This window comes from Castanea sativa, chromosome 6 (genome assembly GCF_040712315.1).
Source record: "Castanea sativa cultivar Marrone di Chiusa Pesio chromosome 6, ASM4071231v1".
Lineage (NCBI taxonomy): Eukaryota > Viridiplantae > Streptophyta > Magnoliopsida > Fagales > Fagaceae > Castanea > Castanea sativa.
This window is the reverse complement of record NC_134018.1, coordinates 5,576,615-5,648,703: the sequence shown is the minus strand read 5'-3', so window position 1 is coordinate 5,648,703 and position 72,089 is coordinate 5,576,615. Positions and strand designations below refer to the sequence as shown.

Sequence of the window (72,089 nt, the reverse complement as noted above, 5' to 3'; positions counted from 1 at the left end):
AAAATTCCTTAACTTTTAAGGATTATAAAATTAATCACATAGTTTTGCATTTTATCAAAGTTTTAACACTTAGTCAAAAACAAGTGCAAAATTCAAAATTCAGTACCTTCGATCGGTCGAATCTATTACTCGATTGATCAAAAAATGAAGAAATTCATCACAAAGCTTCTGCCTCCTTCGATTGATTCTCGATTCTTATTCGATCGATCAAAACTCACAAAACTAAATTTTTCAAGAATTTTCAAGTAACTGTTTTTACATCTTCATTGTTCTTCCATCAAAAACACATTTTGATTTTACCAACAAAGATTTATAAATCAAACATTAAGGTTTTCAAGATTATTATTAAGAACCGTAATAATGCTAGAAACCCTTGAAAATATAATCCTAATCTCATTAGGAATAAATTTCGTTAAACAAATACTTTAATCCTAGCATTAATATGAATTTTTTTTTTTTTTTTTTTTGAGAAACACACACATATATATACATTAATATGAACTATTTGACTATAAATATATGATGCAAGGCAAACAACAATATGATGAATCCTTTATAAACAATTTGTATGTAAATCCGTATATATATATAATATACGGATTATACGTCCAAGGCAAATATTACATGCTTATAAGATGGCCACCAAAAACTTGCATATAAACCCATATATATAATTGAAAGCATGTTAATGGTGGAATGAAAAAGCCACATGGGTCCACGAAACCATGCATGATCAAAAGCCTTATAAAAGTCAAACCATGCAAGCCCTATATTTATATTTATATTTATATCCAAGCGGTGCAAATTATATCCAAGCGGTGCAAAGTATCATTCACGCACTTGACAGTTACATACAATAATCATATATACTTGGCCAGAGACTTTTAGCGGATTAATATATATATATATATATATATATATGCATCAAGCCATTACAATAGTTATTCTTTGAATCCGTATATCACTTTCTTAAAGATAACTAACACATGATAATCAATTGAATGCTTGAAACCAAGCGGTGCAAAAACAAAAGTCCAAGCGCTGTAATCAATATGTTCACACACATGATAGTTATTTGAATAACTATATTCAAACAACAAATCTTCTAGAAGTCTATGACCAAGGATAAACTTCAAAACATACAATTACTTATAAGACACGGCTTCATAACTTTATGATCATAGGCCACATCGAACAAACTAAGAGAATATTCACCCTTGGTGTGAACCCGATATCATCAAGAAACCGTTTTTCTTTTATTTCAAAAATCCAATCACATGTTATACAAATATGATATGAAAACTTGGCTCGATACCAATTGTTAGAAAATCTGGTTTTGTATCTCATACAAAACACAAAGCGGAAGTAACAAATATAAATCTATTTCATTTATGATTGTTAACATGCATTATGTAAATTTCAAAATTTAAAAATAAGATAGCGTACCTTGGTGTGGTTAAATTCAAAACAAAAGATTAGAAGTACTTGAAAACACTTTTAATTTTCACTCCAATTTCACTTTATGCCCAAGAAATGTAGTCTCTCAATCAGTTTCCAAGGGAGAATAATTAAATAGCCTCTAACTACACATACACACCATTTCACAATGATGTATCTTAAAATAAAATTATGTATGTTTCTCCCTTTATAACTAACTGATTATTTAATTGGGCTGGCCTATTGGGCCTTTCTAATTGGGTTTTAGTGTGTGGCTTGGAGTGGAACCAAAAGAGACCAATAAGACACAAGCTCCAATGGGCCTTGGGCTTTTCTGTCAACTCTTGACAAGTCCAAAGTTATCATTAATTATATTTAATACCACTATATAAATATAATTGCACTCTAGACCTTATTAATAAATTATATCCCAAGACTCTAATGATATCATTTGACCCCTCCATGAAATATCCATAGTGAACAAAGTCATAATAAACTATCACTTTGTAAACAACTATTTTATCCTTAAGTACTCGGTTTAATCTTTTAGTTATTCACATTTACTAAAGTGGGCGTCCTAAATAACTAGTTCCTATTAAACTTATCTCAAAATGATATTTTGTGTTTCTACAAAAAGAGATTATGGATTCCATCTTGAGAATAGGTGTTTTCTTAACATTACGTGTGGTTACTCAACATACTGAGGTTTTGATCGTGAATATTATATCTCACTCCTGATATATCAAAGTAACCTACATTTCATGATCATGTCCACTACCCTCTCAGGATTGAGAGTCTATGAAATTAGAAGTCGTGAGATTAATTATTCAGGTGATAGTTGTTAATTGAATAATTAATCTCACAGCGGCTCAGTTCAATATATCTTAACTCTAAAGACACATCAACACATCAACTAGAAGTCTCAACTTCTATGATCAAGACAAATTATCTTAGTTGATGTGTTATAGTCTTCGTAGATGAAATGCCCAATTTCATCACCGATTACGAACTACATTTTGAGTTTATAAGGAACTTGTGATTTACATCTTCTGTGACTTTTCACATAAACCACATACAGTGCATCTCATCGACTATGATAATGTCACATTAGTTCATTTATAAATAGTCTCATATAATTAAACAATTTAATTATTTGTAACATACTAATAAATTGGATTTTAGGGCACAAACCATAACAAGGTTAACATAAAATAGTACATTACAAGGTTAACAGAAAATAGTACAACATACATAAGCATAAAAAATATTGTAAAATAATCATTCAAGTAGAAATCATTCTGATCAAATAAATATCACTTTAAAAAAAATCATAAATAGTAAATTTCTATGCAAAGGAATTATTCTTAAATCACAAGTTAATTTAGCAATGAAAATAAAATTAGTTACATTTAATACATTGAGAGAGAGGTGATATAGAAGTTTAGAACTATAAATCATGTAAATTTAATATAAATTTAATAATACTCCATATTTCTTACATGCCTAGCTCTCTCTCTCTCTCTCTCTCTCTCTCTCTCTCTCTCACACACACACACACACACACACACACACACACACACACACACACACACACATATATGTATAAATAAAAACGGTTCATTAGCGGTTCATGGTTAACCTGGTCAGACTAGTAAATCCAATTTAGGTTTGAAAACCATTTTGTTGGTTATTGAGCCAGGGGTTTTGAAACCTGGATCCTCTTAAGGATTTAGGTAAAGTGCCATTGAGCATTGGCGGCTCCACGTTGATGTCAGGGTGGTCAAAGGACCACCCTCACTTGCAAAAAAAAAAGTATATATATATATATATATATATAATATATTTTTTACTAAACTAACCTATTAAGATCATCCTAAAAAAATGGTTGAATACCCTAACATGAAAATCACAATAATTTAAGTTTAACAAAAATAGTAGTAATGCTACGTCCATAATTTATTTACAATAATTTCACAACAAATCTTATACTACCCGTGCGATACACATATAATGTTGTAATATTGTATATAAGATGATTTTAAAGAATGTTGTATATTTATTATAGCATAATTGCTATGCTATAGAACTTTATTAGTAATGAGTTCATAATAAAAAACAACAATTATAAATTGTACACACATATCCATTATAATTATTCAATTGAAGTAATGAGAAGAAATTTTTTTTTGGAGGAATATTATAGAATAAAAGTTGATATAGAATGTGTCTTTCTCTTTCTCCTTAATTCTAAAACAAAATACACATTTCAAACACCCACGGTCAATCACATCTACATCATTTACAAAGCCCACAAATCTACAACTTCCGACCTTAACATCAAAATCATAATTATTGTTGTCACTCAATATAAAATGCAAGCTCTCCCTTTGGTTGTAGCCAACGCATACGGGTTAAGATTAGATGAAACAACAATGTTAGAGCTAGGTAGGTATCGTCGAAAAATTAAAGGTTAAGGATATCGTTTTTTTGTCTATGTGTATTTGACATGGTATGGCATGAAGGGTTATGAGTAGGTATATATAAAAGGGTAAAAGTACAAGAGGTGAAAATTGTCCATATATTAAAATGCAAACAGTTTTGTGTGTATGTGTGAGAGATGAAAAGTCTTGAAACATTAAGCCAAATGATACAAAAATATTTATTTTTTAGTTAGAAAAGGCTTGAAACAATGAACCAAAATGAAATAAAAAATTAATATTTAATTTTTTTTTTTATCTAATGTGATACTTGAGAATATTTCAATTCTCTTTGCATAGAATACACCACTTGACAAAACCTCGTGCTTTCTCACATGAAATCTCTGCCATCGGAGGGAACTCTTTTTAGTCGGCTTCATCTTCCTTCTTCTTCTGCTTCTTTTCCTGGAAAAATCAAAAAGCAAAAATGTCGTTTTAGCATAATTGGAAACAAAGAGTTTTTTAAAGGAACTAGGAAACATTTTTTTTTTCTTGATCAAAAACTATGGGCTATATGTAGTTTTCTTAGATTTTTCTCTCAGTGCCTAATCGGATCCGCTCTCTCTCTCTCTCTCTGTTTATCAGAGTCTCTCTTAGTCTCTTTCAATTTAATGGTGTTTTTGCTTTAAACAGTGTGCATGGTAAATGGATAAATTTTAAAGCCCTCAAATGGTACAACGTACTATTTTGTAACTTTTAAATTACACATATGTTAAGATTTTAAGTGATCAGTTTTCCCACATAGTAACACTTCCTTAATTACAAGAAAAAGCTTTTGCTATTATATATAGTATATTATATAGATATATATTGATTTGGATTCAACAATTCTCTTACTTTTTTACTCTTATCTTATTAGTCTTTTTTTTTTTCTTTTTTCTTTTTTTTTCTTTTCTTTGTTAATAGAAAGAAGTTGTAATACTTCATATATTTGGGTTTTTTTTTAATCCGTTGATATATTCAAGTTATTTTATATTAAATTTTATATAATTTAAGTTTTTTAAATCACCAATTAAAAAAAAAAAAAATCTTAGAACCACCACTTTTATCGAGACTGTTGTGAGAAAATTGAAGGTCTTGAAGACTGAAGAAGGGACCAACAAAATTTGATGAAGACCCAATAATGATTGCAATGCTAGCATAGAAGTGACTAAAATAGTGGCCTGAGTCAACTCGGTGAGGATGGTCCTGATGAAAGATTAAATAACAGAGGACTAAGCTTCTGTTAAGATCACAGAGAAAACGAGTGTATATGAACAATCACAAGCAAGAGAGAGTCTGAGAAAATGAGAGAAAGTGCAAGAAAGTTAAGGAGCGAGAGAGAGAGAAGAATGAAAGAAACTTCTATTCGATTATGCCCGCAGAGTGGTTTATATACAACAAGACCAAGCTAAGCCATTAAGTTAAAGCTCCTGATAATTTGGGGAGTTAGTTACACTGCACTAACTGAAGTTCGCGCCAGACTGAACTGCCAATTGAAACAAATTAGAGTGATGCGCACCGTTTCATTAAAGCGCCCGAGAGAGTCAACACATAAGTGAAAAACGGTGCGTTTGATTGCCCAATATTATGTAAAATGAAACGGTGCGTTTTCTTCAGATATAGTCTTCTTCTTCACAGGCCTAGAACTGGAACCTTGTTCAACAGGTCTGTTTGTGTGTCCCTGGAAGAAACCTGAAGGAAGGAATGGAGGCGAAGTTGTTGTTGTTGTCAAGGTAGAGACTTTGGAGAGAAGTGAGGTTGGCAAGGGAAGGGAGAGGACCAAAGAGAGAGAGAGTTGCCTTGGAGAGAGGGTGGTGAGTTTGGTGAGAGTGCCGAGATTGGAAGGAAGAGTCCTTGTGAGAGACTGAGAAACTAAGTTGATGGAGGTGAAACACGGTTGCTTCCGTCGCAGTTAACATTTTTCCACTTGCAGCAGTCTGTGGTGGTGGACCAGCCGCTTGGGGCGGTTCTAAAGGAGGCTAGGAGCTTGGCCATGACTGCGGTGTCATTGGCAGATGAAAGAGTTAGAAAGGATAAATTGAAGGTGGAGAAAGAGATCAGCCGAACCATTTGAGATTGAGAGAGAGAGAGAGAGAGAAGGGTTTGAAGTCTGGCAGTCTTGATGTTCAGTTTGATTTTGTTTGGGCTGTTGGGTATTGGACTTTTTTCATTTTTCGTACCCAAGAAAGTAGGGAAATATGAGAGGGACAGAGTGAGCCGTGTTGGAAGGGACAAGTTTACTGTGTCAAATTAGGAGAGCTTAAAAATTGTCACGGTTAAAAATTGGCAGCAAAGCTGACCTCAAGAGAAAGCTGCCACCATCATTATGATTTAGGTCAAGAGAAAGTCTAAAAACCAAACCCAAAAAAATTAAAAAAAAAAAAAAAAATTGACAATTATTAATGGCAAGTTAAAAAAATATATATTAATAGTAGGTTCAAATAAGAATTAATAAAAGTCTGTCAATTTAATTAATGTAAAAAATGTTGTCAAATATCTTGTACATAGCATTACTCTTTAGACCAATCTTTGAATTGGGGCTAAGTTTACAACGAAGACTTGACATTGAAACTTATCTTAAATCATTCTATTCTATGTTGGGAAAGAAAGTTGCACAATGATTTCTGTATTTGGACTTCATGATGGAAGACTTCAGGTTATTTCGGACCATCTAGCAGGTCTCTTGAGAGCTTGCTCAGCAATGCTCTTAACTTGTCAAAAGTTTTGTAATTTAATTTAACTAGCCATAGAGCCGCTCGATGCGTGAGAAAATTTGATATGATTCTTTTTTATTGGATATTTATTGAATTAATATATTTTTAAAAGTTCAATATGTGTTATTTGAAATTATATTTTAAATTAGAAGTTTTTTGTAGTCAGGTATTATATATATGTATGAAACCACAATGCAATAATTTTTTTTTTTTTAAAATTGATAGTGTGAGAACTATTAGACCAAGTTGTAACTATGTATACCTTATTTATTACTATACAGATTTATTACTAAGTGAAAAAGTAAATAAAGATAACTATGCAATAGATCATTATCAATAAATCATATATCATAAAGTGGAAATATAAAATAAAATGCAAAAAAGAAAAAGTTCCTTAAATATCTATACATAAAAACATTAATAACATAATGACGCTTTAGAGTAAATTACATTTTATTTTATTCTCTTTTTGGCATTTTCAGTAAAGATGTTCAACTAAGCAAAGTAAAACTTTACCAAGAAAGTTCAAATTAACTAAAAATTTGATAGTGGAGATGCTAATTATTTGTAATAAAATGATCAAAATAAAAATAACAAAAAGTCAAGAAACTTATAGTAAAATGCTTTCTATACAAAATTCCAGTAGAAGGGAGACTAATAGGCCCTTCACTTTCTTCAAGACATAGGAGATTATAAATGACCATACATCCTTTGCCTACCATTTTCTCTTTCTCAAATTCACATTACCAAAGAAGTATATGAAGCTAAAAACATTGTGAATACATTTCTGTTCAATGGAAGTCCATTGGTAGGCACATTCAAATTCGTAGCCATGTATAAACTCAAATTTCTATTTATAAAAGAATTTCATATTAACCCAAACCAAAATTATAAGAGTGATTTGTGATGGGAAATTTAAAAAATACAACACAAAAAAATTAAATAAAAAACCATCAACCTAATTAAAGCTATAAGAAAGAACAAAAATCGAGAGAGAGAGAGAGAGAGAGAGAGAGAGAGAGAGAGAGAGAGAGAGAGAGAGAGAGAGAGAGAGTACTCACAGTTTTTGTGTGGAAAAAATATGGATTGAATGGAATAAATGATATCAAATTTATACAAAATAAGATGGAGAGAAGAAGAGTCAAAATATAAGAAAAGGAAATGATGAAAGAAGTTTAACACTAAAGTGAAAAGTAGTAGGGAGATAAAGAGACAAAGAGATGAGAAAGGTTTAAGGAAGAGAAGAAGAGGTTTTTTTTTTTTTTTTTTTTTTTTTTTTTTTTTTTTTTTTTTTTTTTTTTTTTTAGAATAAGAAGATGAGAATTTTAAAAATTAAATTTTAACAATTACTTGAAATTAGAAAGAAGAAAACGAAAAGTTAAAATCCATTTGGGTAGTTGAATATAATCAAACATTTGCATCTAATGAATACTAATGTTTGTAATGAATAGTCAAACATGTGCATATATCTACTAAAAAAATAATGAATTATTCAATTTTAACAATTACTTGAAATTATAAAAAATAAAATGAAAAGTTGAAATTAATTTGGGTAGCTGAATAGTCAAATATTTGCATTTAAAACAAATGAATAGTAACATGTTGAATAATAATGGAGTGCATTAACAGGTTTGTCAATGAACTATATTTAATCTATAACTATATTATATCTAAAAGTTAAAGTGTAGCATTTATTGTTATTACATTTCAGTTGAGCTACATTAACGTCCACGTTTACGTCATTATCATTTTTCTTTCCAATTTCTCTATATTATTTACACTCTCTCCAACATTTCTCTATCTCTTACCTCTCCACTACCCTCTACCTTAATATCACTTATCATTTCCCACTATCCTCTACCTTACCTTTTCATCTCCTCACTACCCTCTACCTTACATTCTCATCTTCCCACTACCCTCTACCTTAATATCACTCTTCATCTTCCTTTTTTTTTTTGTTATTTTTTATTCATACATTCTTACTATAAATTTGTTATTCTCTCTTCCATTCTTTACATACTTTTCCCTCACAAAAAAAAAAAGGGTTTTTTTTTTCTCTCTCTCTCTCTCTCTCTCTCTCAATTATTTGGTGGATTTTATATTTTTCTTGCATCTCCGCTTTAGGTTAATAAATTGTTGTGCTCTTTACAACTTTATATTGAGCTGATGCAATTTAGTTTTGTGATTTAAGTTTTTTTTTTCTTATATTGTCAATTGTATTACATGTGTTTTTCTTTAAATTCTTAGTTTGGGTTGTTTTGGATTCACCTATTTAGTTGTTCTATATATGTTCTTTTTGTACAACATGACATTTGTTCTATGAAGTTCCTTTTAGACTTGATACGTTATCTTTTCATGTTTTTTTTTCTCTCCTCAAGTGCAATGATTGACTTCTAACCAAATCTATTTTATTTATATATTTAGAAATCTATTTCTTCTTAATTCGAACAGTTTAAATTTTGTATGGGTCATAAGGAACAAAGGGGTTCATAATGCATTCATGTTCTCCTCATATCGTGATAAATCTAAGTAGTTGAATAGTATTGTTGTTTAATTTACCACTACCACATATTTTTTCCTGAAAGCTACGTACCATTGATCGTAACTCCAAATAGATATTTCAAAGTTCATTTGCATGATTTCTTTCCTGTGTGGTGAGTTCAAACATTGTTGAGTAATGATGTACATTAGATTGTATTTGTAGCTTCTTGACTTGCAAATGGTAAAACTTGATTTATGCTAAGTTTTTGTTATTGGTAATCTTTAGAGCTATAATGGTTGATAGGTCTCATGAGGCTCCATTAATTTATGCGAAGCTTCAATCTCACCCAAGACAATTCATGTTCAACTTTCTAGTTTATTCTTTTTAAAAAAAAAAAATTGCGTAGCATTCTGGTAACCACAAATTCGTTTTATTAACTCAACATCATAAAGTAACTTTAATTTAGTTATATTCAAGCTAACATCAATAGCACTACTACAATTGACCATTTAAATTCAGTCATATCCTCCATATCATTAGATTATTAATATTTTCTCTCTTTTAATTTTTAAAAATTAAACATATAAAATACAAATAAATAAAAATTTCCTTATAAAATCTTGCTTTTTTTTTTTTTTAACATTTACACTTTCCCCAACATTTCTCATTCCTTTCACATTTTATCTCCCCACTACCCTCTACCATAATATCACTCTTCATCTTTTCCTTTATCTTCATTTATTTTGTTTCTTCTTCTTCTTATCCTCCTTTTATAAATTTTTCATTATCTTTTCTATCCTATATTTCTATGCATAATTTTCCCTCACTAAAAATGTTATTTCTTTCTCTCAATTTTTTGGTGGATTTTTTATTTTTCTTGCATCTCTGTTTTAGATTATTAATTTTTTGTATTTTTTAGAACTCTACTTTGAGTTGATGCAATTTAGTTTTTTGTTTAAAGTTTTTTCTTTTTCCTTTTTTGTTCTCTTTGATTGTTAAATGTTATCCTATTGCATTATAAAGAATATAATATTATTCTATTGCATAGCATGATTCTGATAATTTACCATATAAGAATTTTACATATGTTATATAGACAATAGTAAAACAACAACAACAACAATAATAATAATAACATATTTATGAGATAACTCTAAAAATAATTGTCACGTGCAACGCGCAGGTTTGCGACTAGTTATTTTATATAAAATAAAATAGAAAAGCCATCAAGGAATTTTTTTTTAAAGTATGACATGGCTGATGAGGTGGCTCACTAGGAGTATAACAACATTAAATTCTGCGTCTCAGTTTTTAGATATACTAGTCACAAACCCGCGCGTTGCACCTAATAATATTTTTAGGATGATCTCATTAAATTATTTTTTGCAGTTTAGACTAATTTAATAAATAGTAATACATTTCATAATCATATTTTCATTTATTATAGGAACGATCACAAATTTAATATATATAATTTTTGTCATACCAAAATGAAAATAATACAATTTTTCTCAAGAATTCAAAAGGTAGCAAAAATATTAATTTTTTAATAAAAATTATTTATAACATTTTGTTATCATTAAAAATTATTTAAAATTTGAATTTTTTTTTTAAGTTTTTTAAAAAACTTCTTCAAATCCAATCGTATCTAATGTACAATCAAAAACACCAAAAAACTTATAAAAAATTTTAAAAAAAATTACAATTCAAAAAAAGAAAGGGAAAAATAAAAATCATATCAAAGTCAAAGTTCTTTTGAATATGTAAAACATTTCAAACGTGATGTGATCAAGCCAAATATCCAATTCATAATCAAAGTCAAAATTTTTAATAAGATTTTGAAATGACGCAGTAGAAATATGTCATTATTCCCAAGAAAAAAAGTGATGGTTATAGCTTTATATATAATTATTCTAACCAAGAGTACAAAGGGGAAATTTAAAGATTTTTTTTTATAATAAAAATAAGAAGTATTGTGTTAATACCATCATAATCTAATCTAACACCTAATTTAACATATGGAAAATGATTAGTTAAATAAATAATTTTACACACAAAATTGAATTTTTTTACTGAAAAATCTCAAAGAATACACAAATGAGATAAGGAATATGAATAATACAAAATATTTGTAAATGCTTAAAAAAATTACTCAAGTATCTAAAAATATCATATAATAAAGACATAACAATTTGTTACTAATATGTTAAACAAAATATTTACAAATAATGAAAAGAAACTGTACAAATTCCATCTTCTTCAACCGTATGAACTGTTTGTCATCGTATTGTCCAAACTATCTTGTTGTTTTCCAAATAAACTAAAACCTGACAACAACACAAAATATGGACATATTATAATATGATTTTTTCCTAAACTTGGTCAACAATATTAAAACTATTTTGTGTTGTAAATAAAATGATAAAAAAAAAAAACTTGCATCAAGTAACACATATAAATTAGTCAATAATAAGACAATGAGAGTACAAACCTCATAAAAAATCCAACAAAAAATGAAAAAATAAAGAGAGAGAGAGAGAGAGAGAGAGAGAGAGAGAGAGAGAGAGATAGATAGATAGAGAGAGAGAGAGAGGGGGCGAGAAATAACCTTTTTGTGTGGAAAAAATATGCATAAAATGGGACAAAGTGACAAATTTATAGTAAGAAGATGAGATAAGAAAAGGCAAAATATAGGAAGATAAATGGACAAAATTATATATATAAAGTTAAAACCATCTAAGAGGAATATATATATATATATATATATATATATATATATATATATATATATATATATATATAAACAATACTTAGTTATAACATCAAAATTAAAGTATGTAAATATGTAAAGTTAAAACCATCTAAGTTGAATTTGTAAAGCCAATGTATTTATATATTTAATATTGTCAAAAAAAATTAAAGGTAAAAAATAAATATAAAAAACAATAATGATGTGGCAATGACGTGGAGAATGAAGTGGCTTAACAGGAGCATAGCAACAATAAATGCTATGCTTCCGCTTTTATATATATATATATATTGATTAAAATTCAAGCCAAGTTTAAACTTCTAAATTACCAACCAAAAAGACAAATCCAAGCAGTATACAATTACATGGAGAAATGAGTCATTGTTTCATTCAGATAAAGCTGAGTTTGATGACATCGTAATTGGTTTAAATGAACTCTATGAACAATTGAAGACAATTGAGTACTTAAAATGGAAAATTACTCAAATAAATATCTGAAGATGACTTTGAGATTGCATAAAAGCTGCATAAAATATTATCCATAGAAAACCATGACAAATCAAATTTAATAAAAGGGGCTTGAAATATCATAGAATCAATGAGGATTGGTTTCAACTAAAAGGTGTTCTCAATTATACATTTTTTTTTCCTGAAGAATGTGGAGGAACTGCAATAATTCAATTTCTAATTTTTTTTTTTTTTGATAAACAATATCCATCTCCTCTTCTTCTTAAAAGAATTAAAGAATTTACTTGGATTTACAAAATTGTCTATTCTTTTCATTTTTTTTGCTGGCATATCACAATTCATGTAAGCAAGAAGTGAGATCAATGAAAATATCTTCACTGCAGGGAATTGTGAGACCACCCATTGGATAATCAAATCCAAATTCTTCCTCGGCCTTGTTTAGAAATTGTTGAAATGTGGGCTGGTTCAAGAACAAAATAGGAATCACAAATCGCTTCTTTTCACATTCTCCAACATATACTGCAAGGTAGCCTTTTGGAACATCTAAAGATTTTGAAGCTGCATGTTTTGAAAATGAGTTTGATTGGCGAAGAATGTGCATAGCATGTATAAGACCAAGCAAACGAATAGCCATTGCTATCTGTCTCTATTATTGCCTGAAAAATGGCAAAGATCACAAACGAGAGAGAGGAAGAAGTAAGGATTTGATACCAGAGGATGTGAAGACTTGTGGCTATGGAATTATATGTACAAGGTAAGACCCAACCCAAAAACTTAAACTAAAATAGTTTTTTAGACCAACCTCATTTTTTTCAATCTCCCTCCGTTTTTGCTTTTAATCTACCTTTGTTTTTACTCTTTCACTTTCTGCTAATACCTTCCACTGCCTATTTTGATCTCCCTTTGTATATGGTGCAATTAAATAGTCTGAAATTTTAATCAAGCATGTGAATTTAGGTGAAAAATCCATTAAATAACTTATTGCTCCACAATTGATTTTCCAACTTCTATAATTGCAGGTTAACACCTTCCTTTTGAATGAGGTCAATAGACAAAAAACCCAAAGCAATTCCAGTTTTGTTTTTTTGTAATTCGAAATGTACTATGTATATAACCATGTTTTGAAGCTTGGCCTTTGGTAGCAATTATTTCATACAATGGACCTTACAAGAAGACTAAATTACTGAACTTTTTTTGAGAATCAACTAAATTATTGAACTTAATGAGGTATATAAGGCTACATTCAAGAAATAATTAATTAACCATGTTCTAAGGCATCGACATGGTTGCTGAAAATTGTCCTAGAGACTGATCTCAATGTTGATTTTTTTTTCCTTAGCTCATCGTGCTTAAATAGTAGTGACATTACATAAGAGGCATAGATTTAAATTAAGTCTGCAATTAATTAAAACTTCTCAATTTGAGGAAAATATCGCACCTACAATAGTTTAGCACGTGCCCATTAGGAAAAAATATCACAAAAGATCCAAAGAATTTTCCAAACAACTCAACAAATAATTTGGGATACATCTCAAGCCTAAAAATGACTAAGTCGGATAGTTTACTACTCAAGACACCATTTAAGGCACTTTGATGGAGACATATGGCTACATAGGGGTGATAGACAACAAATCCCAAACTTTAATCCAATTACCATGGGTACCAATCTATACTAACACAGAACACTTGATAGAAGTGGAGACAAACAACAAAGTGAAAGTCTAATCCCACAATCACAAAGGTGATGCAAACATTTTGACTCCAAATATTTATGGCCATTTAAGCATACTATTGTCGTGAACACATCTCTAAAGTGGACTCCGTTAAAGTCAAGTTTAAGGTAAGTGTTAGGTTTTAAGACCTTAGGGACTAATGTATTAGAACTTCAATGTGTATTATGTTAGCAAACTATGATCAAAACATTTAGTCTAAGTTTAGACTTGCTCAAAGTTTGGTTTAATGTAAGTTTGGAATCGAGTAGTTGCAGGAAATTACTGTTCTATTTCTGCACAGCTCAATCAATCGAAGAATAGACTCGATCGATCGAGAATCGTGGATCATGAATTTTCTGCAGGATTTTAAGTCGGCCCAAACTGCAGTTCAAGCCCATTAAGGATTAGGGTTTCAGATCTACTTCTCCCACTATATAAAGGAAACTCTAAGCACGTTTTTAAAGGCTTCTAAGAGAGAGAAGAGTATGCATCTTTTTGCATCTAGGGTTTTGTACCCAAAACCTTTCTAGAGTCTTGTTGTTGTTCATATTGCTATATGTGTGAATCTCTTATGAGATCTAGAGGTGTTTGCCTTCACATATACTTAGGGTTATCAAGAATCAAGATTATGTCAAGAACTTGATGATCATTTAGTGTTTGCATTAAGAGATTAAAGATATACAAGCGGGAGTATTTGTACTTGCTGGAGAATCCAAGAAAGAAGGAGTCCGTGGTCTCGGAGCTTGCACGCGGTCGTGTCAGTAAGTTTTCTACTGGTGGGTAGCAATAGGATATTAGTGGTCTAAGTCGCTATTGTTCAAATTTCGATTTTTTCATAGTGGATTCAGGTTTACCTTGAGGATAGCTAGGTTAAATCCTCCCCAAGTTTTTTACCAATTTGGTTTTCCTAAGTTATCATATCATTGTGTTATATATTTTTCCGCTGCATTTCTTGATATGATTATATGATTGTGTTAACTTAGATCTGAAATTTGAACTAAGTAATAACTTGGCTTGTTAACTAGGTTAATGCAATTGTGTGTTTAAGGGGTCTAAACAACTGTACAAGTGGTATCAGAGCAGGTAGCTCTTTTGTTGTAGATCTTTTGATCTCTGAACTAATCCTTGATCCCTGCTTTCATGGATAATTTTACGTGTCTTACTGTTTTTTGACTGTGATGATTTGAATAAAAAAGACACTGTTGTTTCTATTGATTTTATTGATGCCTGTGAAACTCTCCGTAAGGAATTATTAAAATCTTTGAAAATTGCTAAAAAATTCAAGGAAGAGTTAAAATTGGCTAATCTTGAAAAAAAGGAATTGGTTGTTAGATTAGATGAATCTAATAAAAAGAATGAATTTTTGAGAAATCAAATTTCTTCTCAAGATGAAAAGATGAAAAGATTGGAACAAGAGTTAGTTGAATCTAAGGCTAAAATTGAAAATTTGACTAGTACCAAACTTGTAGTTGATAACAGAAGTATTTATGTTTCTCTTAAGCCTAAAACTGAAAAAGTTTATATCCCTAATTTCAAGAGGAATAATAAAAAAAAGGCTTATTGTGCTAGATTAGACAAAGGTAAAAATTCTGATGTAGACGCTGAAATTTTTAAACCTATGTCTAAACCTACTGTTAGAGAGCATAAGAAATCTGTTTTTGTGCCTACCTATCATCTTTGTGGTGTTGTTGGTTATATTAGATCAAATTGTTCTTTGTTGAGGCAAAAACCAAAATCTGAGACTAGATTTGCTGTTAAGAATACTGATATTCCTAAATTTGTTCCTGTTTGTCACTTTTGTGGTGTCTCCAGTCACATTCGTCCTAATTACCATAAATTGAAATTTAAAAATTCTGTATTTCAATCTAGGATATGTGATGATATTTCTCCTGCCATAAGTCCATATAAATTGTTTCATATGCTTTTGAAAAATTTAAGCTTGTTGGCTTGTGAAAGGAATTTGCAAGATTTCAATTTTTCTTAGAAGATTGGTGTAATCCCTCAAATACACTCTGATTCTCATGGATTTTCACCTACAAAGCCGAAGACTCATGCTATATGGGTGAGAAAAGATTCTCTAAGGTGAGTGTTTTTTACTTGTCTTTGATTTAATTCTTTCAATAAATTGTGGACATGTTTCCTTTTTCTTTTTGGTTGTTTTATTTTCTTAGGTTGTTTTAACTATTCAAAAATCCAAAAACATTGAAAATTTTCAAAAAGACAAAAATATTTTATTTGTGTCTTGTTTTATTTGTTTTGAGGATTACGTGAGTTAAAATATCTCTCTTGATTTAGAACATGTTTGACATTGCGAAGAAACTTGAATAGTATGTGTTATATAAGTGCTAAGCTACTTATGATTTTGTGTGAGTACGTACTAGTTTGTACATGTACTCATGGGTTAATTAAAAAATTGATATCTTTTATTTGTGTACCCTCTATAGCTTAGTTTAGCACTGTCATGCATTGTTTTTGCATTTTATTCATTTAGCATAATGTGTGCCTTTTGTTTTTTGTCATAATTTTTTTTTTTTAAAACCAAAAAGTTTTTTGTGTTTTGTATTACATATCATAGATATGTAATTGAGGTTGACCATATTATCTTTACATAACATACTTGTGTACCTTGTTTAGCTTGGATGGACTTATTTATTGCACTTTACTAGTTTGAGCTTTGTAGTGCATGTTGTGTGGGAAGATGTTTATAATTTTTGATTCCTTTGTCTTGATCTTGAAGTCACATGCCTTGATTTTCGGACTTGATCTTAATGAAAAAGGCATAAATAGCCATCTTACCACTGTTTACTAACTAATCATAAACACCTTAGTGCATATCGTAAGATTTTGTGCTCGAAAAAGTGTAGCACATGCACAAAAAGAACATAAGGTATAGCATCAGTTTAAATGCTAAAATTGGTGTGTACATTATTGGACTATAATAAATTCAATCAATTAAAATTGGTGTGTACATTATCCCGGCAAATTCTTAATAAGTTTTTGATCAAATAAAATTGGTGTGTATATTATGAGGCAAATCAAGAAACTTACATGATTGCAAGCTTTTATTTTAGGAGATGTGAGAGTTATATGATGTAACTCTCTAAGGGACAGTCTCTTTTAAGTGTATGTGATGGATTTGTAGAAATTGTGCTTAATTACTATTCACATATCACCTCACACGTCTCTCAAACTTTTGTTAGTTGTACACACTACACAAGTTACTCTTTGCTAAACTTTGTACATGTTATTGTGTGTGATCTTGTTATGGCCATCCAAGATTATGTTCTCCATAGTGTTTGATGCAAAAAAAAAATTTTTTGATGATTAAAATCTTGTTTTTAGAAAATCTGGGTTGAATACAATTGTTTTTGAAAAACTATTGATCTCATACTCATGCATTTCATTCATAAAATACAATGTTTTGAAGAGTTTCTACATAAAATTGCTTTGTTTTTCAAAAATTTAAGTTTTCTAGATTTTCGATCGATCGAAACTGTCTCTTGACCGATCGAAATTGCGATAAAAATTTTGATTTGAATTTGCCTGGCTCGATTGATATTCGATCGATGCTCGATCGATCGAAATTGACAAATTTTTAGTTTTTAAGTATTTGACCAAAAAAGTTTTTTCATGCATCATTTGTGTTTAGGATTCACATACATTGCATTGTTTCTATATCCATCTTGCAGTTTTACAATTATATCTCTCATTGTTTTCATACATACCATGCATACACTTTGCTAAATTGGATACCCAACTTGATTTAAAAATTGATTGATTGATTTTTGAGTCCTTTATACATTCTAGTATATGCTATTTTTATGAGTGAATTATAGAAAATATTTTTCTTAAGAGATATGACGGATAATCAATATGCAAATATTTTCTCTACTCATGCAATTGTTTATGGGTCACATAGTGTCAAGTTTGCATTTATTGAAAGAGAGAATATTTTTCTTCATGTGTATCCTCAACTTAATTTTTTTTTAAGTTAGGTTTGTGTGTTTTTTTATTTTCCCCACCTCCTATATTTTCCCCAAAACTGTTTTTCTCAAACCTTGTTTTGTTTTTCCTATTTTTATAGGGGGACAAGCTTGTTTTTAACATTTATATTTTTCATAGGGGGAGTTGTCTCTATTTTTTATAAAGTTGAATTGTTTTTTGTTCCCTTAATTCTCTATCCTTTGTTGCGTATGTCTTTTTTTCACTCTTGGTTTGATTTGTCTTTGTCAATACGTGACAAAAAGGGGGAGAACTAGATAAAATGTCTTTGGGAATTCTATTTTTTTTTTTTGTTTAAGGGGAGTTGAATTTGTTTTTGAAAGAGGAGAATATAAAAACTTTTTGATGTATCTAACTTAGGGGGAGAGCTAGTTTTTTTTATATTATGTTTCTTATTGGTTTACTTGTATTTTCCACACATGCATTTATGTGTTTGTTAAGTGTTATAGAAATATACAGGTTGATTCAGTCGTGCTATTGTCTACACTTGCAACTAATAGATAGTAGTTAGGTTGAATTGAGTTTAGTGCTTTTTAAATCTGATTGAGCTTTTTGTAACTTTGAGCATTTCATGTTTGTGATATGTTTTGTCATGGATTGGCAAAGGGAGAGATTGTTAGGTTCTAAGACCTTAGGGACTAATATATTAGAACTTCAATGTGTATTGTATTGGCAAACCATGATCAAAATATTTAGTCTAAGTTTAGACTTGCTCAAAGTTTGGTTTAATGTAAGTTTGGAATCGAGTAGTTGCAGGAAATTATTGTTCTATTTCTGCACAGCTCGATCGATCGAAGAATAGACTCGATCGATTGAGAATCGTGGATCATGAATTTTCTGCAGAATTTTAAGTCGGCCCAAACTGCAGTTCAAGCTCATTAATGATTAAGGTTTCAGATTTACTTCTCCTATTATATAAAGAAAACCCTAAGCACGTTTTAAAGGCTTCCAAGAAAGAGAAGAGTGTGCCTCTTTTTACATATAGGGTTTTGTACCCAAAACCTTTCTAGAGTCTTGTTGTTGTTTATATTGCTGTATGTGTGAATCTCTTATGAGATCTAGAGGTGTTTGCCTTCACATATACTTAGGGTTATCAAGAATCAAGATTATGTTAAGAACTTGATGATCATTCAATTGTTGCATTAAGAGCTTAAAGATATACAAGCGGGAGTGCCTGTACTTGCTGGAGAATCCAAGAAAGAAGGAGTCTATGGTCTCGGAGCTTGCACGTGGTTGTGTCAGTAAGTTTTCTACTGGTAGGTAGCAATAGGATGTTAGTGGTCTAAGTCGTTATTGTTCAAATTTCGATTCTTTCATAGTGGATTCAGGTTTACCTTGAGGATAGCTAGGTTAAATCCTTCTCAGGTTTTTTACCGGTTTGGTTTTCCTAGGTCATCATATCATTGTGTTATTTATTTTTTCGCTGCATTGCTTAATATGATTATATGATTGTGTTAACCTAGATCTGGAATTTGGATTAAGTAATAACTTAGCTTGTTAACTAAGTTAATCCAATTGTGTGTTTAAGGGGTCTAAACAACTGTACAGAAAGTACTCGATTTCCTTCAAAGACAATATACTGATATAGGGAAAGTAACTTATCATAGAAATCACACTCATACAGTTCTCCAAAATGCAAATATGATCAGAAATTTGATGTATTAAACCGTGCTTCGTAACAAAACCTGTATTTAGCAAGTTGTTCAATGCAGATAAAAAGAATATCCAATAGGAAAAAAAGAAACCCAAAGATTCCCATATATATTGGGATGCCTTGTGACCCGTTTTGCATATTATCCCATCTTTTGTACTTTTTTTTTTAATATTTTAATCCATGTTTGAGAATGAAGAGGATGTTGTTCACGCAAATGGAGACCAAAGCATAATAGAAGCTCTTGACACCCTGCAGGAGAGCCAAATTGGTGCTACTGCTCTCATAAATTCAGGAACTAAGAGGTTCGTTGGTAGCATAAGGAGCAATGACACCCATGTCTTGACCTATTTGCAAAGATTGATCAACAGAGTGGTAGAGTTGATGCCTAAGTAAACAGAATTGCGGTTGTGGAGATACGGATACAGCAAATATATCTACAGATTGTTGACTGAATATGCTTTCTAGCCACCATTTATCCCAACCTTTATTGTTTGGCAATGTTAGCTTTGAAACTAGCATTGGGTTGGAGGTTCATTGGCTTCTAGCTTTTGGTTTAAAATCCTCATTCCACAGGATCCATGAATCCTTCCACAAATTCACTTTCTTCCCATCTGCAATTACAAATCATTCTCCTCTTCAAATGGTTTCCCTGGCACCTAAAATTCCCTTCCAAATTGACAACATTGCTGCTTTAGTGTTTGCCTCAAAGAAGCTTTTGACAATGGCATTGATCATTTTGCGCGGTAGTTTGGACAGCAATGCTCTATGTATCTTAGCAAACTTATTGAGTCCTAAATGCCCACATTGTACTGGGTGTCATACAGATTCCCACAAGTTCAAAGCAAATTAGAATCTTTCTGACTTAACAGAATTCCATCAAAACGTCCTGGTAAGTGGTAACCTTGTCAAGCCTATTATAGAGCAAGATTGGTAGTTGGAAGGTTGAAATTGTGTATGAAGGGATTGTTTGAACAATTGATCTTATCAGAGTAACCCTGTCAAACTCATTATAGAGCAACTACGTTAGACAAATATTTGCTCCTCCAACCATGGAGCTTGCTTTCCATTCTTTCATTTATAAACACAAAATCCTCAATTTTCTTTCTTGACAACATTAGAAAGGAAGAGGATTGTCCAAGTGTTTGAGATCGGGCTTTAAGCACCTTAAACCTTTGCTTAAAAGTGCACAACTCTTACGTTTAACCTACCATTTCACAGCAAAGCCTTAAACAGATGCATTTCGTATTCACTTGAAAACTGTATGGAGGAATAAAATGCCATGAATCAAGTCCAGCATGTAGCTTACTTCAAACATAAAAGTTACAACCAACACTATCACTATTTTTTATTATCTGATATTTAGTAGTGTACTGTGTACACCATTTGTTCATACAATATGCCTACAACACACAGAAACCACTAGCTAGATCAGCAAAATCTTGTCAATATCGTTCAGCACAGTCCAAGTAAGCCCAAATCAATATATATATATATATAAACAGAGACCTCATGCGGAAATGCATGAGATTCTGCCATGTGGCGCTTTGTATGAGTACTTTTTTCTTTAATTTTTCACCTCCCACCTTCTTATCAATGATTAGTTTAAGCCATAAATGCAGAAAATTAAAAGATTTGGTTCTACTCCATTTTCCAACTTCTTGAATTCTTCCACTTTTAATTTCATTAATTTAAAAAATAAAAAGTTTTCTCCATTCAATGTTAGTTTTCATGTTCTTTTATATATACCAGTTTCACAAAATACCAAAAGAAAAATAAGACTAGAGAGATAGAGAGACAACGAGTGAGAAATTAGTGTCAACAAGAGCATGAAATTGGCTTTGGTTTCAAGTGCATATGATCTAAACTTCTTAACAACACTATCAAAGCTTGATACAATGCTTTAACAACATATGGGGTTTCTAAAAGGTATGTGTTTTTTGTCTTTATTTATATTTTGGAAAGTGTTTAATCTTTGTAACTGATTAAGGTACTTAGATGTAAGTAAAATTAAACTCTTGGCATAGTATAAGTTTATGAAATAGTATAAGTTTATATTTTTATGTTCAATTATTGTTTTATTTTTAATCTCTTGGCATGTATATTTAGTTTTACGAATTAGAAATTATAAACCTTAAAAATACTTCTAAGAAAAAGAAAAAGAAATAATAGAAAATTTTATATTGGAAACGGTCAAATGTAAGAACTAAATATATAAGTACACCTGATCAAACAAAAAAGGGCATATAGTGTCATTTTTAGAGTCTAATCAATTATGGTTACTTATGAATTTATTGTGTTACAATTTTTTTCATTCATTATTTTAGTGACGTATAATACGTAATCGAAATTAATTTCACAAACATTAAACACATATTAGTGTTATAAAATAACTAATAACGAACACGCGCATCGCGCGGGACATCCACTAGTAAGCTTTAGTCGCTTAACTTACCCAAAACTAGAACTTGACCTCACCGTGTACTCTGCTACAAGTTGAGCAAAAGACGATGACTTGTTTTCTAGCAATCTATTTGGAGAATCATATTCCTCTATAAGCCCTGCAGCAGGATTCAGAGAAATTTGCTAAGCCATAGGATTACAATGAAATCATATAAACCATGAAACAAGATTAGAAGTAAGAGAAAGTCATATGGTCAAACTAACCATTATTTAGTAGCAGAACCATGTCACTATGAAGAACGGAAGTTATTCGATGTGCAATGGTAATGACTGTACAGTTGGAAAAATGTTGACTGAGGGTTTGCTGAATCAGATTATCTGTAGCAGTATCAACAGATGCAGTAGCTTCATCAAGCACCAATACCTTACTTTTCTTGAGCAGCACACGGCCAAGGCAGACCAGCTGCCTCTGACCCACACTCCAATTCTCTCCGTTCTCACTAACTGCAGCATCCCTAAGAATATAAGCAATATGTTTCCATTACATAGTTTAATAATATTCCACATAAGAAGCTGAAATGACAAACCTGTGGAATCTAGTTTTCCTTCTTTCTCCCTAACTTTATCTCCAAGTTGACACTTATCCAAAGCCTAAAACAATTCAAGGGGAAAAATTTAAGGCAATGAATAAATCAGAATAAATAAATAAATAAAAGCAAATGCCACCCATTGACCGCAAATCATAAAGGCATCGCATGGCCACTTTACAAACAAATTTAGCAAAGAGAAAATTCTTTTAATAACCCAAGAAGAAATCAACCCACCTCCCAAATTTGTCCATCGGTATGCTCATCGAGTGGATCCAGGTTGCTTCTTATAGTCCCTTCAAACATTGTTGGTTCCTGAGGGATAATGCTTAGTCTAGATCGCAAATCATGCAGTCCAATCAAGGAGATGTTGATTCCATCTATAATTATCTGACCCGCAGCAGGTTCAACAATCCGGAAAAGTGCTTGTATGAGAGTTGATTTACCACTGCCTGTTCTCCCTACAATGCCAGTTTTCATTCCTCCAGGAAAAGTACATGTGAGACCTCGCAAAACAAGTGGCATATGTGGGGCATACCTTACCTACATTACACCCCTTATCATTAATTAATGTAGAACACATAAAAATCTTAGTCATGAACGACCTTATTAACAAGATTACGGTTGGTTGGTAATAAATAGTAATGGACCAAAACTACCTGCAGATCACAAATATCCACTTCTCCATTTGGTGGCCAAGAATGATCTGGCCGGTTTTCTTCTATCTCAAGAGGAGGTTCACTTGGGATACAAGTGTATTGAAGTATTCTCTCTACTGATATAATTTTGTTCTCCATTTGGCAAAGAACCCATATTACCCAGGCTATGTTTAAATTAAGTCCATATGTCACAGCCAAGCCCGCAATGCCTTTAGGAAAAAGGAAACCAGAATTTAAAAAGAAAAAAAAAAGGACAATTAGAAAAGTATTACTTGAATTCCTTTTCCAAATTAAAACAAACAGCAAGGAGCATTGTTAGTACACCAGATTGGAATTACTTACCTGGATCAATGACTCCCTCAGGAATAAATATCAAGAAAACCAAGGAGAAGAAAAATGTGATGGAAGACATCATATCCAAGCGGAAGCACAACCATTCCCTTGCACCAGCAGCGTTGAACTTTGGCCGAGAATATGCATCTGTGAGTTTCAAATTTATGTCCCTAAATCGTGACTCTTCATCAAAGCTCCTAATTGTTGTTGAGCCTGAAATTGTTTCGGCGAAATGTTGTATCACAGGAGCTTTGCACACACCAACTAATCTTGTTAGTTCTCGTGCTGAAGGCATGTAATATTGCTGCATAATAATATATTTGTTACAACACTTCTCTCTGCATAAGAATGACTATAATACATTGGAATATCTTATGAAAAAACGCTCCATACACCTTGCAACTTGAAAAAAAACCAATCTTAAGAAAAAGCATTTAAAAAAATCTCTTAGTAAAGGTTTTAAATTTAATCTAAGGGAGCATGTAGCACGTGCACAGCCCAAAATGTAAAGAAGGCGGTATGATAAGTATAGAGTTATATGGTTTCAGGTAGAATGTAAGACAACACTGTGACAAAGTCAGTGGGTATACCTGATACCAGATACAGGTTGCAATCACTGGGATAAAAACAATAAGAACCTGCCATGCAACCTGAGACATTACTGCAATAATTCCAAGAAGCTGGATCATCGCGAAGGCAAATGCCCCAACTTGATATGGAATATTGAAATCCACTGCACTTTGGTCTGTAGAAGCCTGCCAGGAAACATACAGCCAATTCAATAAATATATCTACACCAATCATGTTTGTGTGTGTGTGTGTGTGTGTGTGTGTGTGTGTGTGAGAGAGAGAGAGAGAGAGAGAGAGAGAGAGAGAGAGAGGAGAACTGTTTAAACCGAAGGAAAAAGCTATATAAAATTGTAAACTATGACTCTTGAAGCTTTCAATATGGAAATACCCATAAACATTTCCCACTTACTCTGTTTAGGATTCTTCCACTTGGAGTGGCATCAAAGAAGGACATGGGGGCACGGAAAATGCATAAGTGCATCTTATTGAAGAGTATAGTGGCTGTCTTGAACCCAGCAGTAAAAAGTACCAGGGATCTCACAAGGATGCAAAATGAACTTCCAATGGCCAAAGCGACATAAACACTTATAAGAGTAGAGCTAGAAACTGTAGGTTTAACATCCTGTGAGATTGGAGTTGCCCAAGCCATCCAGTAATTGCTTCCAATTTGAAGGAGCTGATAGAGAACCTGTGCCAGCAATACACAAGGCACAAGAGCTCCTCTGTATGCCATAGAGATATATTTCCAATAAACTGAAAACCCAACTTTACCTTTCTCTCTGTCTTCTTCTTGCATAATCTGTTCTTTTGATCCAACCACATCATCTGCTTTGCCATTTGGAACATCTTTATTTTCTTTTCTTTGTGCAACACCATTAGTAATACCCATATGTCCTACTTCCTTGCTCATATTTCTACTTTCAGACACTGACCCAGCCTCTGCAGAATCAAGTGCAGACAAAGCTTTCTTATGTGAACCCACACGTTCCATAAAGTCAGTTCCAGAATGAAGAATTTCATTGTACTTTCCAGCTTGAGTAATTCTTCCATCTTTCATAACCTAACAACAAATGCAATAGCTGATTTCACATATAGAAAAGAGGAACAATCCATCCATAAGTTGAGATCATAAAGAAAAACATGGAAAGAAAGTTAATGTGAATGGCTCACCAAGATAAGGTCAGCAGAAGGTAAGAACTCTACTTGATGAGTAACATAAATCACTACTTTTGAACTCAAGAGGCCCAGCAAACATTCCTGCCAATAGGTATCAAATAAATCCATTTCAAAAGAACTAAGCAGCAACTACAGAAAACAAAATCCGAACAAAGTGCAAGTACATTCAAGTATCCCAACTGAAAACAAGAAACCATCTTCAATTTGTACAGCATCAGTTAATATATATGATAAATTAGGTGGGTAAAACTCATTTTAATCAGAATGTAATGACATTAGAGTAGTATAGAAAACTACCCTAAAGAGGTGGGATCCTGTATGAGCATCCACAGCACTAAAAGGATCATCAAATAAATAGATATCAGCATTTTGGTATAGAGCACGTGCAATCTGGATTCTTTGCTTCTGCCCACCACTCAAATTGATTCCTCTCTCACCTATAACTTTCTGATCCCCAAATGAGAGAATTTCCAGATCCTTCTTCAATGAACATGCTTCAAGGACCCTTTCATACCTTGTTCTTTCCATCTCCTTACCAAACAATATGTTTTCTTCAATCTTACCACTTTGTATCCATGGTGACTGAGCAACATAGGCCTTTGTCCCACACAACTTAACAGAGCCAGATATCCTAGGAATTTCTCAAAGTATACAAGAAAGCAAACTAGACTTTCCTGAACCAACAGTTCCACAAACAGCAACCCTCATGCCATGTTGCACTTTCAAATTAATATCTTTCAATGTAGGATTAGAGGAAGACAAATTCCAAGAGAAATTCCCATCAATAATCTCTATTTCTGTATCAGACCTACCTCTTGGAAGCTTCTCTATTGTGTCAAACTGCAAGTCATCAAGACGAAGGAATGATACAATTCGATCAAGGGACACTTTACTTTGAGCAATCATTGAGATACCCTCGGGAAGATAAAAGATAGGCTCCTGAAGAATCATAAACGTTGCAAGTGCAGATAAGATCTTCCCCGACTCAAGTGGGATTCCAAAGAGCATACAAGCACCAAAAGTGACCACAAACACAAATGTAGGGGCACCCCAAAAGACAAATGTATTCGTCGCCATAGTGTAAACATACCTTTTTAACCATCCTGCCTCGGTTTCCCTAAGCTTGGCAATTTTAGATAGAAACTTCATCTCCCATCCTTGAAGCTTTAGAATTCTCATGTTCCTTAAAATCTCAGACGTTGCCTTCATCCTTTTGTCTTTTGACTCCATTATCTTGTCCTGAAACTTCTCTTGGAATTTCTCCAATGGATAATTTGCCAACATAACAAGTACAGTTGCAACAAAAGCTGCAATTGAAGCAAGCCCAAGATTTTTATATAAAATTAACAATGCGATAGCATCATGAAGAGGGACCATCCACGGATCATGCATATACCAACCAAAGTCCCCTATCCTCTCAGCATCAACTGTCTTGAGATTGATGATCTCCCCACTAGTGTGGCACTGCTTTGACTGGCATGAAAGGGTCATACCTTTATTATAGATCATTGTAACCAATACCGATCGGACCCTAATTCCAACCAGCTGCAACCTAAAGGACCAATGCCTTTTTGAGGTACATTCTACAACTATTGCAGCAAAAATTACTGAAACCAGAACATAGCCCTCACTCTTGTAGTGTTGGCCCCCATTGAGGTACTGAACAAAATTGTCAACAAGATACGGCCCGACATAGGAAGCCAATGTGTTCATCATCACGTATATGGCTGTCAAAAGAATCTCTTTCCATGCGAAGAAGATCAATGCCTTCACTAGCTTCAATGTAGTCACTTTGTTAACTGTACCACACTCTGCCTCAAGCTTATTTCTAAATGCTGGGAAAGCCCCAACTACGCTATCACGAGGAGCAAGTTGAGGAACATCCTCAAGGTCTAAAGTCTTCTTATTGCCAAGGGCAATTAGAGAACCCAGCCAAGAGAGGGTAAGATTGCTGAAAAATCCAGCACTTGAATAAGGGGTTACAGTTTCAACCCCCTTAGACTTGCTTGACTCTGGTTCATTTCTAGCCCTAGAATCACCATTCAAGAGAGGTTCTTCAAGAAGGGTATCTTCACCCTCACTCTTTCCAAAAACCCGCACATAACAGAGGAAGAAACCCGAAACAACAGATATAACATCGGAAACAGAATATTGAAATGGTAAATTAACACATTTTCTATAAAGAATAACATCTATGACAAGGCAATAACAAGAAATACAGAGATAGAAGCCCCACCAAACTCTCAATAAAAATGGGTACTTTGATTTAATTGAATTGAACAACTGGGCGTGCAGGTAAACACATACTGCACCCCAAGCATGTGCTCTGAGGGCTAAATTTAAAAGGGTTACTTGACCTTCATCAGACCAATCATTTCTATACAAATAGAAGTAATTCAATAAACATAACACTAGACTAAACACAAAAACACCAAAACAACAAATTACAGTCTGTTTATGGCACAAACTCCCTTTGTTCTTAAACTTCTCATTTGGACCTTCACTATGCCCCACCTTGAATTTCTTGCACACCCATGAGATAAAAAACACAAATGACAAAACCAAGTGCAAAGAACCAGAAAACCCACGTAGGAAAATGGGTTTTGTGAGAAAATCAGTACCTGAGTATGTGAGTGAGGAGTAGTGGTGTGAGAACAAGATTGACATACCGTGCTTTGAGGATTGAACAAGTTCCATTTTTAGTGGAGCTTTTGTGGATGTTGGATGGATTCGATACGTATGTTAAGTTTAAAGATTCATGGTATTTATAAAACTATTTGGGGTCCGCGAAAATTAATTATCTGGTATTAAATGTAAAATTACTACTAATTAATGTGAACTTTAAAATTTTTTTTTTTTATAAAAATTTTATAAATAGAAAAAGTTCATACTTGTTAATGTGACAGATTGATAGTGGTAAGTAAAAAAGTGGTGTACGTGATAGAATTAAATGAAAATTAGTAAAAGTTTGCTGACTCAACTCTTATTATTTTTTTTTTAGAAGTGCAATATTCACAATATTTTTTATAACAAATTCTAGGTTTTAAGTTGCTTTTTGTTTTGTATTTGAAAATATCATTATATTTATTTTTTTTTTCCATCAATAACAACCTACTACTTAACATTAGTTATTAAAGTGTTGTGAAAAATATTGTGGACGTTACATTTTTCTTTCTTTTTTATTTATTTTTCATCTGGTAAAAAAATATTATTTTATTTTTTTTTATTATAAATAACCCTATTGATTAAAATTTGAGAGCATTTTTTTTACTTCGAGCATTAGTGGACTGCATTTTTTGCCCTAGCATTCAGCCAGCTCTGGTAGTCCAAAATGACAGGCTGAGATAGAGAGGGAATCAAAGCTAACTTTCCTTGGGCATATATAGTGGCTCTAACCGTTTTTAATAACGTTGCTTAAGTACCACATAAATATGTATGAATTAAAAAATATTATAAAAATACGTATGGTTGTACAGTACCAAACCAACCCTTAATATCCAATGAATATATCCATCCTAATTATAAATGAGTTATGGCACCAAGTTGCGCTAAAAGTGATGTTCCTAGCTTACTCATTGGGGATTGATGCAATGGATAACAACAGAACGTCTGCGGGTTGATTTTTCTCGACATGGGCGTCAATGTTTGCGTGATTAACTAAAAGGACACAGGCAACACAAAAAGTCAAAGACAACTACAAAATTGTGCCAAAACTATATTCTTCTCCATTCTACTCCATCTAACACTATATTTTCAGATACTTTCTTAATTGACATTTTATTTTTTTTAATAATGTAATTTTTGGCCTTTATCTTTCTTACCTACTGGTATATTAATCGTTCTTCTCTGAACTATTTAAGTGATTCTCCTCTTTTTTGTCTTGGGCATTATTGTTTCACATCCAACGTAATTCAAACTCTCTCACATAATATCCACAAAAATATAGATATCTAATATAATATTGTAAATACTGTGTCAAACATTAATTTAGTCTTTCTTTTTAAGGTCAAAAGGAAAATAAAAATAGCTGAAAAAATTTTCAGTGATTTAAAACAGAAAAAGAAAAACGCATACCGACGGAAAAATAAACATGAAGTTCCTGAAATGACGCAAACATTTTCCTCTTTCAATCGTTGTGCAGGTGAGTCATGCTGTCTTTCTCACCACTTAAAAGTGAAAACAATGCCCACAGAACACCAACTTTGACTTCTTTTTTGTCTCATTTTGGACTATTTGTCCTGTGCAAACGAGAAAAATCATTTACTATGACATAGGTGAAGAAAATTTTAAGGTAGTCTCTAACATGGATTATTAATCAATTGATTTAGAAATACACTAAATCTTGTTTCTCCAAAAAAAAAAAAAAAAACACTTAATCTAGCACATAAATAACTTGTCTCCATTTTTTTAGTAAAAATTATATATGATTTCTAGCCATAATATAAGATCACAAATTAAAAACAATCTATCTAATTAATTCAAACAGTATACTCTAAACAATTTGTGTATTAATCATCAATATAGATTTAATCATAGAAATTTTCATTCATAATATTTATTTACTTTATATATGTGTGGTTTATATATGTGTAGGAAGTTAATCAAGTATAGTACATAAATAAGTTTGAGCTTGTTCAAAAAATAAGTTCCAAACTTAAATAAATAATCTAACTCAAAGTTGAGAGGGGTGATCGAGCAAAGGTTGATAGTTTCAAGGCAAGTGCATCTCAATCTCCAAGGATTAAGTTCGATTTTTTCACAAAAAATAAGATAAAATAATCTTAATGATTTAATACTCAAAATGACTCTACTCAATTATTAAAAAGTAAATTGATTAATTCAATGCATGGTTGGAGAATTTATCTATTTATAATTTCTGGCCATATAGTAATTTTGTTTTTTTTTTTTTTATGGACGTACTTCTCAGTCTCCCACTAGTTCCCTGAAAATCTTGTGGCATTGTGAAAGTCACTAGTCCCTATTAGATCACATTTCAATCATTGAATTTAATCAGTTTAATCTTCATATGCCACTTGCATTACAAGCATCTCTTTTCTTCAGCTTTCCTCGCACATGTTTGACTAAGTTTATATTTGTGGTAGTACTTTGATTCAATTGTCATTTCTTTTGTCCATTTCATTTCCGTGTCTTTGAAAAGTTGAAGATCAAAATGGATTTCTTCGTATTTTCAACAAAAATATTTAAGGTTCAAATCCAAAATCATAGTCCCAATAAAAGAAAAACCACATACATCATTCCATCTATTCTTATTATCAGTGCTTCTTCTCTAGAAAATTTCTTTCAGATTATTGTGTCATTTAATCTATTTTGTCATTAGTTTGTTTACCTACCTGATGAATTTAAATCTCATATCATCCGATCAGTACATAAAACATATTCGTTTCATTTCATTGAATACAACATTTTCTGTATCGTATGGAAAATACTTGGTCTTGTTCACTTATGCTATGTGCATATGTGAGCTCTATACATCATACAATATGCTCTTTAACTCAAAATAAGTATATTAATATTTTATGATATGTTTTACTAGTTGAAATTCAGCTCATAAAGTAGTTTTAAGAAATTTAAAATACTATTTCAACTAAAACTTTATTACTAAAATATTCTTGAAATTTTAAAAACGTTTCATGATTTATTTTGTTCGTTATCTACAATTATTTTTGGTTTTTCTATAAGATTGATAGATCTGATATGATGTGCATGCTTTCACTAAACATTTGTCTTCTTTTTTTCCCGAATCATTTTTTTTATAATCCTATAGTTCAATTTTGATGATGGTAGATTGGTAGTAATCTTTTCACCATCTAACTTTACTTCATGGACTAAGTGACTTACCATTTGAAAGTATAGCCTTAAACATATATATGCATTCTTACACACTTAAAGATTTCATCATATTTATAGAACTATAGTCCAAAATGAGAAAGTCTGAGACATAGAGTGCGAGGCTTGTATTTAACGTCAAAGGCTTCTAGAATGGTTCCACACTTCGCCACCCTGTCAAAGTAATCGGCGCTGCGTAACACCGCCTTGAGAGGCAATTGAGTAAGAACCACCACCGTGTGGGACTGGAAATAATGAGGAAGTTTCCGCGTGGCATGAACTATGGCTAGAAGTGCTTTCTCCAAAGAGTAGGTAGCGCACCTCGGCCTCATTCAAAGACTTACTAACATAGTAGACCGGTCTTTGCACCCCGCTTTCATTCCTTATAAGGACCAGGCTGACCGTGTGAGCGGCCACTGCCAGATAAGTAAACAAAACCTCGTCCACCTCGGGGCGAGATAAAATGGGTGGCCAAGAAAGATATTGCTTAAGCTGTTGGAAAGCTAACACACAGTCCTCGGTCCATTGAAACCCTTTCCACTTGTTCAACAACTAGAAGAAAGGACGATACCGGTCAGCTGACCGAGATATAAATCTGTTCAATGCGGCAATCATTCCGGTCAATTTCTGGATTTCTTTTGGGTTCCGAGGCAGTCGCAAATCCTGAATAGCCTTAACCTGCGCTGGGTTTACCTCTATGCCTCTATGAGTAATCATATATCCCAAGAACTTTCCAGACCCCACGCCAAAAGAGCACTTTGAGGCGTTAAGGCGCAGCTCATACTTTCTTAGCACCTGGAAGGTGTCGGCTAGATCTTTGACGTGTGAAGGTATTGTTTTGCTCTTCACCACCATATCATCTACATACACCTCAATGGTCTTCCCTAGTTGCTGTTCAAACATTCTGGTCATCATTCTTTGGTAGGTAGCCCCAGCATTCTTCAACCCAAATGGCATGACCTTATAGTGGTAGTTCCCTGTTGGAGTAATGAAAGCAGTCTTCTCCTGATCCTCCAATGCTAGTGGAATCTAATGGTAATCCTGGAAGGCGTCCAAAAAACTCATTCGAGGATGTCCGACAGTGGCATCCACCAGTTGATCAATACGCGGCATTAGGAACGAATCCTTGGGGCAGGCCTTGTTCAAATCTGTGAAGTCCACACATACTCTCCACGTTCCATTCTTCTTTTTAACCACAACCGTATGCGCCAACCATTCGGGGTAGGAAACTTCTTTAATAGCCCCAGCCATCTTGAGTTTGAGTACCTCTTCCTTTACAGCCTCGGCATGTTCTTTGGAAGAACGCCGAGGTGGCTGCCTTCTCGGCATAATGGTAGGGTTGACGTTTAAACGATGACAAATGAAGCTCGGATCTACGCTTGGGGCCCCATAAGGGTCCCACGCAAAAACATCAATATTGTCCTTCAGAAATTCCAACAACTCCATCTTCTCTTGGTGTGGCAAACGTATGCCAACTTGGAAGAACCTCTCTGGGTCATCTGCTATTAAAAACTTCTCTAACTCCTCACAAACAGCCTCATCTCCTGTCACCGCTCTAGGTGCATCCGGAGCTGTTAATTGTTATGACTCTCGAATGGGCAAAGCTGATGACTCGGCTTCTGACTGATAAAGCACTGCAGCCGATATGCATTGCCTGGCCACCGATTGGCTGCCGAGGATTTCCTCAACATACTCCCCCGCAGGGAACTTAACCTTAACATGCAAGGTAGAGGAGACAGCTCCCAGAGCGTGCAGCCATGGCCTTGCGAGGATAGCTGTATATGGGGAGTACGCATCAACCACAATGAAATCCACCTCAACCGTTTCTGAACCAGATTGAACGGGCAAACGAATCTATCCCTTCGGCACAACAGCTCTTCCTTCAAAGCTTATAAGTGGGGAATCATAAGGAGTGAGATCCTCCAACTTCAGCCTTAGCCCCTTGAATAAATTAGGGTACATGATATCTGCACCGCTGCCCTGATCAATCATCACTCTCTTCACATCATAACTCCCTATCCTAAGAGTGACCACAAGAGCATCGTCATAGGGTTGAATGGTACCAACCTTATCTTCCTCCGAAAATCCTAAGATGGGTAAGGTCACCTTCAACCTCTTCGGCCTGCAGCCTGGTTCCTCGGCCTGAGAATGGGAAACCGCCATCACCCTAGTGGGACCTGAGCCAGTCCTGCCAGGTGCAGCGAAGATAACATTAATCATTCCCGATGCGGGCCGAGATGGATTATTCTTCTGATTGTTCGAGCCAGATTGATTGCCCTGTCCACCAGGTTGACACAAGTGCTGCTTTAGTTTCCCTTCACTGACTAGCTGCTCCAGGTGGTTCCAAAGGGTCCGACAGTTCTCGGTAGTGTGGCCCACATCCTGGTGGTACTGACAAAATAGGTTCTGATTCCTCTTCGCAGGGTCTCCTGCCATCTTACCAGGCCATCTGAAGAAGGGCTCCTTACGAACTTTCTCCAGCAACTGATGTACTGGTTCTCGGAACATAGTGTTCACGGCCTGAGGTGCTGCCGAGCCGGACTGCCCAACATAATCTCTCCTCGGTTTGTTGTTGTGGTACCTGTCCGACCTAAAATCCCTTCTCTCCTGCGAGATAACCTTCTCCTTTCCCTTTCTTTGCTGCTGGTCTTCCTCTACCTTTTTGTATTCATCAATACGATCCATGAGGCGACGTACGCTGCGGACGGGCTTTTTAGTCAAAGACTTTCTCAAGTCGTGATCAGTAGGAAGACCTACCTTAAAGGTATTAAGCGCCGCCACATCAAAGTCACCATCTATTTCATTAAACATCTCCCAGTAACGGTCGGAGTATGCTTTCAACGTCTCCCCTTCCCTCATGGTCATAGATAGCAGCGAGTCCAATGGCCGAGGTACCCTACTACAAGTAATGAACCGCAAAGCGAATGCTCTAGTGAGCTCCCCAAACGAACCTATAGACCCCGATTTAAGGCCGTTGAACCACCTCATAGCAACAGGTCCCAAGCTAGAGGGGAAAACTTTACACATCAGGGTCTCGTTGTGAGAGTGCACCGCCATTCTCTGGTTAAAGTGACTCACGTGCTCCACCAGATCAGTCCGACTATTGTAGATGGTAAAGGTGGGTTGGGTAAACCTCTTGGGAAGCCTCCCTTTTTCAATCCTCTGTGAAAACGGAGATTTGGAGAGTTGGTGCAACGCCCGACTCATAGCATCGTTCCCTAAGCCCCTAGAAGGAAGCTTCTTGCGTCTGCGAGTTGGCTGGTCGTCCTCCTCACAAGAGGACATTGCGCTGGGGGGTGAGCATGACCTTGAGCTGTAACTACCTCCCCGGGCTTCCTCTGAAGAAGGATTAGATGAGGACGGTGAAGACTTACGTCTGGCGCGGCGCAGCTTTCTTTTCAGATGACCAATCTCCTTCTGCATGGCTTTAGCACCATCCTCGTGGGTGGTGCTACCCCCGCTCTGAGTATGGCTAGCCTTGGGGTATTCTGTATGGACACTTCCCTCACAATCCCTTTGACGCTCAAGACGCTCGAAATGATCTTCCGGTTGCGATCCCTATGATTCTGTATGGTGAGAACCTAGGCCTGCCATCGTATCCCAGCTCTTTTTTGACTAGATTCTCACAGACGGCGCCAATTGTAAGTGCACGATTGCACCTGGACCCAAAGACAATCACGGGCTCAGGCCCAATGAGCCTTAAACAATGAAATTTGTAGAGTGTGGGCTTGAAATCTAGATTAGAAGTACTAAGAACTTGATAACAGGCTAAAAGTTACAAACACTTGTAAATAATAAATGATAATTGCAAATAGACTTCCTCGGACGTGAGCCGAGGACTACTTCTGTATTATTTCTCTTTCTTTCTTAAAGGTTACAATTCTTAATTTCTTTCTTAGTTACCGACCCCCCTTCTTCTTTGGCGTTCATCCCCCTTAAATACTTTTTTTTCTGATACTTTATCCACGTGTTGCTCTAACCCCCTCCCTCCTAGATATTTCTTTTTTTAATGCCTTTGAATAGTGACTAGAAGTTTCAATTCTACTGTTCAGAGGTCACTTTCCCATTAATGCGGCCAGGGAGGTAGGTGCAGTGTCTTTAATGTGGAGGTGGCAGCCTTTGCTTTTGGTATTTTTCTAACACCGGTGTACCTCGAAGGTTCAAGGTTTCCCCCTTTTAACCAACAGTCTTTCCGAAATATTTCCTTGACCTTCATAGTGAAGCTCTGAGTTCTCCTAGGTCTATCCGAGGAGAAACTTACCCTCGGATGTGTCCTCGGATCCTCGGCGTATGGGCCGATTCGCAATACTAACAAATTTTTAGCTCAAGAGTAGGTCGGCCCTCCTTGCTACAGCCTAAAGACCCATATGCCCACTTGGGTCCTTTTACTCCCCACAATATATATATATATATATATATATATATATATATATATATAATATATTTTTTACTAAATTAACTTATTAAGATCATCCTAAAAAAATTGTTGAATACCCTAACATGAAAATCACAATAATTTAAGTTTAACAAAAATAGTAGTAATGCTACGTCCATAACTTATTTACAATAATTTCACAGCAAATCCTATACTACCCGTGTGATACACATATAATGTTGTAATATTTTATATAAGATGATTTTAAAGAATGTTGTATATTTATTATAACATAATTGTTATAGAACTTTATTAGTAATGAGTTCATCATAAAAAACAACAATTATAAATTGTACACACATATCCATTATAATTATTCAATTGAAGTAATGAGAAGAAAATTTTTTTTGGAGGAATATTATAGAATAAAAGTTGATATAGAATGTATCTTTCTCTTTCTCCTTAATTCTAAAACAAAATACACATTTCAAACACCCACAGTCAATCACATCTACATCATTTACAAAGCCCACAAATCTACAACTTCCGACCTTAACATCAAAATCATAATTATTGTTGTCACTCAATATAAAATGCAAGCTCTCCCTTTGGTTGTAGCCAACGCATATGGGTTAAGATTAGATGAAACAACAATGTTAGAGCTAGGTAGGTATCGTCGAAAAATTAAAGGTTAAGGATATCGTTTTTTTGTCTATGTGTATTTGACATGGTATGGCATGAAGGGCTATGAGTAGGTATATATAAAAGGGTAAAAGTACAAGAGGTGAAAATTGTCCACATATTAAAATGCAAACAGTTTTGTGTGTATGTGTGAGAGATGAAAAGTCTTGAAACATTAAACCAAATGATACAAAAATATTTATTTTTTAGTTAGAAAAGGCTTGAAACAATGAACCAAAATGAAATAAAAAATTAATATTTAATTTTTTTTTATCTCTAATGTGACACTTGAGAATATTTCAATTCTTTTTGCATAGAATACACAACTTGACAAAATCTCGTGCTTTCTCACATGAAATCTTTGCCATCGGAGGGAACTCTTTTTATTCGGCTTCATCTTCCTTCTTCTTCTGCTTCTTTTCCTGGAAAAAACAAAAAGAAAAAAGGTCGTTTTAGCATAATTGGAAACAAAGAGTATTTTAAAGGAACTAGGAAACATTTTTTTTTCTTGATAAAAAACTATGGGTATATGTAGTTTTCTCAGATTTTTCTCTCAGTGCCTAATCGAATCCTCTCTCTCTCTCTCTCTCTCTCTCTCTTTATCAGAGTCTCTCTTAGTCTCTTTCAATTTAATGGTGTTTTTGCTTTAAACAGTGTGCATGGTAAATGGATAAATTTTAAAGCCCTCAAATGGTACAACGTACTATTTTGTAACTTTTAAATTGCATACGTCTTAAGATTTTAAGTGATCAGTTTTCCTACATAGTAACACCTCCTTAATTACAGGAAAAAGCTTTTGCTATTATATATAATATATTATATAGATATATATTGATTTGGATTCAACAATTCTCTTACTTTTTTACTCTTATCTTATTAGTCTTTTTTTTTTCTTCTCTTTGTTAATAGAAAGAAGTTGTAATACTTCATATATTTGGGTTTTTTTTTTAATCCGTTGATATATTCAAGTTATTTTTTTATTAAATTTTATATAATTTAAGTTTTTTAAATCACCAATTAAAAAAAAAATCTTAGAACCACCACTTTTATCGAGACTGTTGTGAGAAAATTGAAGGTCTTGAAGACTGAAGAAGGGACCAACAAAATTTGATGAAGACCCAATAATGATTGCAATGCTAGCATAGAAGTGACTAAAATAGTGGCCTGAGTCAACTCGGTGAGAACTAAGCTTCTGTTAAGATCACAGAGAAAACGAGTGTATATGAACAATCACAAGCAAGAGAGAGTCTGAGAAAATGAGAGAAAGTGCAAGAAAGTTAAGGAGCGAGAGAGAGAGAAGAATGAAAGAAACTTCTATTCGATTATGCCCGCAGAGTGGTTTATATACAACAAGACCAAGCTAAGCCATTAAGTTAAAGCTCCTGATAATTTGGGGAGTTAGTTACACTGCACTAACTGAAGTTCGCGCCAGACTGAACTGCCAATTGAAACAAATTAGAGTGATGCGCACCGTTTCATTAAAGCGCCCGAGAGAGTCAACACATAAGTGAAAAACGGTGCGTTTGATTGCCCAATATTATGTAAAATGAAACGGTGCGTTTTCTTCAGATATAGTCTTCTTCTTCACAGGCCTAGAACTGGAACCGTGTTCAACAGGTCTGTTTGTGTGTCCCTGGAAGAAACCTGAAGGAAGGAATGGAGGCGAAGTTGTTGTTGTTGTCAAGGTAGAGACTTTGGAGAGAAGTGAGGTTGGCAAGGGAAGGGAGAGGACCAAAGAGAGAGAGAGTTGCCTTGGAGAGAGGGTGGTGAGTTTGGTGAGAGTGCCGAGATTGGAAGGAAGAGTCCTTGTGAGAGACTGAGAAACTAAGTTGATGGAGGTGAAACACGGTTGCTTCCGTCGCAGTTAACATTTTTCCACTTGCAGCAGTCTGTGGTGGTGGACCAGCCGCTTGGGGCGGTTCTAAAGGAGGCTAGGAGCTTGGCCATGACTGCGGTGTCATTGGCAGATGAAAGAGTTAGAAAGGATAAATTGAAGGTGGAGAAATAGATCAGCCGAACCATTTGAGATTGAGAGAGACAGAGAGAAAAGGGTTTGAAGTCTGGCAGTCTTGATGTTCAGTTTGATTTTGTTTGGGCTGTTGGGTATTGGACTTTTTTCATTTTTCGTACCCAAGAAAGTAGGGAAATATGAGAGGGACAGAGTGAGCCGTGTTGGAAGGGACAAGTTTACTGTGTCAAATTAGGAGCGCTTAAAAATTGGCAGCAAAGCTGACCTCAAGAGAAAGCTGCCACCATCATTATGATTTAGGCCAAGAGAAAGTCTTAAAACCAAACCAAAAAAAATATTGACAATTATTAATGGCAAGTAAAAATATATATATTAACATTAGGTTCAGATAAGAATTAATAAAAGTCTCTCAATTCAATTAATGTAAAAATGTTGTCAAATATTTTATATGTAGCATTACTCTTTAGACCAATCTTTGAATTGGAGCTAAGTTTACAACGAAGACTTGACATTGAAACTTATCTTAAATCATTCTATTCTATGTTGGGAAAGAAAGTTGCACAATGATTTCTGTATTTGGACTTCATGATGGAAGACTTTAGGTTATTTCGGATCATCTAGCTGGTCTCTTGAGAGCTTGCTCAACAATGCTCTTAACTTGTCAAAAGTTTTGTAATTTAATTTAACTACCCATAGAGCCGCTCGATGCATGGGAAAATTTGATATAATTCTTTTTTATTAGATAGTTATTGAATTAATATATTTTTAAAAGTTCAATATGTGTTATTTGAAATTATATTTTAAATTAGAAGTTTTTTGTAGTTAGGTATATATATATATGAAACCACAATGCAATAATTTTTTTTTTTTTAAATTGATAGTGTCAGACCTATTAGACCAAGTTGTAACTATGTATACCTTATTTATTATTATACAGATGTATGCGATTCAACTCTTATAAGTACATTTTTCTCCAAAACATATATCCACATCTCTTTCTTCTTCACAATTGAAACTAAGTGAAAAAGTAAATAAAGATAACTATGCAATAGATCATAAACAATAAATCATCTATCATAAAGTGGAAATATAAAATAAAATGCAAAAAAGAAAAAGTTCCTTAAATATCTATACACAAAAACATTAATAGCATAATGATGCTTTAGAGTAAATTATATTTTATTTTATTCTCTTTTTGGCATTTTTAGTAAAGATGATCAACTAAGCAAAGTAAAACTTTACCAAGAAAGTTCAAATTAACTAAAAATTTGATAGTGGAGATGCTAATTATTTGTAATAAAATGATCAAAATAAAAATAACAAAAAGTCAAGAAACTTATAGTAAAATGCTTTCTATACAAAATTCCAGTAGAAGGGAGACTAATAGGCCCTTCACTTTCTTCAAGACATAGGAGATTATAAATGACCATGCATCATTTGCCTACCCTTTTCTCTTTCCCAAATTCACATTACCAAAGAAGTATACGAAGCTAAAAACATTGTGAATACATTTCTGTTCAATGGAAGTTCATTGGTAGGCACATTCAAATTTGTAGCCATGTATAAACTCAAATTTCTATTTAAAAAAGAATTACATATTAACCCAAACCAAATTTATAAGAGTGATTTGTGATGGGAAATTTAAAAAATACAACACAAAAAAATTAAATAAAAAACCATCAACCTAATTAAAGCTATAAGAAAGAACAAAAATAGAGAGAGAGAGAGAGAGAGAGAGAGAGAGAGAGAGAGAGCGAGAGAGAGAGAGAGAGAGAGAGAGTACTCACAGTTTTTGTGTGGAAAAAATATGGATTGAATGGAATAAATGATATCAAATTTATACAAAATAAGATGGAGAGAAGAAGAGTCAAAATATAAGAAAAGGAAATGATGTAAGAAGTTTAACAATAAAGTGAAAAGTAGTAGGGAGATAAAAAGACAAAGAGAGGAGAAAGGTTTAAGGAAGAGAAGAAGAGTTTTTTTATTTATTTATAGAATATGAAGATGAGAATTTTAAAAATTACTTGAAATTAGAGAGAAGAAAACGAAAAGTTAAAATCAATTTGGGTAATTGAATATAATCAAACATTTGCATCTAATGAATACTAATGTTTGTAATGAATAGTCAAACATGTGCATATATCTACTAACAAAATAATGAATTATTCAATTTTAACAATTACTTGAAATTATAAAAAAGAAAATGAAAAGTTGAAATTAATTTAGGTAGCTGAATAGTTAAATATTTGCATTTTAAACAAATAAATAGTAACATGTTGAATAATAATGGAGTGCATTAACAGGTTTGTCAATGAACTATATTTAATCTATATCTATATTATATCTAAAAGCTAAAGTGTAGTATTTATTGTTGCTACAATCCAGTTGAGTCACATCAACATCTACGTCATTATCATTTTTCTTTCCAATTTCTCTATATATTTTTTAAATATTTACACTCTCTCCAACATTTCTCTATCCCTTACCTCCCCACTACCCTTTACCTTAATATCACTTTTCATCTCCCACTATCCTCTACCTTACCTTTTCATCTCCTCACTACCCTCTTCCTTACATTTTCATCTTCCCACTACACTCTACCTTAATATCACTCTTCATCTTCCTTTCTTTTTTTTTCTTTTTTTTTTTTTGTTATTTCTTATTCACACTTTCTTACTATAAATTTGTTATTCTCTCTTCCATTCTTTACATACTTTTCCCTAAAAAAAAAAAGGTTTTCTTTCTCTCTCTCTCTCTCTCTCTCTCCCTCTCTCAATTATTTGGTGGATTTTTTTTTATTTTTCTTGCATCTCTGCTTTAGGTTGATAAATTGTTGTGTTCTTTACAACTTTATATTGAGCTGATGCAATTTAGTTTTGTAATTTAAGTTTTTTTTTTCTTATATTGTCAATTTTATTACATGTGTTTTTCTTTAAATTCTTAGTTTGGGTTGCTTTGGATTCACCTATTTAGTTGTTCTATATATGTTCTTTTTGTACAACATGACATTTGTTCTATGAAGTTCCTTTTAGACTTGATACGTTATCTTTTCATGTTTTTTTTTTCTCCTCATGTGCAATGATTGACTTCTAACCAAATCTATTTTATTTATATATTTAGAAATCTATTTCTTCTTAATTCCAACAGTTTAAATTTTGTATGGGTCATAAGGAACAAAGGGGTTCATAATGCATTCATGTTCTCCTCATATCATGATAAATCTAAGTAGTTGAATAGTATTGTTGTTTAATTTACCACTACCACATATTTTTTCGTGAAAGCTACGTACCATCGATCGTAACTCCAAATAGATATTTCAAAGTTCATTTGCATGATTACTTTGCTGTGTGGTGAGTTCAAACATTGTTGAGTAATGATGTACATTAGATTGTATGTGTAGCTTCTTGACTTGCAAAAGGTAAAGATTGATTTATGCTAAGTTTTTGTTATTGATATTCTTTAGAGCTATAATGGTTGATAGGTCTCATGAGGCTCCATTAATTTATGCGAAGCTTCAATCTCACCCAAGACAATTCATGTTCAGCTTTCTAGTTTATTCTTTTTATTAAAAAAAAAAAAGGGTAGTTTTCTAGTAACCACAAATTCGTTTGTTAACTCAACATCATAAAGTAACTTTAATTTAGTTATATTCAAGCTAACATCAATAGCACTACTACAATTGACCATTTAAATTCAGTCATATCCTCCATATCATTAGATTATTAATATTTTCTCTCTTTTAATTTTTAAAAATTAAACATATAAAATACAAATAAATAAAAATTTCCTTATAAAATCTTACTTTTTTTTTTTTTTAACATTTACACTTTCCCCAATATTTGTCATTCCTTTCACATTTCATCTCCCCACTACCCTCTACCTTAATATCACTCTTCATCTTTTCCTTTATCTTCATTTATTTTGTTTCTTCTTCTTCTTATCCTCCTTCTATAAATTTTTCATTATCTTTTCTATCCTATATTTCTATGCATAATTTTCCCTCACAAAAAAGGTATTTCTTTCTCTCAATTTTTTGGTGGATTTTTTATTTTTCTTGCATCTCTGTTTTAGATTATTAATTTTTTTTGTATTTTTAAGAACTCTACTTTGAGTTGATGCAATTTAGTTTTGTGTTTTAAGTTTTTTTCTTTTTCCTTTTTTTTCTCTTTGATTGTTAAATGTTGTCCTATAGCATTATAAACAATATAATATTATTCTATTGCATAGCATGATTCTAATAATTTTATCATTTAAGAATTTTACATACGTTACATAGACAATAGTAAAACAACAACAACAACAACAACAACAATAATAATAACATATTTATGAGATAACTCTAAAAAAAATTGTCCCGTGCAATGCGCAGGTCTGGGACTAGTTATTTTATAAAAATAAAATAGAAAAGTCATCAAGGAATTTTTTTAAAGTATGACATGGCTGATGAGGTGGCTCACTAGGAGTATAACAACATTAAATTCTGCATCTCAGCTTTTAGATATACTAGTCACGAACCCGCGTGTTGCACCTGATAATATTTTTAGGATGATCTCATTAAATTTATTTTTTGCAGTTTAGACTAATTTAATAAATAGTAATTCATTTCATAATCATATTTTCATTTATTATAGGAACAATCGCAAATTTAATATATATAATTTTTGTCGTACCAAAATGAAAATAATACAATTTTTCTCAAGAATTCAAAAGGTAGCAAAAATATTAATTTTTTAATAAAAATTATTTATAACATTTTGTTATCATCAAAAAGTATATAAAATTTGAATTTTTTTTTTTAGTTTTTTAAAAAAACTTCTTCAAATCCAATCGTATCTAATGTACAATCAAAACACCAAAAAACTTATAAAAAAATTACAATTCAAAAAAAGAAAGGGAAAAATAAAAATCATATCAAAGTCAAAGTTCTTTTGAATATGTAAAACATTTCAAAAGTGATGTGATCAAGCCAAATATCCAATTCAAAATCAAATTCAAAATCTTTAATAAGATTTTGAAATGACGCAATAGAAATATGTCATTACTCCCAAGAAAAAAAGTGATGGTTATAACTTTATATATAATCATTCTAACCAAGAGTACAAAGGGAAAATTTAAAGAATTTTTTTTTATAATAAAAATAATAAGTATTGTGTTAATACCATCATAATCTAACCTAACACCTAATTTAACATATGGAAAATGAGTAGATAAATAAATAATTTTAAACACAAAATTGAATTTTTTTTATTGAAAAATCTCAAAGAATACACAAATGAGATAAGGAATATGAATAATACAAAATATTCGTAAATGCTTAAAACAATTACTCAAGCATCTAAAAATATCATATAATAAAGACATAACAATTTGTTACTAATATGTTAAACAAAATATTTACAAATAATGAAAAGAAACTATACAAATACCATCTTCTTCAACCGTATGAATTGTTTGTCATTGTATTGTCCAAACCATCCTGTTGTTTTCCAAATAAACTAAAACCTGACAACGACACAAAATATAGACATATTATAATATGATTTTTTCCTAAATCTAGTCAACAATATTAAAACTATTTTGTGTTGTAAATAAAATGATAAAAGAAAAACTTACATCAAGTAACACATATAAATTAGTCAATAATAAGACAATGAGAGTACAAACCTCATAAAAAATCCAACAAAAAATGAAAAAATAAAGAGAGAGAGAGAGAGAGAGAGAGGGGCGAGAAATAACCTTTTTGTGTGGAAAAAATATGCATAAAATGGGACAAAGTGACAAATTTATAGTAAGAAGATGAGATAAGAAAAGGCAAAATATAGGAAGATAGATGGACAAAATTATATATAAAGTTAAAACCGTCTAAGAGAAATATATATTAGTGGCGGAGCCAGGATTTCAAATTAGGGGGGTAAGATTAAATGACACTTCAATGCTCATTAGTATGATCATGTTTCTTCATAAGCTCAATTAACTACATGTGTGTGTATGTATTTCATATCATTAAAATAAAGAAAACAAAAATAATCAAATTATAGTAAATAAAAAAAAATCTAAATACATAATGTTGAAATTAAAATAAATTGAGAAAATAAATCAATGTAGGAGTGTTAGGAATATAATAATATACCTATAAAGTTGTATTAATGTTTCAGTGCCTTGCATTCTTTTTAAAAAATTTGTAGAATTAAGCATATGTTTCTTTATTTGTTTAAGTAGTTAAAATTAAGATTTATAGAAAGAGTATGAAACTGTGAAAAAATTAGAAGAAAATATAAGTCATGTCAAGGATACAATAAAAATTCAGAGCAATTTCACAACATTCCTCAACTTAGCACATCATCTCATACATGTGGGTCACTAGAAAAAAAAATTAAATCATATATTGTGATTTACATCTTGAATGGAAAGAACACAAAGTAGATTTTTTAATGCTCTATACACAAAAAGAAGGTGATTTCAATTTTTTCATCATTGACCTTTTTTATGTCTAAAAAATACTAGTTTGTAATTTGTAGTTTGTATTATATACTGTGACCTTGTAAGAAGCAAAGAAATTTTATAATAGTAAATTTAACTATTAAAATGGCCCACTAGAAAAAGACGAAAACTAGTATGGTGATTGTTTTTTTCTCTTATAGTAACATGCTTTTTGATATGTGTAGGGAAAAATTTAGGCTTTCTATCATCAAACTCTATTATTATATTATTATATAAGCTTCTCCAAAAAAAAAATACTATTATTTACAAATTCTAGGGCAGGTCAGGGGGGGCAGCTGCCCCCCTTGGCTCCGCCCCTGATATATATATATATATATATATATATATATATATATATATATATATATATATATATATAGTACTTAGTTATAACATCAAAATTAAAATATGTGAATATGTAAAGTTAAAACCATCTAAGTTGAATTTGTAAAGCCAATGTATTTATATATTTAATATTGTCAAAAAAAAATTAAAGGTAAAAAATAAATATAAAAAACAATAATGATGTGGCAATGACATGAAGAATGAAGTAGCTTAACAGAAACATAACAACAATAAATGCTACGTTTCTGCTTTTAAATATATATAAATATTGATTAAAATTCAAGCCAAGTTTAAACTTCTAAATTACCAACCAAAAAGACAAATCCAAGCAGAATACAATTACATGGAGAAATGAGTCATTGTTTCATTTAGATAAAGCTGAGTTTGATGACATCGTAATTGGTTTAAATGAACTCTATGAACAATTGAAGACAATTGAGTACTTAAAAAGAGAAATTACTCAAATAAATATCTGAAGATGACTTTGAGATTGCATAAAAGCTGCATAAAATATTATCCATAGAAAACCATGACAAATCAAATTTAATAAAAGGGGCTTGAAATATCATAGAATCAATGAGGATTGGTTTCAACTAAAAGGTGTTCTCAATTATACATTTTTTTCCTGAAGAATGTGGAGGAACTGCAATAATTCAATTTCTTTTCTTTTTTTCTTTTTTTGATAAACAATATCCATCTCCTCTTCTTCTTAAAAGAATTAAAGAATTTACTTGGATTTACAAAATTGTCTACTCTTTTCATTTTTTTGCTGGCATATCACAATTCATGTAAGCAAGAAGTGAGATCAATGAAAATATCTTCACTGCAAGGAATTGTGAGACCACCCATTGGATAATCAAATCCAAATTCTTCCTGGGCTGGTTCAAGAACGAAATAGGAATCACAAATCGCTTCTTTTCACATTCTCCAACATATACTGCAAGGTAGCCTTTTGGAACATCTAAATATTTTGAAGCAGCATGTTTTGAAAATCAGTTTGATTGGCAGAGAATGTGCATTGCATGTATAAGACTAAGCAAACGAATAGCCATTGCTATCTGTCTCTATTACTGCCTAAAAAATGGCAAAGATCACAAACGAGAGAGAGGAAAAAGTAAGGATTTGATACCAAAGGATGTGAAGACTTGTGGCTGTGGAATTATATGTACAAGGTAAGACCCAACCCAAAAACTTAAACTAAAATAGTTTTTTAGACCAACCTCATTTTTTTCAATCTCCCTCCGTTTTTGCTTTTAATCTACCTTTGCTTTTACTCTTTCACTTTCTACTAAAACCTTCCACTGCCTATTTTGATCTCCCTTTGTATATGGTGTAATTAAATAGTCTGAAATTTTAATCAAGCATGTGAATTTGGGTAAAAAATCCATTAAATAACTTATTGCTCCACAATTGATTTTCCAACTTCTATAATTGCAGGTTAACACCTTCCTTTTGAATGAGATCAATATACAAAAAACCCAAAGCAATTCCAGTTTTGTGTTTTGTTAATTCAAAATGTACTATGTATATAACCATGTTTTGAAGCTTGGCTTTTGGTAGCAATTATTTCATAGAATGGACCTTACAAGAAGACTAAATTACTGAACTTTTTTTGAGAATCAACTAAATTATTGAACTTAATGAGGTATATAAGGCTACATTCAAGAAATAATTAATTAACCATGTTCTAAGGCATCGACATGGTTGCTGAAAAATGTCCTACAGACTGATCTCAATGTTGATTTCTTTTTCCTTAGCTCATCGTGCTTAAATAGTAGTGACATTACATAAGAGGCATAGATTTAAAAAAAGTCTGCAATTAATTAAAACTTCTCAATTTGAGGAATATATCGCACCTACAATAGTTTAGCACGTGCCCATTAGGAAAAAATATCACAAAAGATCGAAAGAATTTTCCAAACAACTCAATAAATAATTTGGGATACATCTCAAGCCTAAAAATGACTAAGTCAGATAGTTTACTACTCAAGACACCATTTGAGGGACTTTGATGGAGACATATGGCTACATAGGGGTGATAGACAACAAATCTCAAACTTTAATCCAATTACCATGGGTACCAATCTATACTAACATAGAACACTTTATAGAAGTGGAGACAAACAACAAAGTGAAAACTCTAATCCCACAATCACAAAGGTGATGCAAACGTTTTGACTCCAAATATTTATGGCCATTTAAGCATACTATTGTTGTGAACACATCTCTAAATTGGACTCCATTAAAGTCAAGTTTAAGGTAAGTGTTAGGTTTTAAGACCTTAGGGACTAATGTATTAGAATTTCAATGTGTATTGTGTTGGTAAACCATGATCAAAACATTTAGTCTAAGTTTAGAGTTGCTCAAAGTTTGGTTTAATATAAGTTTGGAATCGAGTAGTTGCAAGAAATTACTGTTCTATTTCTGCACAGCTCGATCAATCGAAGAATAGACTCGATCGATCGAGAATCGTGGATCATGAATTTTTTGCAGAATTTTAAGTCTGCCCAAACTGCAGTTCAAGCCCATTAAGGATTGGGGTTTCAGATCTACTTCTCCTACTATATAAAGGAAACCCTAAGCACATTTTTAAAGGCTTCTAAGAGAGAGAAGAGTGTGTCCCTTTTTGCATCTAGGGTTTTGTACCCAAAACCTTTCTAGAGTCTTGTTGTTGCTCATATTACTGTATGTGTGAATCTCTTATGAAATCTAGAGGTGCTTGCCTTCAGATATACTTAGGGTTATCAAGAATCAAGATTATGTCAAGAACTTGATGATCATTCAGTTGTTACATTAAGAGCTTAAAGATATACAAATGGGAGTGCTTGTACTTGCTGGAGAATCCAAGAAAGAAGGAGTCTGTGGTCTTGGAGCTTGCACGTGGTCGTGTCAGTAAGTTTTCTACTGGTGGATAGCAATAGGATGTTAGTGGTTTAAGTCGCTATTGTTCAAATTTCGATTCTTTCATAGTGGATTCAGGTTTACCTTGAGAATAGCTAGGTTAAATCCTCCCTAGGTTTTTTACCGATTTGGTTTTCCTAGGTCATTATATCATTGTGTTATTTATTTTTTTGCTTCATTGCTTGATATGATTATATGATTGTGTTAACCTAGATCTGGAATTTGGACTAAGTAATAATTTGGCTTGTTAACTAGATTAATCCAATTGTGTGTTTAAGGGGTCTAATCAACTGTACAAGTGGTATCAAAGCAGGTAGCTCTTTTGTTGTAGATCTTTTGATCTCTAAGCTGATCCTTGATCCCTACTATCATGGATAATTTTAAGTGTCTTACTGTTTTTTGACTGTGATGATTTGAATAAAAAGAACATTGTTGTTTCTGTTGATTCTATTGATGCTTGTGAAACTCTCCATAAGAAATTATTAAAATCTTTGAAAATTGCTAAGAAATTCAAGGAAGAGTTAAAATTGGTTAATCTTGAAAAAGAGGAATTGGTTGTTAGATTAGATGAATCTAATAAAAAGAATGAATATGAAAAGATGAAAAGCTTGGAACAAGAATTAGTTCAATCTAAGGCTAAAATTGAAAATTTGACTAGTACCAAACTTGCAGTTGATAACAAAAGTATTTCTGTTTCTCTTAAGCCTAAAACTGAGAAAGTTTATATCTCTCCTTTCAAGAGGAATAATAAAGAAAAGACTTATTGTGTTAAGTTAGACAAAGGTAAAAGTTCTGATGTAGACGCTGAAATTTCTAAACCTATGTCTAAACCTACTGTTAGAGAGCATAAGAAATCTGTTTTTGTGCCTACTTGTCATCTTTGTGGTGTTGTTGGTTCTATTAGATCAAATTGTTCTTTGTTGAGGCAAAAACCAAAATTTGAGACTAGATTTGCTGTTAGGAATACTGATATTCCTAAATTTGTTCCTGGTTGTCACTTTTGTGGTGTCTCTGGTCACATTCGTCCTAATTGTCATAAATTGAAATTTAAAAATTCTGTGTTTCAATCTAGGATATGTGATGATATTTCTCCTGCCATAAGTCCATATAAATTGTTTCATATGCTTTTGAAAAATTTAAGCTTGTTGGCTTGTGAAAGGAATTCGCAGGATTTCAGTTTTTCTCAAAAGATTGGTGTAATCTCTCAAATATACTCTGATTCTCATGGATTTTCACCTACAAAGCCGAAGACTTATGCTATATGGATGAGAAAAGATTCTCTAAGGTGAGTGTTGTTTACTTGTCCTTGATTTAATTCTTTCAATAAATTGTGGACATGTTTTCTTTTTCTTTTTGGTTATTTCATTTTCTTAGGTTGTTTTAACTATTCAAAAATCTAAAAACATTGAAAATTTTCAAAAAGGCAAAAATATTTTATTTTGTGTCTTGTTTTATTTGTTTTGAGGATTACATGAGTTAAAATATCTCTCTTGATTTAGAACATGCTTGACATTGTGAAGAAACTTGAATAGTATGTGTTATATAAGTGCTAAGCTATTTCTGATTTTGTGTGAGTACGTACTAGTTTGTACATGTACTCATGGAATAATTAAGAAATTGATATTTCTTATTTGTGTACCCTCAATAGCTTAGTTTAGCACTGTCATGCATTGTTTTTGCATTTTATTCATTTAGCATAATGTGTGCCTTCTGTTTTTGGTCATAATTTTTTTTTTTATAAAACCAAAAAGTTTTTTGTGTTTTGTATTACATATCATGGATATGTAATTGAGGTTGACCATATTATCTTTACATAACATACTTGTGTATCTTGTTTAGCTTGGATGAGCTTATTTATTGCACTTTACTAGTTTGAGCTTTGTAGTGCATGATGTGTGAGAAGATGTTTATAATTTTCGATCACTTTGTCTTGATCTTGAAGTCACATGCCTTGATTTTCGGACTTGATCTTAATGAGAAATGCATAAATAACCATTTCATCACTGTTTACTAGCCAATCATAAATACCTCAGTGCATATCGTAAGATTTTGTGCTTGAGAAAGTATAGCATATGTACAAAAAGAATATAAGGTGTAGCCTCGGTTTAAATGCTAAAATTGGTGTGTACATTATTGGACTATAATAAATTCAATCAATTAAAATTGGTGTGTACATTATCCCGACTAATTCTTAATAAGTTTCTGATCAAATAAAATTGGTGTGTATATTATGAGGCAAATCAAGAAACTTACATGATTGCAAGTTTTTATTCTAGGAGATGTGAGAGTTATATGATGTAACTCTTTAAGGGATAGTCTGTTTTAAGTGTATGTGATGAATTTTGTAGAAAGTGTGCTTAATTACTATTTACATATCACCTCACATGTCTCTCAAGCTTTCGCTAGTTGCATACACTACACAAGTTACTCTTTGCTAAACTTTGTACATATTATTGTGTGTGATCTTGTTATGGCCATCCAAGATTATGTTTTCCATAGTGTTTGATGCAAAATATTCTTTTTGATGATTAAAATCTTGTTTTTAGAAAATCTGGGTTGAATAGAAGTGTTTTTAAAAAACTTTTGATCTCATACTCATGCATTTCATTCATAAAAGGAGTTTCTACATAAAATTGATTTTTTTTTCAAAAATTTAAGTTTTCCAGATTTTCGATCGATCGAAACTGTCTCTCGACCGATCGAAATTGCGATAAAAATTTTGATTTGAATCTGCCTGGCTCGATTGATATTCAATCGATTGAGCATCGATCGAAACTGACAAATTTTCAGTTTTTAAGTATTTGACCAATTTTTTTTTCATGCATCATTTGTGTTTAGGATTCACATGCATTGCATTGTTTCTGTATCCATCTTGCAGTTTTGCAATCATATCTCTCATTGTTTTCACACTTACCATGCATACACTTTGCTAAATTGGGTACTCAACTTGATTTAAAAATTGATTGATTGATTTTTGAGTCCTTTATACATTCTAGTATATACTATTTTTGTGAGTGAACTATAGAAAATATTTTTCTTAAGAGATATGATAGATAATCAATGTGCAAATATTTTCTCTACTCATGCAATTGTTTATGGGTCACATAGTGTCAAGTTTGCATTTATTGAAAGAGAGAATATTTTTCTTCATGTGTATCCTCAACTTAATTTTTTTTAAGTTAGGTTTGTGTGTTTTTTATTTTCCCCACCTCCTATATTTTCCCCAAAACTGTTTTTCCCAAACCTTGTTTTGTTTTTCCTATTTTTATAGGGGGAGAAGTTTGTTCTATAGAGTTGAATTGTTTTTTGTTCCCTTAATTCTCTATCCTTTGTTGCGTATGTCTTTTGTTCACTCTTGGTTTGATTTGTCTTTGTCAATACGTGACAAAAAGGGGGAGAACTAGATGAAATGTCTTTGAGAATCCTATTTGTTTTGTTTAGGGGGAGTTAAATTTGTTTTTGAAAGAGGAGAATATAAAAACTTTTTGATATATCTAACTTAGGGGGAGAGTTAGTTTTCTTTTGTTTTTATATTGTGTTTCTTATGGGTTTACTTGTATTTTCCACACATGCATTTATGTGTTTGTTAAGTGTTACAGGAATATACAGGTTGATTCAGTCGTGCTGCTATCTACACTTGCAACTAATAGATAGTAGTTAGGTTGAATTGAGTTTAGTGCTTTTTAAATTTGATTAGGCTTTTTGTAACTTTGAGCATTTTATGTTTGTGATGTGTTTTGTCACGGATTGCCAAAGGGGGAGATTGTTAGGTTCTAAGACCTTAGTGACTAATGTATTAGAATTTCAATGTGTATTGTGTTGGCAAACCATGATCAAAATATTTAGTCTAAGTTTAGACTTGCTCAAAGTTTGGAATCGAGTAGTTGCAGAAAATTACTGTTCTATTTCTGCACGGCTCGATCAATCGAAGAATAGACTCGATCGATCGAGAATCGTGGATCATGAATTTTCTACAGAATTTTAAGTCAGCCTAAACTGCAGTTCAAGCCCATTAAGGATTAGGGTTTCAGATCTACTTCTCCCACTATATAAAGGAAACCCTAAGCACGTTTTTAAAGGCTTCTAAAAGAGAGAAGAGTGTGGCTCTTTTTGCATCTAGGGTTTTGTACCCAAAATCGTTCTAGAGTCTTATTGTTGCTTATATTGTTGTATGTGTGAATCTCTTATGAGATCTAGAGGTGTTTACCTTCACATATACTTAGAGTTATCAAGAATCAAGATTATGTTAAGAACTTGATGATCATTCAGTTGTTGCATTAAGGGCTTAAAGATATACAAGCGAGAGTGCTTGTACTTGTTGGAGAATCCAAGAAAGAAGGAGTCTGTGGTCTCGGAGCTTGCACGTGGTCGTGTCAGTAAGTTTTCTACTGGTGGGTAGCAATAGGATGTTAGTGGTCTAAGTCGCTACTGTTCAAACTTCGATTCTTTCATAGTGGATTCAGGTTTACCTTGAGGATAACTAGGTTAAATCCTCCCTAGGTTTTTTACCGATTTGGTTTTCCTAGGTCATCATGTCATTGTGTTATTTATTTTTTTGCTGCATTGCTTAATATGATTATATGATTGTGTTAACTTAGATCTGAAATTTGGATTAAGTAATAACTTGGCTTGTTAACTAGGTTAATCCAATTGTGTGTTTAAGGGGTCTAAACAACTGTATAGTAAGTACTCGATTTCCTTCAAAGACAATATACTGATATAGGGAAAGTAACTTCTAATAGAAACCACACTCATACAGTTCTCCAAAATGCAAATATGATCAGAAATTTGATGTATTAAACCGTGCTTCGTAACAAAACCTGTATTTAGCAAGTTGTTCAATGCAGATAAAAAGAATATCCAATAGGAAAAAAAGAAACCCAAAGATTCCCATATATATTGGGATGCCTTGTGACCCGTTTTGCATATTATCCCATCTTTTGTATTTTTTTTTATAAATTTTTTAATCCATGTTTGAGAATGAAGAGGATGTTGTTCACGCAAATGGAGACCAAAGCATAATAGAAGCTCTTGACACCCTGCAGGAGAGCCAAATTGGTGCTACTGCTCTCATAAATTCAGGAACTAAGAGGTTCGTTGCTAGCATAAGGAGCAATGACATCCATGTCTTGACCTATTTGCAAAGATTGATCAACAGAGTGGTAGAGTTGATGCCCAAGTAAACAGAATGCGGTTGTGGAGATACGGATACAGCAAATATATCTACAGATTGTTGACTGAATATGCTTTCTAGCCACCATTTATCCCAACCTTTATTGTTTGGCAATGTTAGCTTTGAAACTAGCATTGGGTTGGAGGTTCATTGGCTTCTAGCTTTTGGTTTAAAATCCTCATTCCACAGGATCCATGGATCCTTCCACAAATTCACTTTCTTCCCATCTGCAATTACAAATCATTCTCCTCTTCAAATGGTTTCCCTGGCACCTAAAATTCCCTTCCAAATTGACAACATTGTTGCTTTAGTGTTTGCCTCAAAGAAGCTTTTGACAATGGCATTGATCATTTTGCGTGGTAGTTTGGACAGCAATGCTCTATGTATCTCAGCAAACTTATTGAGTCCTAAATGCCCACATTGTACTGGGTGTCATACAGATTCCCACAAGTTCAAAGGAAAGTAGAATCTTTCTAACTTAACAGAATTCCATTAAAACGTCCTGGTAAGTGGTAACCTTGTCAAGCCTATTATAGAGCAAGATTGGTAGTTGGAAGGTTGAAATTGTGTATGAAAGGATTGTTTGAACAATTGATCTTATCAGAGTAACCTTGTCAAACTCATTATAGAGCAACTGCGTTAGACAAATATTTGCTCCTCCAGCCATGGAGCTTGCTTTCCATTCTTTCATTTATAAACACAAAATCCTCAATTTTCTTTCTTGACAACATTAGAAAGGAAGAGGATTGTCCAAGTGTTTGAGATTGGGCTTTAAGCACCTTAGACCTTTGCTTAGAAGTGCACAACTCTTACGTTTAACCTACCATTTCACAGCAAAGCCTTAAACAGATGCATTTCGTATTCACTTGAAAACTGTATGGAGGAATAAAATGCCATGAATCAAGTCCAGCATGTAGCTTACTTCAAACATAAAAGTTACAACCTACACTATCACTATTTTTTATTATCTGATATTTAGTAGTGTACTGTGTACACCATTTGTTCATACAATATGCCTACAACACACAGAAACCACTAGCTAGATCAGCAAAATCTTGTCAATATCGTTCAGCACAGTCCAAGTAAGCCCAAATCAATATATATATATATATATATATATATATATATATATATATATATATATATATATATATATAAAAAAGTAGAGAACTCATGCGGAAATGCATGAGGTTCTGGCATGCGGCGTTTTGTACGAGTACTTTTTCCTTTAATTTTTCACCTCTAACCTTTTGATCAATGATTAGTTTAAGCCATAAATGCAGAAAATTAAAAAATTTGGTTCTATTCCCTTTTCCAACTTCTTGATCTCTTCCACTTTTAATTTCATTAATTTAAAAAATGAAAAGTTTTCTCCGTTCAATGTTAGTTTTCATGTTCTTTTATATATACCAGTTTCACAAAATATCAAAAGGCCAAAAGAAAAATAAGACTAGAGAGATAGATAGACAAAGAGTGAGAAATTAGTGTCAACAAGAGCATGAAATTGGCTTTCGTTTTAAGTGCATATGATCTAAACTTCTTAACAAAACTATCAAAGCTTGATACAATGCTTTAACAATATATGGGGTTTCTAAAAGGTATGTGTTTTTTGTCTTTATTTATATTTTGGAAAATGTTTAATCTTTGTAAGTGATTAAGGTACTCAGATGTAAGTAAAATTAAACTCTTGGCATAGTATAAGTTTATGAAATAATATAAGTTTATATTTTCATGTTCAATTATTGTTTTATTTTTAATCTCTTGGCATGTATATTTAGTTTTGCGAATTAGAAATTATAAACCTTAAATCTTAGATGTTTAGCCTTCAAAATTTCATGAGTTTTCTTTAAAAAAAATACTTCTAAGAAAAAGAAAAGGAAATAATAGAAAATTTTATATTGGAAACGGTCAAATGTAATAACTAAATATACAAGTACACCTGATCAAACAAAAAAGGGCATATAGTGGCATTTTTAGAGTCTAATCAATTATGGTTGCTTATGGATTTATTATGTTACAATTTTTTCCATTCATTATTTTAGTGACGTATAATACATAATCGAAATTAATTTCACAAACATTAAACACATATTAGTGTTATAAAATAACTAATAACGAACACGCGCATCGCCCTGGACATCCACTAGTAAGCTTTAGTTGCTTAACTTACCCAAAACTAGAACTTGACCTCACCGTGTACTCTGCTACAAGTTGAGCAAAAGACGATGACTTGTTTTCTAGCAATCTATTTGGAGAATCATATTCCTCTATAAGCCCTGCAGCAGGGTCCAGAGAAATTTGCTAAGCCATAGGATTACAATGAAATCATATAAACCATGAAACAAGATTAGAAGTAAGAGAAAGTCATATGGTCAAACTAACCATTATTTAGTAGCAGAACCATGTCACTATGAAGAACGGAAGTTATTCGATGTGCAATGGTAATGACTGTACAGTTGGAAAAATGTTGACTGAGGGTTTGCTGAATCAGATTATCTGTAGCAGTATCAACAGATGCAGTAGCTTCATCAAGCACCAATACCTTACTTTTCTTGAGCAGCACACGGCCAAGGCAGACCAGCTGCCTCTGACCCACACTCCAATTCTCTCCGTTCTCACTAACTGCAGCATCCCTAAGAATATAAGCAATATGTTTCCATTACATAGTTTAATAATATTCCACATAAGAAGCTGAAATGACAAACCTGTGGAATCTAGTTTTCCTTCTTTCTCCCTAACTTTATCTCCAAGTTGACACTTATCCAAAGCCTAAAACAATTCAAGGGGAAAAATTTAAGGCAATGAATAAATCAGAATAAATAAATAAATAAAAGCAAATGCCACCCATTGACCGCAAATCATAAAGGCATCGCATGGCCACTTTACAAACAAATTTAGCAAAGAGAAAATTCTTTTAATAACCCAAGAAGAAATCAACCCACCTCCCAAATTTGTCCATCGGTATGCTCATCGAGTGGATCCAGGTTGCTTCTTATAGTCCCTTCAAACATTGTTGGTTCCTGAGGGATAATGCTTAGTCTAGATCGCAAATCATGCAGTCCAATCAAGGAGATGTTGATTCCATCTATAATTATCTGACCAGCAGCAGGTTCAACAATCCGGAAAAGTGCTTGTATGAGAGTTGATTTACCACTGCCTGTTCTCCCTACAATGCCAGTTCTCATTCCTCCAGGAAAAGTACATGTGAGACCTCGCAAAACAAGTGGCATATGTGGGGCATACCTTACCTACATTACACCCCTTATCATTAATTAATGTGGAACACATAAAAATCTTAGTCATGAACGACCTTATTAACAAGATTACGGTTGGTTGGTAATAAATAGTAATGGACCAAAACTACCTGCAGATCACAAATATCCACTTCTCCATTTGGTGGCCAAGAATGATCTGGCCGGTTTTCTTCTATCTCAAGAGGAGGTTCACTTGGGATACAAGTGTATTGAAGTATTCTCTCTACTGATATAATTTTGTTCTCCATTTGGCAAAGAACCCATATTACCCAGGCTATGTTTAAATTAAGTCCATATGTCACAGCCAAGCCCGCAATGCCTTTAGGAAAAAGGAAACAAGAATTTAAAAAGAAAAAAAAAAAGGACAATTAGAAAAGTATTACTTGAATTCCTTTTCCAAATTAAAACAAACAGCAAGGAGCATTGTTAGTACACCAGATTGGAATTACTTACCTGGATCAATGACTCCCTCAGGAATAAATATCAAGAAAACCAAGGAGAAGAAAAATGTGATGGAAGACATCATATCCAAGCGGAAGCACAACCATTCCCTTGCACCAGCAGCGTTGAACTTTGGCCGAGAATATGCATCTGTGAGTTTCAAATTTATGTCCCTAAATCGTGACTCTTCATCAAAGCTCCTAATTGTTGTTGAGCCTGAAATTGTTTCGGCGAAATGTTGTATCACAGGAGCTTTGCACACACCAACTAATCTTGTTAGTTCTCGTGCTGAAGGCATGTAATATTGCTGCATAATAATATATTTGTTACAACACTTCTCTCTGCATAAGAATGACTATAATACATTGGAATATCTTATGAAAAAACACTCCATACACCTTGCAACTTGAAAAAAAACCAATCTTAAGAAAAAGCATTTAAAAAAATCTCTTAGTAAAGGTTTTAAATTTAATCTAAGAGAGCATGTAGCATGTGCACAGCCCAAAATGTAAAGAAGGCGGTATGATAAGTATAGAGTTATATGGTTTCAGGAAGAATGTAAGACAACACTGTGACAAAGTCAGTGGGTATACCTGATACCAGATACAGGTTGCAATCACTGGGATAAAAACAATAAGAACCTGCCATGCAACCTGAGACATTACTGCAATAATTCCAAGAAGCTGGATCATCGCGAAGGAAAATGCCCCAACTTGATATGGAATATTGAAATCCACTGCACTTTGGTCTGTAGAAGCCTGCCAGGAAACATACAGCCAATTCAATAAATATATCTACACCAATCATGTTTGTGTGTGTGTGTGTGTGTGTGTGTGTGTGTGTGAGAGAGAGAGAGAGAGAGAGAGAGGAGAACTGTTTAAACCGAAGGAAAAAGCTATATAAAATTGTAAACTATGACTCTTGAAGCTTTCAATATGGAAATACCCATAAACATTTCCCACTTACTCTGTTTAGGATTCTTCCACTTGGAGTGGCATCAAAGAAGGACATGGGGGCACGGAAAATGCATAAGTGCATCTTATTGAAGAGTATAGTGGCTGTCTTGAACCCAGCAGTAAAAAGTACCAGGGATCTCACAAGGATGCAAAATGAACTTCCAATGGCCAAAGCGACATAAACACTTATAAGAGTAGAGCTAGAAACTGTAGGTTTAACATCCTGTGAGATTGGAGTTGCCCAAGCCATCCAATAATTGCTTCCAATTTGAAGGATCTGATAGAGAACCTGTGCCAGCAATACACAGGGCACAAGAGCTCCTTTGTATGCCATAGAAATATATTTCCAATAGACTGAAAACCCAACTTTACCTTTCTCTCTCTCTTCTTCTTCGATAATCTGTCCCTTTGATCCAACAACATCATCTGTTTTACCATTTTGAACATCTTTATTTTCATTTTTTTCAACAACCCCATCAGTAATATCCATATCTCCAACATCCTTGCTCATATTTGTACTTTCAGAAACTGACCCTGCCTCTGCAGAATCAAGTTCAGACAAAGCTTTCTTATGTGCTCCCACAAGTTCCATAAAATCAGTTCCGGAATTAAGAATGTCATTGTACTTTCCAGCTTGAGTAATTTTTCCTTCTTTCATGACCTAACAACAAATGTAATAGTTGATTTCACAGATAGAAAAGTGGGGAACAATCCATTCATAAGTTGAGATCATAAATAAAAAGGTGGAAATAAACTTAATGTGAATGGCTCACCAAGATAAGATCAGCAGCAGGTAAGAACTCTACTTGATGAGTAACATAAATCACTACTTTTGAACTCAAGAGGCCCAGCAAACATTCCTGCCATGTATGAATCAAGTAAATCCATTTCAAAAAGAGCTATGTATTAACTACAGAAAACAAAGACTGAACAAAGTGCAATAATATTCAAGTACCCCTACTGACAACAAGAAACTATCTTCAAATTTGTAGAACACCAATTTATAATATAATAAATTAAGGGGGGAAAAATGCATTTTAATCAGAATGAAATGACATTAGAGTAGGAAAGGAAATTACCCGGAAGAGGTGGGATCCTGTATGAGCATCAACAGCACTAAAAGGATCATCAAACAAATAGATATCAGCATTTTGGTATAGAGCACGTGCAATTTGAATCCTTTGCTTCTGTCCACCACTCAAATTGATTCCTCTCTCACCTATTAGTGTCTGATCTCCAAACGAGAGAATTTCGAGATCCTTCTTCAAGGAACATGCTTCAAGGACCCTTTCATACCTCATTCTTTCCATCTCCTTACCAAACAATATGTTCTCTTCTATCTTGCCACTCTGTATCCATGGTGACTGAGCAACATAGGCCTTTGTCCCACACAACTTAACAGTGCCAGATATCCTGGGTATTTCTCCAAGGATACAAGAAAGCAAACTTGACTTGCCTGAACCAACAGTTCCACAAACAGCAACCCTCATGCCATGTTGCACTTTCAAATTTATATCTTTCAATGTAGGATTAGAGGAAGATAAATCCCAAGAGAAATTTCCATCAATAATCTCTATTGCTGTATTAGAACTACCTCTTGGAAGCTTCTCTATTGTGTCAAACTGCAAGTCCTCAAGACGAAGAAATGAAACAATTCGATCAAGGGACACTTTAGTTTGTGCAATCATTGAAACTGTGTCAGGAAGATTAAATATAGGCTCCTGAAGAATCCTAAACGTTGCAAGTGCAGATAAGATCTTCCCCGACTCAAGTGGGATTCCCATTAGCATGCAAGCACCAAAAGTGGCCACAGACACAAATGTGGGAGCACCCCAAAAGACAAATGTAGTCATAGCATTAGCGTATACATACCTTTTCAACCATCCTGCCTCGGTTTCCCTAAGCTTGGCAATTTTAGATAGAAACTTCATCTCCCATCCTTGAAGCTTTAGAATTCTCATGTTCCTTAAAATCTCAGACGTTGCCTTCATCCTTTTGTCTTTTGACTCCATTATCTTGTCCTGAAACTTCTCTTGGAATTTCTCCAATGGATAATTTGCCAACATAACAAGTACAGTTGCAACAAAAGCTGCAATTGAAGCAAGCCCAAGATTTTTATATAAAATTAACAATGCAACAGCAACTTGAACAAGGACCATCCACGGATCGTGCATAAACCAACCAAAGTCACCTATCCTCTCAGCGTCAACTGTCATGAGATTGATGATCTCCCCACTAGTGTGTCCCTGCTTTGACTGGCATGAAAGAGTCATACCCTTATCATAGATCATTGTAGCCAAGACTGATCTGACCCTAATTCCAACCAGCTGCAAATTAAAGAACCAGTGCCTCTGTGCGATGCATTCCACAAGTTTTGAAGCAAAAAACACTGAAACCAGCACATATCCCTCATTCTTGTACTGTCGGCGCCCATTAAGGTATTGAACAAAATTGTCAATAAGATATGGTCCAACATAGGAAGCCAATGTGTAGATCATCACATACAGGGCTGTCAAAAGAATCTCTTTCCATGCAAAGAAGAGTAATGCCTTCACTAGCTTCCATGTGGTCACATTATTAACCGTACCACACTCTGTCTCAAGCTTATTTCTAAAAACGGGGAAGGCCCCAACTACACTATCACCGGGAGCAAGTTGAGGAACATCCTCGAGGTCTAAAGTCTTCTTGTTGCCTAGAGCAATTAGAGGACCCAGCCAAGAGAGTGTAAGATTGCTAAAAAATCCAGCACTTGAAAAAGGGGTTACAGTATCAACCCCCTTAGACTGGCTTGAAGCTGCTTCATTACTACCACTAGAATTGCCATTCAAAAGAGGTTCTTCAAGAAGGGTATCTTCACCCTCATTCTTTCCAAAATATCCCACATAACAGAGGAAGAAACCCGAGACAACCGAGACAACATCGGAAACAGAATACTGAACTGGTAAATTAACATGTTTCCTATAAAGAACAACATCTATGGCAAGGCAATAACAAGAACTACAGAGGTAGAAACCCCACCAAACTCTCAATAAAAACGGGTACATTGATTTAGCTGAATTGAACAATTGAGTACGCAAGTAAACACATACTGAACCCCAAGCAAGTGTTCTGAGTGCTAAATCCAAAAGGGTCATTAGCCTTTCATCAGACCAACCATTTCTATACCAATAAAAGTAATTCAATAAACATAACACTAGACTAAACACAGAAACACCAAAACAACAAATTACAGTCTGTTTACAGTACAAACTCCCTTTGTTCTTAAACTTCTCTTTTGGACCTTCACTATGCCCCACCTTAAATTTCTTGCACAACCATGAGATAAACAACACAGATAACAAAACCAAGTGCAAAGAACCGGAAAACCCACGTAGGAAAATGGGTTTTGTGAGAAAATCAGTACCTGAGTACGTGATTGAGGAGTAGTGGTGTGAGAACAAGATTGACATACCGTGCTTTGAGGATTGGACAAGTTCCATTTTTAGTGGAGCTTTTGTGGATGTTGGATGGATTCGATACGCATGTTAAGTTTAAAGATTCATGGTATTTATAAAACTGTAGTCCGGCGGCTTGATGCATTTGGCGCCTAAAGCGAAAATTAATTATCTTGTAATAAAGGTAAAATTACTACTAATTAATATAAACTACATAGAATTTTTTTCTTTTTTTAAAAAAGTTTTATAAATAAAAAAAGTTTGACAAAACTTTTCATATTTGTTAATATGACAGATTGATAGTGGTAAATAAAAAAGTGGTGTAAGTGGTAGACTTAAATGAGAACTAATAAAAGTTTACTGACTCAACTCTTATTATTTTTTTTAGAAGTGCAATATTCACAATATTTTTTATAACAAATTTTATGTTTTAAGTTGCTTTTATTTTTTATTTGAAAATATCACTATATTTATTTTTTTGCCATCAATAATAACCTACTACTTAACATTAGTTGTTAAAGTGTTGTGAAAAATATTGTGAACATTGCATTTTTCTTTCTTTTTTATTTATTTTTCATCTGGTAAAATATATTATTTTATTTATTTATTATAAATAACCCTATTGATTAAAATTTGAGGGCTTTTTTTTTGCTTCAGGCCTTAGACGACTGCATTTTTTGCTCTAGCATTCTGCCCGCTCCGGTAGTCCAAAATGACAGGCTGAGATAGAGAGGGAATCAAAGCTGGCTTTCCTTGGGCATATATAGTGGCTCTAACAGTTTTTAATAACGATGTTTAAGTACCACGTAAACATGTATGAATTAAAAAATATTATAAAAATAAGTGCTGCTGTACAGTATCAAACCAACCCTTAATATCCAATGAATATATCCATCCTAATTATAAATGAGTTATGGCACCAAGTTGCGCTAAAAGTGATGTTCCTAGCTTACTCATTGGGGATTCATGCAATGGATAACAACAGAACGTCTGCGGGTTGATTTTTCTCGACATGGGCGTCAATGTTTGCGTGATTAACTAAAAGGACACAGGCAACACAAAAAGTCAAAGACAACTACAAAATTGTGCCAAAACTATATTCTTCTCCATTCTACTCCATCTAACACTATATTTTCAGATACTTTCTTAATTGACATTTTATTTTTTTTAATAATATAATTTTTGGCCTTTATCTTTCTTACCTACGGGTATATTAATCGTTTTTCTCTGAACTATTTAAGTGATTCTCCTCTTTTTTGTCTTGGGCATTATTGTTTCACATCCAACGTAATTCAAACTCTCTCACATAGAACGTGTTTGGATTCGGCTGAAAGTAGCTGCGTCCGCGTTTTGCTACTTTCCATTTTTTTTTTTTTTTTTTTTTTGCTGCTGCGGAGACAAGTGCGCAGTGCGCGCATTGTATATGTACTTTTTTAGCAATTTTTTATTAAAAATGGGTCCCGTAGTACTATTTACACATTTAAAAATTATTTCACTACAGTGTTTTCAGTTTTCAGTTTTCAATTTTCAGCAATAAGTTCTATCCAAACGGACTCATAATATCCACAAAAATATAGATATCTAATATAATATTGTAAATACTGTGTCAAACATTAATTTAGTCTTTCTTTTTAAGGTCAAAAGGAAAATAAAAATAGCTGAAAAAATTTTCAGTGATTTAAAACAGAAAAAGAAAAACGCATACGGACGGAAAAATAAACATGAAGTTCCTGAAATGACGCAAACATTTTCCTCCTTCAATCGTTGTGCAGGTGAGTCATGCTGTCTTTCTCACCACTTAAAAGTGAAAACAATGCCCACAGAACACCAACTTTGACTTCTTTTTTGTCTCATTTTGGACTATTTGTCCTGTGCAAACGAGAAAAATCATTTACTATGACATAGGTGAAGAAAATTTTAAGGTAGTCTCTAACATGGATTATTAATCAATTGATTTAGAAATACACTAAATCTTGTTTCTCCAAAAAAAAAAAAAAAACACTTAATCTAGCACATAAATAACTTGTCTCCATTTTTTTAGTAAAAATTATATATGATTTCTAGCCATAATATAAGATCACAAATTAAAAACAATCTATCTAATTAATTCAAACAGTATACTCTAAACAATTTGTGTATTAATCATCAATATAGATTTAATCATAGAAATTTTCAGTCATAATATTTATTTACTTTATATATGTGTGGTTTATATATGTGTAGGAAGTTAATCAAGTATAGTACATAAATAAGTTTGAGCTTGTTCAAAAAATAAGTTCCAAACTTAAATAAATAATCTAACTCAAAGTTGAGAGGGGTGATGGAGCAAAGGTTGATAGTTTCAAGGCAAGTGCATCTCAATCTCCAAGGATTAAGTTCGATTTTTTCACAAAAATAAAATAAAATAATCTTAATGATTTAATACTCAATATGACTCGACTCAATTATTAAAAAGCAAATTGATTAATTCAATGCATGGTTGGAGAATTTATCTATTTATAATTTCTGGCCATATAGTAAATTTTTTTTATTTTTTTATTTTTTTATTTTATGTACGTACTTCTCAGTCTCCCACTAGTTCCCTGAAAATCTTGTGGCATTGTGAAAGTCACTAGTCCCAATTAGATCACATTTCAATCATTGAATTTAATCAGTTTAATCTTCATATGCCACTTGCATTACAAGCATGCATCTCTTTTCTTCAGCTTTCCTCGCACATGTTTGACTAACTTTATATTTGTGGTAGTACCTTGATTCAATTGTCATTTCTTTTGTCCATTTCATTTCCATGTCATTGAAAAGTTGAAGATCAAAATGGATTTCTTCGTATTTTCAACAAAAATATTTAAGGTTCAAATCTAAAATCATAGTCCCAATAAAAGAAAAACCACATACATCATTCCATCTATTCTTATTATCAGTGCTTCTCTAGAAAATTTCTTTCAGATTATTGTGTCATTTAATCTATTTTGTCATTAGTTTGTTTACCTACCTGATGAATTTAAATCTCATATCATCCGATCAGTACATAAAACATATTCGTTTCATTTCATTGAATACAACATTTTCTGTATCGTATGGAAAATACTTGGTCTTGTTCACTTATGCTATGTGCATAATGTGAGCTCTATACATCATACAATATGCTCTTTAACTCAAAATAAGTATATTAATATTTTATGATATGTTTTACTAGTTGAAATTCAGCTCATAAAGTAGTTTTAAGAAATTTAAAATACTATTTCAACTTGATGATGTGAAGAAAATCAGTAGGCTGGATGCTTCATCCTTGAAAGGACCACTTGCTCTCTCAATGACCTAAAAAAGAAAGAAAAGCGATCAAAGGTGACCGGAGTTGCCGGCCAAGAACCCTTTGATGACGAAGTTAGTTTTCTCTCTATATTTTTGGAGTTCCAATTTTTTTGGAGCAATCAAAACGTACCTTTCATTGGTCTGAACGGGTGTTTATATAGTGTCCTAGGAGCAATTATTGGAATTATAACCTCTCATGGATTTGAGGAGGTCGGGGGTTCATGGATAACTCCTACAACCGTTTAGGAGTTATATTTTCTTATACAACGGTCGCCTGAAGTTATGCGTGAATTACGGAGTGGTAAAATATACTTAGTAATTCTAAAGTGTAAAAGCCTCGTTCAGGGGTCTTCATGTGGATGAGTCCCTTCAGGACGGGGTTGTGCGCATCCCATGGACAAGGGATGTAGCTTTGTTTTCATCCAAGGTCGGCCTTGCGCGTTAGCCTCGTCTTGATGCTAACTCCTGGACGGCTGCCGGTGTGATGACCGTCCGGGGACAGTCTGAGTGTCTTCATCCCTCATCAGTTGCCCCCTCGTCCAGGGGGTATGCAGCGTATCACCAGACTTTAGGACGAGTCTTTTCTTCACTTTTGTTTTGTTTTTTTTTTTTTTTTTTTTTAAGAAGCGCACCACGTGTCATACTTTCATAGGTGGTTGGCCGCGTCGATTTACCCCTTCGAGGTAGGCGCCACGTGTCACTTTCCCATTGGCCTCGTCGTTGTGGATACCAAGACTTTTCTACCTATAAATAGTGGTTTCCCTCTCGTGCCCCTCTCACTTTTTCAGATTTTCTGTTTTGACATCCTTCTAGAGCTAGGTATTCCCTTTACTTTAACTCTCAAACTTTCCTTTTTAAGTGTTAGGACATCCTCAATGGCTTCCTATTCGTCTAGCGACAGTGTAGTCAAAGCCATAAACGAGTATCACGATTCTTCTAGTTATGATACTTCTAGTAACGATAGTAGTAGTAGTGGCCACACAACAGAGGAATATACCTCTGGCGTCCCAGGAATTCCCATCGAGACCTTACAAGAAAATGTTAGGACGAGGGCAGACTCTGGGGCTGATACCTCAACGAGCATCCTGCCGTCCTCCCATTTGGATGAAGAGGAAACTGTATATAGTTGTGCTATAGAGATCCCTTCTAGGATGGACGAGAGGAGCTTAGATGCTCTTAGGAGTTGGTTCCAAATTCCTGACGACCTAAATCCTAGGTTAGCCGTCTGAGGTGAATGGTGTTGCCAACCTCTTTTTGGAATAGATGTTTACGAAGCTTACTTGTTAGGGGGGCTCAGACTTCCTTTGAATGCCTTTGCAAGGGAATTACTCACTAGGCTGGGCTTGGGAGTGTGTCAGCTTAACCCCAACGCATGGAGACTTATTGTCTCTATGCAAGTCTTATGGAGAGAGGTATTTGATGGGAACTGTCCTATCACCGTGGACGAGTTCCTATACTGTTATAAACCCTTCGAGATAAGTCAATCTCTAGGCCTTTATCAATTTACAGCTAGGGGCAATGACTGTAGATTGATTAAGTCTTTGCCCTCGTCTGACAGAAGCTGGAAGACATAATTTTTCTTTGTCTCTGGTTTCTGGGCGGGGCATCCTATTGAGGTTGGTAGAGATTCATTTGCTCCTTATACTGGAGAATTAGGCAACCTTCGTCAAGAAGGTATGTCATGTTTTTCCTTCGTTCTTTTTTATTTTTATTTTTATTGATCTTGTTGTGTTTTATTTTTAAACAGTGGTCTAACCTTAATTTTCCTCTTCCTTTTTCAGCTGTTAGACGACCTTTTTTGAGTAAGTTCCACCGTGATCGCGTCCACAGGGCTCGTCTACACCCCGAGAGAAACTTTCAGTCGTTGGTGACTCTTCGACGTTTGCACAGGTAGGGACTCGGCCTTGAGATCCGTCGAAGCCCTCGCGCATGAGCAAACTGTCCGTAGACGTGAGTGCTTTTCTTTCTTAAGGTACATATAAATATTTTATTTTTATAGATACTTATATGTGTACATGTATTTTTTTTTTTTTTTAGGAATGGTAACCATGAAGGGAAATAAGGGAAAGGAGGTGATTGACGAGATGGCTAGGCCTGAAGTTCAACCCTAACCTCGTCCTGCTGCTAAAGACAAGAGGAAAAGCTTGTCCAAAAACTTGGACCTGGGAAGCTTGCCCAGTCGTCGGGGAAAGAAAGCCAAGCAAGGGTCGTCCAGGCCTGATCCTCCTTCCTCCCAGCCGTCCATCCCAGTCGTTGATATCGACTCGTCCACGCCTGTTAGCGTTACCCCGTCCAAGTCCCCTGCTCTTGCTTCGTCCCAGCCTCCTTAAAGGACTTCTACAAACTTATTGGAGAATGAGGATTTGGCTTGGGAACGATTCCAAGAGGCTATAATAGGCGAGGACGTGGTTGCGTGCTACGACATGTCTTTGAAGGAGTTTGAGCACTCCGGCGTCCATGACCTTTTTAAGGTGAGCATCTTTATCTTGTCTTGGTTTAGCCATGTTATCCACTGTTATTTTTGTCTCTTGAACCTTTTTATCTTTCATGTAGGCAATGTCGAAGTTCATAGCTGCGTTCAGATAGGCCACAAAGATGGACAGGACGAGGATCCTTCTAGAGAAAAGAATAGAAGAGATTAAAAACGACTGCAGGACTTGGGCCGAGGTGGCAAACAAGGCCAAGGACGAGGCTGAGGGGTTGAGAGCTTTGGTGGGGGAGCTGAAATCCGATGCTGCCAAGAAGGACGACCGTCTTGACCTTCTTCAAAAGAAGAATGATGAGTTGAGTCTTCTCCTCGAGAAAGCTAAAGACGAGGCAGTGGAGGAGTTCAAGGCGTCCAAGGAGTTTACTGACCTGCTGGACACTAACTATGCAGTAGGGTTTGAAGATTTTAGGATGGATGCTATAGACAACTTTCCTAGAGTTGACTTTAGCTCCATTAAACTTAACCTTGGCACTGCTACAAGTTCCCTTCTCCAAACAGGCTCAGACGATGTTAACATTGAGGACGACACCTCCACCAAACTAGCTCAGGATGATCCCAACATTGATGCCCTCCCTTCTTGATGGAAAATTTTAAAATTAGTGTTATTGTTTATGTTGTTTTTCTTTTGGTCCGTTGTTTTTGGACCCTTTCTTCTTTTTCTTTCTTAAAATTTATTAAAGTACAATTACCTCATCTAGAGTGCTCTAGACGAGTTTATTGACAATTGCCTTTTAAGGCGTATTTTATAAGGGTTTTTGGACGGTGGTCGTCTACCCTCTTTAATTTCTAATGAATATCTATTTTCGTCTGTTATCGTTGTTTCATGGACGAGATTATACATTATTTTTATCATTTATGCTATTGTTCTAAGTGTTGAATGATCGTCTATGTGATTTCTTTATGAACGACCCACTTAGGACGATAATGATGACTGCATTATTTTTGCTTATCCTTTAGGCAATTATTACTCGTCTTCCCGCAAGACATTGAGGCGTCTTGACTAGCTGCTCGTCTTTGGAATGTTATGCCCTAGCGCCTGCCTTCTTTCCTAGACGAGTGGGCCTTGCATTTTTCTTTTTGCTTTATCCTTGTTTAAAGGAAAGCCTTTTTGCTTTATCCTTATTTAAAGGAAAGCTTGGACAAGTATGCCTTAACTTTTTTTTTTTTTCTCTTTGTTTTATCCTTATTTAAAGGAAAGCCTTTTATTTAAAGGAAAGCTTGGACGAGTATGCCTTAACTTTTTTTTTTCTCTTTGCTTTATCCCTATTTAAAGGAAAACTTGGACGAGTATTTCTGCATCCGAAGATTTCTATTCGTCTTAGGCTTTTGCCCATTCTGTGGGTATTATTATGGAAATTAGATTTATGCATTAAATACATTAGAAATCCAAACTATATTATTATATGAACATTGTCCACAAGTATGACACATGTTTATAAGCTAGTGCCTTATTAAAATACGTTTAGAAAATACATAGCCTTGTCTTTCATAAGCTGGTCTGTAAAATGGTGCAAAAGTTTAAGAACTAATGCACTTTTTATTCTTAATACATACTATAACAGTAGTAAGAAAACAACAATAAATATAAGCGAGATCACAGTTGTAACTTCGTCACTAACTTCCCTCGTCCCTGCTTATCACTGATAGTACCTCCTTAGGTGCTCCACGTTCCAGGGATGCTTTAACTTTTGCCCATCAAGAGCTTCCAGGTAGTAAGACCCCAGCCTCTTGCAGTTGATTACCTTGTAGGGTCCTTCCCAATTGGGTCCCAACTTTCCATGAGCTGGGTTCCTAGTTGCTAAGGAGACTCTTCTGAGGACAAGGTCCCCCACACTGAACCATCTGGGTTTCACCATGGCATCATGCTGCCTGGCTATAAGATTCTTGTATCTTGCTGTCCTTTGCTCCGCTTCCATTCTTACCTCATCAACAAGATCGAGGTCAAGACGAAGTTGTTCCTCATTCTCTTTTTCCTAATACTTCATCACTCAATGATTAGCCATATGAACTTTTGTCGGTATAACGGCTTCACTTTCGTAGGCTAGCTTAAAGGGGGTCTCTCTTGTCGGAGTTTGTACGGTCGTCCTGTAGGCCCAAAGAACACTTGGTACCTCGTTTGGCCATATCCCTTTTGCCCCCTCAAGCCGAGTCTTGATGATTTTTAGCAAAGATCGGTTGGCTACTTCTGCTTGTCCATTTGCCTGTGGATGGGAGGGTGAGGAATAGTGATTCTTGATCCCAAAATGATCGCAAAAGTCCTTGAAGGGTGCGTTGTCGAATTGACGTCCGTTATCCAATACTAATACCCTGGGTACTCCGAACCTACATAGAATATTCTTCCATACAAAATTTTTCACGTTTTGCTGAGTGATTGATGCAAGAGGTTCGACTTCTACCTACTTGGTAAAGTAATCGATTCCTACCACCAAAAACTTCATTTGCCTAGTTCCCATGGGGAAGGGACCTAGGATATCCAGTCCCCACTGTGCAAAGGGCCATGGGGCCATCATTGGGGTCTAGTACTCTGACGGCTGTCTAGGTACATTGCTATGGCGCTGACACTGGTCACATACCTTGACATAGGCTTTAGCATCTGCCTGCATTGTAGGCCAATAGTAGCCGGCACGGACGATCTTATGGACTAGCGATTTCGTTCCCGAATGATTTCCACATGCTCCTTCATGAACTTCCCTCAAAATATAGTTTGACTCGTCAGGAGCCAAGCACCTTAAGTAAGGTTGGGAAAAACCTCGCTTGTATAGCACTTCATTTATGAAAATGTACTTGGCTGTCCTGACCCTCAACTTTCTTGCTTCATCTTTGTCTTCTAGGACCCTTCCATCTTTAAGATAAATCACTATTGGACTCATCCAATTTTCTCCTCCTCCTATCTGCTATATGTCAGGGATGTCTATGCTTGGCATATACTGGACGTTGTCGCACTCGTCTGTAACTCCTGCCGAAGCTGCTTTTGCCAAGGCGTCTGCTTCCATATTTTCCTCCCTAGGGAGTTAAACAAAACTTACAGCTGAAAATTTTCGTGCAAGTCGTTTCACTTTGTTGAGGTATTTCTTCATTCGATCTTCCTTAGTATCACACATTCCATTTACTTGGTTAATGACTAGCTGAGAATCTCCTCTAATTGTTACCGACTCCGCCCCTAAGGACTTAGCCAATTCCAATCCTTTGAGTAGAGCTTCGTACTCAGCCTCATTGTTGGTGGTTTGATACTGCAGACGGGCCGCATTCTCCAGCTTGTCACCCTTAGAGGACTTCAGTATAACTCCAATTCCTCCTATATACAATGTGGACGATCCATCAACATTAATCACCCATTTTTTAACACCTTCGTCCTTGTCCAGCTCATCCTGGCTGGGGGTGAACTCTGCGATGAAATCTGCTAATGCCTGTGCCTTTATCGCACTCCTTGGAACGTATCTGATATCGAATTCGCTAAGTTCGACAGCCCACTGTATTAGCCGTCTAGTAGCTTCCAATTTTTTCATTGCTTTCTTTATAGGATGTTCTGTCAGGACGTTAATGATGTGAGCTTGGAAATAATGCCTCAACTTCCTAGAAGCCGTGATTAATGCAAAGGCTAGCTTCTCCATCATCGGGTATCGTCCTTCTGCTCCTCTCATTGTACAGCTTGTATAATAAACCGGTTTCTGGACTTTCCCCTCTTCTCTGACCAATGTTGAGTTTACTGCGTGTGGGGACACTGCCAAATACAAATACAACTCTTCTCTAGGTACAGACGGACTCAACAGCGGCGCTGTCATGAGATATGTCTTCAAGTCTTGGAAGGCCCTTTGACACTCGTCCGTCCATTCAAATGCCTTCCTGAGGACTTTAAAGAATGACAAACATTTGTCAGTAGCTTTTGACACAAACCTGTTGAGGGCAGCGACTCGTCCGATAAGAGACTGGACTTCCTTGATATTTTTCGATGGCTCCATGTTCAGTATTGCCTGGATTTTGTCCGGATTTGCTTCAATTCCTCTATGCAAAGCCATGAACCCCAAAAATTTCCCCGACGAAATTCCGAAAGCACACTTGGTTGGATTCAATTTCATGTTATACCGCCGCAGTGTATCAAAGGTCTCTTGAAGGTCGTTTAGATGATTGTCCTCATCTTTGCTTTTCACCAACATGTCGTCTACATAAACCTCCACATTTCGCCCGATTTGGGGATGGAACATGTGGTTAACCAGCCTCTGGTAAGTTGCCCCTGCGTTTTTCAATCCAAAGGGCATCACTTTGTAGCAATACAACCCTTGGCTTGTAATAAATGAGGTTTTTTCTTGATCCGCTTTATCCATCTTTATCTGGTTGTAACTTGAGAAGGCGTCCATAAAGCTAAGAACTCTGTGACCTGCCGTTGAGTCCACCATTTGGTCGATGCGTGGCAAGGGGTAACTATCCTTGGGGCAGGCTTTGTTTAAGTCGGTGAAGTCCACGCACATTCGCCACTTGCCATTAGCTTTCTTCACCATGACCACGTTCGCTAACTAGTCTGGATAATAAACTTCTCGGATGAACTCTGTGACAACCAACTTCTGTACTTCTTCCTTGATGGCATTGTCTCACTCAGGAACAAAAACACTTTTCTTCTGGCGCATTGGTTTTGAATAAGGACACACGTTCAGACTATGAGTAATAATACTTGGATCAATGCCAGGCATGTCTTGATGACTCCATGCAAAGACGTCAAGGATTTTCTTCAAAAATCGAACCAAAGCTTGCTTTGCCCCCTCTTCCATACTTGCCCCAATTCTAGTAAACTTCTCAGGCTGGTTTTCGTCTAAGGGGACGTTTTCTAACACTTCAGTGGGTTTGGCTGTGATCCTTCTCCCATCTATACTCATTGCCTGCATGTGTTCGTCCATCGCCAGCATGGTCAAATAGCATTCTCTGGCGGCCAATTGATCTCCTTGTACTTGGCCCACTCCATGCTCGGTAGGAAATTTGACAGACAAGTGGTAGGTAGAGGTTACCGCCTTCCAGCTATTCAGAGTTGGTCTTCCAATA

At 34.0% G+C, this 72,089-nt stretch overlaps 2 protein-coding genes and 2 pseudogenes across 2 annotated transcripts; all 4 read right to left on the bottom strand.

Moving 5' to 3' along the window:
* Positions 1 to 12,640: 12,640 nt before the first annotated feature.
* On the bottom strand, positions 12,641 to 12,943 carry LOC142641338 (auxin-induced protein 15A-like). Its single transcript, XM_075815750.1, has one exon. It carries the CDS (start codon positions 12,941 to 12,943, stop codon positions 12,641 to 12,643), a length of 303 nt encoding a protein of 100 aa, XP_075671865.1.
* An 8,962-nt stretch (positions 12,944 to 21,905) lies between these two features.
* Positions 21,906 to 28,114, bottom strand: LOC142638354 (ABC transporter C family member 3-like; annotated as a pseudogene).
* Positions 28,115 to 45,876: 17,762 nt separating this feature from the next.
* LOC142641478 (auxin-induced protein 15A-like) lies at positions 45,877 to 46,151 on the bottom strand (annotated as a pseudogene).
* Positions 46,152 to 55,118: 8,967 nt separating this feature from the next.
* On the bottom strand, positions 55,119 to 61,337 carry LOC142640531 (ABC transporter C family member 3-like). Its single transcript, XM_075814663.1, has 10 exons — positions 58,904 to 61,337; positions 58,598 to 58,684; positions 57,835 to 58,485; positions 57,462 to 57,626; positions 56,881 to 57,175; positions 56,538 to 56,746; positions 56,116 to 56,421; positions 55,879 to 55,942; positions 55,556 to 55,795; positions 55,119 to 55,449 (listed from the first exon to the last, which is right to left on the bottom strand). The coding sequence occupies exons 1-10, from the start codon at positions 61,301 to 61,303 to the stop codon at positions 55,340 to 55,342; spliced, it is 4,527 nt and encodes a 1,508-aa protein (XP_075670778.1). The 5' UTR covers positions 61,304 to 61,337; the 3' UTR covers positions 55,119 to 55,339.
* Positions 61,338 to 72,089: the final 10,752 nt, after the last annotated feature.

Bases quoted from the DNA above. Each gene is read 5' to 3' on its own strand.
- LOC142640531 (XM_075814663.1), bottom strand. From the start codon at position 61,303: ATGGAACTTGTCCAATCCTCAAAGCACGGTATGTCAATCTTGTTCTCA. The intron at 57,176-57,461 runs GTATACCCACTG...ATTATTATGCAG, and splicing joins CAACCTGTATCTGGTATCAG to CAATATTACATGCCTTCAGC. The intron at 55,943-56,115 runs GTGGGTTGATTT...GAATTGTTTTAG, and splicing joins CCGATGGACAAATTTGGGAG to GCTTTGGATAAGTGTCAACT.
- LOC142641338 (XM_075815750.1), bottom strand. From the start codon at position 12,943: ATGGCTATTCGTTTGCTTGGTCTTATACATGCTATGCACATTCTTCGC.